This window comes from Bos indicus, chromosome 3 (assembly GCF_029378745.1).
Source record: "Bos indicus isolate NIAB-ARS_2022 breed Sahiwal x Tharparkar chromosome 3, NIAB-ARS_B.indTharparkar_mat_pri_1.0, whole genome shotgun sequence".
Taxonomy (NCBI): domain Eukaryota; kingdom Metazoa; phylum Chordata; class Mammalia; order Artiodactyla; family Bovidae; genus Bos; species Bos indicus.
The window spans coordinates 76,351,463-76,423,551 of record NC_091762.1 but is presented as its reverse complement, the minus strand read 5'-3'; positions in this window follow the sequence as shown (position 1 = coordinate 76,423,551).

Below are 72,089 nucleotides of genomic sequence, written 5' to 3'. Positions count from 1 at the left end.
TTTTCTAAAAGAAAAAAGAAACAGTATTTAAATTCAGGAAATTTTACTTAACAAGATAAATCCCATAAGATGCATCTGACATCCTTTTTCATCTAACTGCTTCTGACTTTTCTAGCTCATTTCCTGTCATTCACCATCTTATGCTGAATATTCCGAAAGCACTAAACTGTTTGAATTTCCTGGAAAAGTCATACTGGAAGGAGAAAATAAGCCTCTGGCTTATCAGAGGCTAGGATTTGGGATTGTCCAAACTAGAACCATGGTGTGGGCTACAAGTGGGACCTGATGACAGGTTGTTCCTTGGGAGCTGGACCAGAGAGAGCACAGTTGCTGCTGGAGATACCATCATGTAGAATGAAAGTGAGAGTGTCAGTCACTCAACTGTGTCCGACTCTTTGCGACCCCATGGTCTGTCCATGGAATTCTCCAGGTAAGAATACTGGAGTAGATTGCCAGTCCCTTCTCCAGGGGATCTTCCCAACCCAGGGATCAATCCCAGGTCTCTTGCACTGCAGGCGGATTTTTTACCATCTGAGCTACCAGGGAAGCCCATGTAGTGTGAGAGATATGTAAATCTCCTGCCTTCTCCTCTATTCTTGCCCCTCATTCTTCCACCAATGACTTCCATTTACAAACCAACTAGATGTCACTTGCCAAGGAGAGCCTGGGAAATTCGGTTCCTTGAGATGCAAAGCAGATCAGAGAGGAGGTAGGGAATGGATCTTCGAGCAAACAGCAAATGAAATTTACAACCTATCTTAAGTTGAGCTTACCCAGAAGTACCCTAAAATGAGGACTTGCATTCAAGTAGTTTCTTTCTCTGATAGATGATGAAGCTGGGGTATGTATGCATCAATTCTTTCCTCTCATTGCTTGAGAATTGGTCTTGCAAGAGGATAGATAATTGTTTCAGTGGTTCTTCCAGCCTGCCCTGAGCATGGGGTGAACATGCTCAAAGAAAGATGATCAGAGAAAGACAAGAGGCAGAAAATCACAAGTACTTGCAGTAAGAACCTGTCAGCAGATAAAGGAATGATGAGGGCTAAGGGACAATGACAGCACCTGCTACATGCTCAGGACAAAATTAGGTGCTTCCCTTCTGTGTGTCTTTTGTACTTTCTTCATATGTCTATCATTGTGTTTATTACATATCTGTTTCTAATCTATTCTTTTGCTCTTTAAATCAGAACTATTTCTTATTGTTTAGTCTCTACCAAACCCAACCGCAGAAGTCTTTGTTTATATAAAGCATTAAATTGATATTTTAAATAATTTATTTATCTACGTTTGGCTGTGCTGGGTCTTTATTGCTGCACAGACTTTTCTCTAGTTGTGGCAAGTGGGGCTAGTTGCTGTGTGTGGTCTTCTCATTGAGGTGGCTTCTATTGTTGTGGAACCTGGGCTCTAGCAGTTGCTGCTCATGGGCTCTAGAGCACAGCCTTAGTAGTTGTGGTGCACAAGGTTAATTGCCCTGGTATGTGGGATCTTCCTGGGCCATGGATCCTACATTGGCAGGTGAAGTCTTTACCAATAAGCTGTCAGGAAAGCCCTAAATTGGTATTTTTAATCCTATCAGACCTAACTATTCCCTTTTTATAGCAAATACTTGGAAATATTCCATTTACTATCCTGACATTTAAATAATAAAACCTATTTACACATATTTTCAAAAACATAAATATTATACCCCAACTCTAATAAAAAGGAAAAATCAGAGGAAACTAATTTATAATCAAATAATATGCATATCTTTAGTAAAGGATAAGGTATGAATATACTAGAAGGCATACTAAGTGGTTAGTCACTTGCATTTACTTATGAAAATACTTAAAAAACAGGAAACTTTCAAATATCATTTACACTTTTATCTTTGTCAATTGAAATATAAGCTGATACATAGATTCAGTGTATAGAGTCATAGACGCAGTGTTGATGTGGCAACTAAAGGTGCAGAATGACACACAAGTGTTGCATGCAAACTGGAATTTCATGAGATTACTGCCGTTTATGATGTGCTTTTCCAAAAAAGTGAACAAATTTTGATGGACTTTCTAAGAAAGTACTTTTTGCTGATTAGCATAATGATTTTTCTGAAAAAGTCTGTGTAATAAACAGAGAAAATGTGCGTGTGTGTGTATATATATATGTGTGTGTGTGTGAGTGTGTTTGTGCATGTTTGTTTTTTCATGCCAAGTAGAATTAGGACCTGGGCTCAGACACTGTATAGAGATCACTCATCTACGACTCTCCTATATGATATTTGATAGTTGGCAGAGATGAGTCAGTCACCTAATGAGCAGGAGAGCACTGTGCATGGCAGTATAAACAGTACCCCTGGTCATCCCTGTGCCCGAAATTTTAATGGGTTCCTTAATTATTGTGACAACCAAAAAAATGCTCTCAAACTTCTAAAACAGCCCTCTGAAAGTGGGGCTTCCCCTTTGAGAATTGCTCTGTTAAATGTTTGTTGAATGTATCTGCTTCTTCAGTACATAGGCTCCCAGTAGTGGACTGGTTATGGATGGATGAATAGGAAGGTGAAATTATCTAGGAAGCAGATAAGAAGTAGAAGTTCACAAACATATAAAAATCACTTTCTCAGTATAATGATGATTGATGGCTATTTGGAAACATATGTTTATAAATGTGGATGTTTATTGGTATATTTAAAACTGTCCTTCAGAAAATATAATGAATTTGACCTTTCAGTTAGGCATTTTGATAATGGCTTAGAGAAAGATATAGGAGCCATATTTATCAGATTTGGAGATAACACAAAGTTGGAAGAAATAGTTAATGTAATGGGAGATACCCATGATAAAATGATGAGTTAAAACAGATACAGTGATGTTCATACTGTGTTCCCAGAATATGATTGCACTGATATGAAATGAAGGCTACTGCTACTGCTGCTAAGTTGCTTCAGTCGTGTCCGACTCTGCGACCCCACAGACGGCAGCTTCCCCATCCCTGGGATTCTCCAGGCAAGAACACTGGAGTGGGTTGCCATTTCCTTCTCCAATGAAATGAAGGCATAGGCACTCTTATATACATCAGCTCATTACTATCTTAGGCACAGAGACACTGGTTTCATCTTTTTCCACGTCATCTTTCACTACAATAATTACCTAATATTTAACACAGACAAGGTTATTAATCTTGCTATACTAGACTTGTTTATGGTTAATGTATTTAATTCTGAGCGATACCCTTTAAAAGGAGCATTGACCAACCTAAAAACTTAAAAAATAGTAATGCAGGATTTGAATACTCCTTAATTTGAAAAATGATGGACAGAATTGGAGATATTCATAGCATAAAGGAAAATATTTAGGGGATTTATAGTTTACACATGAGTGAATTAAGACTCAGGTTAGGTAATTTGTACAAGGTAATTAGTACTATTTGATTTAATTAATCAAACTTGCATTGCTAAGTGATGGACTTTGGATCATTCACGGCATTCATAATAAGCACGTGGACTGGCAATATAAAACACCCCCAAATTTTAGTAGCTTATCAATTCAAAGACTTTAAAGTTTATTTGCATACATCTAAATTGTCTAATTTTGATCCTCTTAAGTGATTTTCTTTCCTATATGTGGTGATTCTAGAACTCAGGCTTTCTCCACCTTGTGGTTGCTCTTTCCTTTATAAAAGTTCTCAGCATCCTCCTCATTTAACCAGCCAATAGGAAAAAGACAGCACGTATAGTAGCACAGCTGCTTTGTAAAAACTGCCTGGGAAGTGACATACACATATTCCATTAGCCAGAAGAACTCACATGACTTAATTTGGAAGCAAGGAAGATGGAAGAGAGCAAGGACTCAGAAGGAAACTGAGAAACAGAGGCCTGAATTAGTCAGTTGTCTCCCAGATATTCCCATCTATGGAAAAAGAGAATGAATTTTTTTTGGGGGGTCACTAATATTTTCAGCTACTATCAGCAAAATAAGCATTTCTCCTTATTTTACAATTGAGGATGCCAAAGTTTATACATATTTAAGAATCTTTCCCAAGGTCTTTTAAGTAACTACTGAATTTTTTGTCTAATTTTAAAGTCTAGATTTGTCTTTACACTATTCTAAACCATGGAAAAGACCCTGATGCTGGGAAAGATAGAGGCAGAAGGAAACGGGTGTAACAGAGGATGAGGTGGTTGGATGGCTTCATCGACTCAATGGACATGAGTTTGAGCAAACTTAAGTGAAGTGAAGATAGTGAAGGACTGGGAAACCTGGTGTGCTGCAGTCCATGGGGTCGCAAAGAGTCAGACATCACTGAGCGACTGAACAACAACAAACCATCTCTAGTGAGAAACAGTCCTTCCTATTGCTACATTTGCTTTCTTCTTCAAATGAGTTCAATCTTCCTGTTTTTACTGGCTTTTTGATCGCCAATGGACCTTAACAAGTTCTAACTTGTTAAATCAAGAGTTATATCTCCCATCTAGACAAATTCTTCTGATAGTCACCCAGAGGCATGCCACCAATCATCTTTCTCCTGGGAGTGGTTAAAACAGACACATCCACAACATACCCACACCCTTGCTTCCACATACACACACTCACACACATTCATACTCTTATACTCACACACACACACACACACACACACTCACACTCATATAAACACACACAAGCTCCTTCTCTGACCTTTCCTAACTCACACTTTTTTTTTTTTTCCTTTGGGGCATTAAACTACTCCTGGCTCCCATTTGCTGGTATTTAAATAAAGTCTGCATAAAATACTGAAGTCACTGTCTTCCTGGCTTTGCTCAGTCTCCATAGCAACCTGCTTAGCAACAGACTTCTTTAAAAAGGAATCTCAAAAAAGTTGCACAGGTCCATATTTCTTGAAATTATACTAAAATTTGGAAAAAAATAAAACAAGAACTCTCAGGACAACTTACACTGACTTTCTTCTGAGTAATTCTCTGGCCTGTTGACCTGCTTTTACCCTGTACTGTCCATTCTCCACATTGCAGTTAGAGCCATCTCCAAACACAATTCATTTTGCATCATTTTCCTTCCAAAATCTTTCTTTCCAATCAGTTCTACTCTCATCTGAGACAGCCCAAATTTTGATTCAGGCCCACAAAGCCTTACGAAGTACCGCAGTCTCTTTGCTCCCACAGTCCTGTCTTGCTGTTATACCCATCTGCTATGCTCATTCCTCCTTCAGGGCCTTTATATCTGCTGTTCTCTCTGCCTGGGCTGCTCTGCCCTAAGGTTTTTTTACATGGTTCATAACTGCTCATATTCACCATCTTAATTAATCTTCTTGAGTTTTAAATAGAATTTGATACCATCTGAAACTACAACATTTATTTGTTTATGCACTTATTATGCATGCAATTTCCACAAGGGGAGGGACTTTGTCTTCTTCACAACTTTATTCCAATTACTTAGCACAGGGTTGGCAATGAGTAATCACTCGGTGTGGAATAAATTCAATAACTAATGACCAATGTTTGTTTAGTGCCTCCCACATATCAAGGGAGGATATTCCTTTCTTAAGGAATATATGTGTTTGTTATTTCAGAGTGTAGATAAAATGCGTAAAGTATCTAGAGAACAGGGTCCAGTGTCTATGTTCACCCTGAAAGTAAATGCTTATATATTAGGGACATTCCACTCCAGACTTAGATTAAGAGTAAAACTGGAATTCCATCAAGTGGCCTAAATAGGCTATAATTAGTCTGCAGAAGTGGGAAAGGACTGTCCATGTAGTTTTGCCCACTGCATTTATCTAGACTTTAAGATCATGCATAAAACATGTTTGCTTTAACTATGGGAAAAATTCAGTATGCTGGAATTTGAGGGCTATTCATCTTTCAGATGGGTGGTTTCCAAGATTTTAAAATTGAGCACAGGTGACTAAAAGGGTTTGCTTAAGAGGTGGAGGAAGGATTCTTTAGGATTTTTTTACACCTGCCCCTCTCTTCCTTTCCCAGAAATGGTGCTTGATAAAGAGCTTTGATTAAGTGGGTACTCTATGGATGATGTAGATTATTCCAGAGGAAATACATGCAGTATATGAGTTAATCAAAAGAATTTCCCCCGCATTGACTTCCCCCCTTAGCTCTTTAATTAGCTATTCAAGAGCAGCACTCCTATACATGTCTAAAAATAGACAGAAGCTTGGTCAGGCGAAAAGTAAGGCAACCTGTTTTCTTTGCATTTCAGTAGTGGTTCAGATTTGTGCTTTAATTTCATAAGAGTGATAAAAAGTGTGTGTATTTTTTTCTTTTAAGAGTGTGCATCTATAATAGAAAGGACATGCCTAGAGGTTTTAGTCATGTAAAAGCATAGCATTGCATTTCTTTTGTACAGAACTTTGTAGTTTGCAAAGCTCTTTAATGTAAATAATCTGATTTTTCTTCCTTGGATACAACTAGGCAATGTTAATATTAAAAAACAGTGGTGGTAGCATCTTGATCCTGTTGGCACTTAAACTAGCAACTCCTCCCACCGGGTGTTTCTGGGAGGTATTTGACCTTGTCTCACATGTGTGTGTATCAGCCATTGCTAGCACAAGATACCCTTTATTTTCTTTTTCATCTGTCCTAAATTCTTTTGTTAATGCTCTCTGTTCTCCAAATTACTTTAAAAATGCCCACTAGTGCATCTGTGAGAATGTTAATATCCTTGCTGACCCTTAAGGTGCCAGAGGAGTGCTGTGATCTCCATGGAAGTGGAGAGAACGCTTTGCTTTTGCCTGTTTTATGCTATATTTTCCCCCTAATTCTTCCACCTCTGGGACATTTATGCCAAATACATAGATTCTTTGAGCAAGTCCCCCATCACTCACAAATTATGCTTAGATTAACCCTAGTATTGGATCTGATTCAGGCCTAAGTGAGAGTCTGCTCTACATTATTTCATAAGGTTTCCATGACAACTCTATCAGGTATTTAGAGGAAGGCATTTAGGTGAGGTTATATTATTGGTTCCATTTTATATATTAGAAACTAAAATACAAGGAATGTTATTCACCTAAAATTTTTTTTTAAATAATTATAAAGATAAAATAGGAATCAGATACCTTTCTGCTTATCTTATCTTAGATCTTTTTTGTTTTTTTGTCCAAGATCACAGTCTCTTTTTTTAAGGTTCTCATGTGAAGACTTTCTCCATCCACCGCCCCCCCACCCCACCTTCCCCACCAGCTTTATTGAGGAATAATACAAATACTTTCTAATTTTCTCTAAAGGAGAAAAGTTGCCCAGGAAGGAATGAATTTCAGGTGAGTGCTTCCCAGGTGGTGCTGTGTGTGTTTAGTAGCTCAGTCATTTCTGACTATTTGAGACTCCATGGATTACAGCCCACCAGTCTCCTCTGTTCCTGGGGATTCTCCAGGCAAGAATACTGGAGTGGGTTGTCGTGCCCTCCTCCAGGGGATCATCCCAACCCAGGGATGGAACCCAGGCTGATTCTTTACTGTCTGAGCCACCAGAGAGATGTGTGTTCCATTCCTGGGTTGGGAAGATCCCCTGGAGGAAGGCAAGGCAACCCATCCCAGTACTCTTGCCTGGAGAATCCCATGGACAGTGGAGCCTGGTGGGCTATAGTCCATAGCATTGCAAAGAATAGGACATGACAGAAGTAACTTAGCATGCCCAGAGGTTTAGAAGCAGAGACTGGAAGATGCATTGGAGTCATCAGACACCAGATGGAGAAAATGAACTTGAGGTTCTCTAAAATCCCTCTCCAAATCCTTTTGTGGTCAATAATCTCACAGTGAAACCTGAAATCAAATAACTGCGCTTAAGGAAAGGGAGAAGGTCTGAGCTTTTATTAAAAAAGGGATGGAGAGAGCACAAACCAAAATGGTTGATTAAATTTGAGAGAAAAAAGTCAGAAGAAAGGCAGAGGGAAGAGGTTTTTAATTTAGGCAAGAACAGTGGTGTCTGGAAGTTGTTTGTGGATTACTAAATCCATTCAAGTTCAAAGGTAGAGAGGTGGTGACTTGACATGAGGTCTTCTATAGTGGTAAGTTTGATGAGGAAGCATGGATATTGCCAGTGGGCAGGAGTTGGGTGGAAACAGTCTTGAGTTTAGACACAGCTCAGCTCCATAGAGGCATCTCAGAACTCTCTTCCATTTGGTTTCAGCTCCATGACCACATCTGGGAGCAGCATCTGGGAATGCTGGCAGTGGTACAACAGACCGCTCTGCTCCATAGGAGCCAACCAGGGGAAACCAGTCTCACAGGAAATAAAAACTAATGACATGTGTGAGACATACAGAAATCCACCCTTCTCTGCCTTGACAGTGAAGTGTTATTCACTCAGTCGTGTCCAGCTCTTTGTGACCTCATGAACTGTAGCCCGTCAGGCTCCTCTGTCCATAGCATTCTCCAGATAAGAATACTGGAGTGGGTTGCCATTTCTTTTTCCAGGGGATCTTCCTGACCCAAGGATGGAACCTGGGTCTCCTACACTGTAGGCAGAAAAGTTATGTGACAAGGAATGGATTTTGAAGAGAAAAAACCATATAACAGAGAGGTATGGAATAGAGAATAAATACAAATGTAAGTTGTTTTGCTAACTGCTTTATAGCCACAACTAATTAGTACAAGAGAATACCCTGTACAAAACACAATAAAGTTTCAAAGATCAAGGTGTTCCCTTAGGCAAGGGTGAAGACTCCAGTCTCTGTGACTTGACCTTTGACAAGCCCAGAGATCTGAGAGATCTGTTACTCTGTTACTCTCTGTGTATCTAATTGGCCTTTGTCCACAGTTTACTGTTTATTGATCTTACTAAAGGTTTTCCAACATCCAGGTTTTCTGTATATTTGTTTTTCCTAGGACACCGGGACTCATTACTTTGTGTGTATGAGCTGGTAGGGAGTTACTTAGTTGAACATCATCTTTCTCCTGAAGTGACCTTTTTCTTAGCTTTGATCCATGGACCATAAACACTTAGGCTGCTAAATTCTTGAACCATTAGGACAGGATGCTCTGTCTGGCACCCGGTACAGATGGCTTTGCCTCATTTATTTCAGCCTTGGAAACTGAGCACTCTAATACAAATATCCTTATGCATGATGTAATATTTATTCTTAAATTGTGTATATTTTTTTCTTTACATAAAAAGTGAGTTCAGACAGCTTTAATAATCTAGTTAAGGCTAACATCAGAAAAAAAAAAAGCAATTTTTATTTTCAGATGGGTAAACTGAGACAGGTTATATGTTTTTCTCCCGATAACAGCAAAAACTAACAGAGTTGGGAATACAACTGATTTCCAGTTCCCTGTTCTCATCTATAAAACACAGTTCACACCCTGCTCTCTTGCTCTTATTACAATATTTACATGCCCCAATTCTCCCATTAAATCTAAATTGTATTTGTATTTAAATCTAAATTGTATTTAATCTAAATTGTATTTAGCATTTCCAGTAGAAAGCTTTAATTTTTACATTTGTAAGAGCTCTGAGGAAAGGTTATTGGCATTCTGTTTTGAGAGCACAGGAGAAAAGGTAGTGCAAAGGTTAAATGACAAACCGCAGGACACAGACAGACTGCTGTTGCCAGAACAGACGGAAATTCATAGAAATTCCTTCCCTCTACTTTTGAGCATGAAAATTTTCTTAATGAAGTGTTTAAAACAACCGTAAAATCAAAATATGAAAAATATAGGGAAAAACTGAGCATCCACTTGACCACTAAGCTTTCTCCTTAATACGTCGAATAATTAATTATCTAATTCCTATGTTTTCCAAACCCTGTGTGTCTCCTAGTAACAGGCTAACATGCATGTAGTGACTATAATGTATTGAATAACTCTAGGAAAAACAGTAAAGATTTGAGCTTACACAATCTTGCCGTATTTATATGTGTTAATTATTGATATCAATATACTCTATACACATGAGATCACTACTTATGGTGAAAGATACTAGATAGGATTGAAAGGAAAACATGATCATGATAAACTTTCTCAGTAATTTAGAATATTAGCATGTGACTGGGAGATTGAAAATGCCACCAATATATTCAGAAATTTCTGTTCTAATTCAGAGCATGAGTGAAGATATGATAAAATTCATATTTTAATACAAAAATGTCAATAAAACTATGTAAATGAAACTCTCAATTATAGTAGAAAATGAAGGTGTAAAACATAGAAGGAAAGATGGGAAGAATCTTTTACACGAGTACATATCCTATACAAAATAGAGTAATTTCAGAAATTTAGGCTGGGAAATGACATAATTTGCATATTCTTAGAACTGCCTGGCATGTGATTAGAGGGTGGAAAACAGGAGTCAGAAACCAATTTGGAGGTTCTCCAGTCTAAACTAAGGAAGAGGCCATATTTGAGAGATAATAAGGAGAAGGAAGAAGATGGAGAAGGAAATGGCAACCCACTCCAGTACTCTTGCCTGGAAAATCCCATGGACCTAGTAGCCTGGTAGGCTACAGTCCATGTGGTTGCAAAGAGTCGGACAGGACTGAGTGACTTCACTTTCACTTTCACTTTCAAGGAGGAAGATAGAATGTGAGACTTCAAGGAGTCTACTCTAAAATAATGGATGGATGGTGACTGCATTTACCAGGATAGAGAATGTAAGAATTGAAAAAGAAAGACCTAGAGACCACATTGAGATTTAGAAATTTTTCTTTGATCTTTTTATGGGACATTCATTTTAAGATGACCAGCATTCAGTAGGAATATCATGCCTGAATCTCAAGCGGTAAGTCTGGGGAGAGATACTCATAGTCCTGAGGTTTTTGTTATATAAAATAACCTAGACAGACTGCTCCAAGTGTGAAGAGACCAATTGACTGGACCTTGGAAATTCCACATGTAATCAACTAGTCACATCTTTGTGATTAGCACTTTAAAAAACTACATTTAGCACTAAAAATAAGTATATTCCAAGAACTCTGAAGCAGAAAAAGAAATTGAACTGACCCTTGAACAATGCAGGGGTTAGGGTATTGACCTCTGCTTAGTCAAAAATCCACATGTAATTTATAGTTGGTCCTTTATATCTACTGTTTCTCATCCCTGGATTCAATCACCCTCAGATTCGATAGTACTGCACTTTGAAAAAAGTCCATGTATAAGTGGACCTACAAAAGCAAACCCACGTTGTTCAACTGTATTTTTTTTCTGGACTTTGTTCTGGTAAATTAGGGATGTTTTTCTTAATCTTGGAGAATTTCTTTTAAAAGAGAAGATAACTTATATAGCTTCAAAGGCTTAATTCCAAAAAATGAAATATGGAAGAACTGTCTAGTAAATTAGGGCTTCCCTTGTGGCTCAGTGGTAAAGAACCCACCTGCCTGTGCAAGGGATGTAAGAGACCTGTGTCAGAAAGATCCCCTGGAGAAGGGCATGGCAACCCACTCCAGTATTCTTGCCTGGAGAATCCCATGGACAGAGGAGCCTGTTGGGCTACAGTCCATGAGGTCACTAAGAGTCAAATATGACTGAAATGACTTAGGATTATTGTGTCTGACGTGCAGGCAACATGCAGTAAACATTTGTTAAATAAGTAAGACTGATCATTTCGTTGAGAGTTGTAAATAATGGTGAAATATTGAATGAGGAGTTCCCTGAAACTGATTTCTGTCCAGTCTTATGCATCTAAAATTTTACATTGCATCCTTTGGTTCATTTTTGAGAACTTTAAATTGAAGGATTTATATGAAGATAAGACTTCCTTGTAGATATAGGTCCATAAAATTATCTTATCACTCTTTCCTGAGAAAAGTGTGTATATATAAGTGCTTTGGTGTCTACTTTGTCAAACATAATGAAATCTTATAAGACATCTGCTCAAAACTATCACTTTGCCAATACCATTATACTGAACACAACTGATTTCTTAAATATTATTGAAGACTTTATCTTTTAGAGCAATTTTAGGTTTACAGTAAAATTGAGAGAAAATACAGAGATTTCCCATTTACCCCTGCCCCACACATGCATAGCCTCCTTCATTATCAATACTACTCACCAGAATGGTACATTTTTCACCAAGGATGAACCTACATTGACACATTATGGAGCCCATACTTACCCTAAGGTTCACTAAGGTATTTATTGTATATTCTGTAGGTTTGGGCAAATGTATAATTATATATAGTCATCATTATATCATACTGCCTTAAAAATTCTCTGTGCCCTGATTATTCATCTTTTACCCCTCCCTCACCCCTGGCAACCACTGATCATTTTCCTGCATCCATGGTTTTGCTTTTTTCAGAATGTCATAAAGTTGGAATCATATAGTTTGTAGCCTTCTCAGATTGGCTTCTCTCACTTAGAAAGAGGCATTTAAAGTTTCTCCATGTCTTTTCATGGCTTAATGGCTCACTAAGGCTGAATAATGTTTTATTATTAGGATATAGCATATATTATTTATTTACTTAGCCATTGGAGAATAATCTTGGCTGCTTTCACATTCCAGAAGTCATGAATAATTGCTATAAATATCTGTGTGTAAGTTTTTGTGTAGATATAAGCTTTCTAGTCCTCTGAGTAAGTACCAAGGAATGTGAATACTGGGTACTGTGGTAGGAATATCTAGTTTTGTAAGAAGCTGTCATAGTATCTTCCAAAGTGGTTATACCATTTTGCATTCCCACCAGAAATGTAGGTTTTTTTCAATATATTAAAATTTTGCTCTTCTTTCGTTTAAATTTCTCCTTTACTATTGTTGTAGCCATGTAGTAACACAGTGCTAGACATGGTTAGAAAGGTCATTGATTAGTATATCTCCCTGGATTTGGACAAAATACTGATTAGATAATTTTGGACTAATGGGGTTAACATTATAGCAATTTTGTGACTTCTTAGTTTTATAATCTATACATTGTATACACATTTAAAAGTGTGAAGTACATAGCAGAATGTATTTTCTCCAACCTCTATGGTTTAATTTTTTTAAAGGTATTAGATTTTCTATATAAAGCTTAAAACATATGCACACAGTATCTCCTAATATTAACTTGTGTCATTCCAAAACTTGTTTCCTTTATCTTCCTTTTTTCTTACTGGTGATTCAGTGTATATTTTCTTATTTTGTGCTTTATTAAAATTCACTTATATTTTAGATTTTATACCTTTTTCTTTATTAAGTTTTCAACACAACTAAAATGCTTCTGAATTTTATGATATTTATCATTCTGAAAGAACACATTTCTTTGTATTCCACCTTTGCATTCTCAGAAAGCCAGTATTAATATGTCAAATATTACTATTATTTTTGCTTTACAGAACCTTCTTTGTCTTTGAAACAAGGAACAACATTATTGTGCTTCCTGGATGCAATTAGAACAGAATATGTGAAAGATGTCAACATGAATAACAGTTGAATGTTTGACAATGAACATGTGCTATAGTCATTTTAGGGCAAGTCTAAACTGGAAACTCTAGTCAGATAAAGATCTACTTTTCTAAACAGATGAGTCAATGTAAAGAAGCAACAGCTTCTCCCATAGTATTATACCATATTTAACATATGTAAGTTATGTTTTCTTTGAGATCTATTTGATACTTTCTAGTTCAATATCCTAACATACTAATGGAAAAATAGAAATAGCATATATCTCATTTGAATATGCATAGCACAAATAAAGGTTCTTCCATTTCTATCATTCACTTTGATGGTGGGAATGCATATCTTTTTGTTCTGTCCAAACCAATTCAGATACTGATCAATTAGTTATTACCAAGTATTTATTTTTTTCTAGGAATTTGCAGATTTGTGTTGGAAGTCTGAAGCCATCAATTAGAATTATAAGGCAACTGGGCCAAAGATACTAAAAGAGATATTAAGTCTAGATTTGATTTAGTGTATATTTAATACATGTATACTAATCATTTCCTATATACTACCTATGTGAAGAATGAAAATTATTATGTTAGTGCATTCCAAATATTAGCTGTGGCTTAGAGATGGTTTTAGGGAGAATGTTGAGATATATTAAATGACAATGACTCAGACAGTGGGCAAGCTCTTTTCACTTCTCTTCCAAACCTTCTGATTATCATCAAAGAAAATGTTCAATTTGATGCCCCCATATCTTTAGCTCTTCTCTAGACAAATCTTTCTTTTTTGTGAAAGGGAGGGGCATCAGTCTAAGAATTCAAGACTCCAGATGAAGAACAATACTAATATAATTTAATAATATGATTTTCATTTGGAGGCTTCCTCTCTTACTAAAGTAAGTGATTTTTAAAAAAACATGTCATTTTTAAGTGAAAAAGCAAAAAGTTCAAGTTAAAGGAACATAATGTGAGCTTCCCAGGTGGCACAGTGGTAAAGAACCTGCCTGTCAATGAAGGAGACGTGCATTCGATCCCTGGATTGGGAAGATCCTGTGGAGTAAGACATGGCAACCCTCTGCAGTATTCTTGCCTGGAAAATTCCATGGACAGACGAGCCTGGGGGCTATAGTCCATGGGGTCACAAAGATTTGGACATGACTGAGCAACTGAGTGCACACACACACACACACACATACCACCACCACCACCAATACATGGGATGTACCAGTGCAGCAAAACTGGTAGATGGTTACACAAAGGCCTGGAGATAGTAATCACTGCAAAGTTATATCCTGTGTTCTTGAGGCTCACCATTTGGATTATTTTTTTGGGGGGCAAACTTCTATTGCTGAATGTTCCACGTATTATGCCTCTAATCCAAGTGCTCTATTTTACACTATTGGTTATATGAAAATAAAGATTATTGCCATCCACATGACTGAGTGACTGATCTGATCTGATAAGTCTATTTTAAGGTTTATATGAAAAGAAAAAATTAAGAAAAACATTGAGAGCCAGTCATTGCCTCTAATACAATTTTCCTGAAACATGGGAGCTTAATATGCCTCATGAACTTGTTCTATGATGCATTTCACTATGGCTGTGCATTTTAAAACTGTGAGTTTTGTGTCTTGTTTGATTATAAAATTACTAAGTCCATACTTTGGACACTTTCAGATGGTTCAGTTCAGTTCAGTCATTCAGTTGTGTCTGACTCTTTGTGACCCCATGGACTGCAACATGCCAGGCTTCCCTGTGCATTACCAACTCCTGGAGCCTGCTCAAACTCATGTCCATTGAGTTGGTGATGCCATTCAACCATCTCATCCTCTGTAGATATGGGAATTTTGAATGGTATAGATTATGTGGACAGGTATGTACTGTTTCAGGGTATGAATGTGCTTCTGAATCAGAAACTGGCAAAAAAAAATAATAAGTAATTAAGAATTCAGGTAATGATTGTGGATTTCTATTCTCCATAATCAGAAAAAAAAGAGTTACCTTTTGTTTACTATTCTAATGTCTTTACTATGAAGAAAATGAATGGCAGAAATGAGAATCAAACTTTTAGAAACCATGATTCCTGGAGGTTTTGTTTTTTTTTTTAACTCATAGCAGCAACCTGAATACCCCCAGACAAATAGGCAAATGCTGCAATTAGACTACAAGGAACAGAGAGAAATCCCCAGACTACTAGTTAGGAAACCAAGCTGTGTGACATTTGGCAACTTGTCTAATTTGCCAGAGTCTCAATTTCCTCAATTTTCAAGTAGAAAGGTTAATATTTTCTTTGTTTGTCTAACAGATTTGCTGTGAGGATTAAAGAAAATGCTGTATATGAAAGAGATGTGAAATCTGAACTGCTATGCAAATGTAGAGCATTATTATAATTATGTATTACCACTCTTCCTTTTATGATGTTGATCATTATTCTCTACCCTGCTCCTTAGCCCATAGTCTCTCATATGTGTTCCTATGTATCTATAATTCCTATTTCCCCATGGATGCAGAAGCTCGACAAACTGCCATAAAGACATTGGCATTTGGCAGAGAGCCCGCTCCTGTACATCTCTGTCCTGGGACTATCTCCTAGGGACTCTCTGTTAGATTTACTGCCTTGAGCAGGGCTCTGTTAACATCATTTGTTATCTTGTTCTTCTCATGAAATAAGGAGGCTAAAGTTTGAGACAGGGAAGAATCAAGATCCTAGAGTTGTTTTGTGAGCACTTCTTCCTTGCCCTGGACTCTGGTGACATAAAACTAGGGGTAAGAGTAATTTGGAGAAAAACTCATTCAAATTTCCTGGTCCAATTTAAAGATTATATTCCATCTGAAGCCTTTTCTGATGCCCCACACACACACCCCCTAGACATACAAATAGATTCTAGATCGTGGGTTCTTTTTGAACTTTGATAAAGCCTCTATTATGACATACTAAAAAGCCTCCTGATGAAAGTGAAAGTGGAGAGTGAAAAAGTTGGCTTAAAGCTCAACATTTAGAAAATGAAGATCATGGCATCTGGTCCCATCACTTCATGGGAAATAGATGGGGAAACAGTGGAAACAGTGTCAGGCTTTATTTTGCTGGGCTCCAAAATCACTACAGATGGTGACTGCAGCCATGAAATTAAAAGACACTTACTCCTTGGAAGGAAAGTTATGTCCAACCTAGACAGCATATTGAAAAGCAGACATTACTTTGCCAACAAAGGTCCGTCTAGTCAAGGCTATGGTTTTTCCTGTGGTCATGTATGGATGTGAGAGTTGGACTGTGAAGAAAGCTGAGTGCCGAAGAATTGATGCTTTTGAACTGTGGTGTTGGAGAAGATGCTTGAGAGAGTCCCTTGGACTGCAAGGAGATCCAACCAGTCCGTTCTAAAGGAGATCAGTCCTGGGTGTTCATTGGAAGGACTGATGCTAAAGCTGAAACTCCAGTACTTTGGCTACCTCATGTGAAGAGATGACTCATTGGAAAAGACCGTGATGCTGGGAGGGATTGGGGGCAGGAGGAGAAGGGGACAATAGGGGATGAGATGGCTGGATGGCATCACCAACTCAGTGGACATGAGTTTGAGTGAACTCCAGGAGTTGGTGATGGACAGAGAGGCCTGGTGTGCTGTGATTCATGGGGTTGCAAAGAGTCGGACACGACTGAGAGACTGAACTGAACTGAACGGAACTTAGCCCAAGAATATTTACCAAGGATGTATTCTTTTCCTAGGTGGTAAGATAACTGTGATAACCATTGGTCAAAAGATTTATTTCTTCCCTACAATCCATTTTGACTACAGGTTTTTTGGTTTTTTTTTTTGCTTTAAACCTCCCCTAGATTTTTTAAAGTAAGTGTTGTGTATATGACATGCTAAACATAGATATGTGCTGCTGCTACTGCTAAGTCGCATCAGTCATGTCTGACTCTGTGGGACCCAATAGATGCAGCCCATCATGCTCCCCCATCCCTGAGATTCTCCAGGCAAGAACACTGGAGTGGGTTGCCATTTCCTTCTCCAATGCATGAACGGGAAAAGTGAAAGTGAAGTCGCTCAGTCATGTCTGACTTTTCACAACCCCATGGACTGCAGCCTACCAGCCTCCTCCATCCATGGGATTTTCCAGGCAAGAGTACTGGAGTGGATTGCTAGTGCCTTCTCCAATATATATTATATATATATATAAATACATGATATTCTCAAAATGTTTGAATCCATTTTTGTTTTGCCTATTAATTATTCTTGCTCCTGCTCCAAAATGCCATTAGGAAAAAAGTAATGCATTTTTAAAAAATCTAGACAATTTTGCCTTTTGATTTTAGATCTGGGCACTCATCTTATTCTTGTACTTCAATTAGAATCAAGCAAATAATTAAGCATGTCTAAGAGGACATCCTATGTGAATTTAAACAGCTTATATTTTTAGTTCACTTTTCCCAGTTTTAAGCCACTGAACCACACATAAAAAGGCATATCTAGGTCAAATGTTTACCTAACGAATTTCTTGCTATAATTTCTGTGAGATAACCTTATGTGATTAGGAAAGAAGAAAAGAAGAAAAATGAGGCAGAGGGAGGCGGAATAAGACGGGGAGGAAACTTTTTACTTACATTTTTATGACACCTACAGTAAATGTTTGGAGACAAGGCCACAGTACTGGTAGAAAAACAATCAGAATGGAGAAAGTCTTGTACAGATGTAAAAAAAAAAAAAAAACAAAAAATCCCTAAGAGCATTTGTTTTTCTACTGTGCTCTAAGACTCTAAGAAATTACGCTACTTATGAATCTTTTCTCTATTGTACATCACTCATTATCAGCTATCTTCATTGCATTTGATATTTAAACTTGCTTATTTTCCTCTTGAGGTTTTAGTACAGTCTCACTAAAACTGGTATTTATCAATACTGAATGATGGTCTTTAGAAGCAGGCTAGCATTGTAAACTGGAATTCCATCACCTCCACTAGCTTTGTTCGCAGTGATGCTTTCTAAGGCCCACTTGACTTCACATTCCAGAATGTCTGACTCTAGGTCAGTGATCACACCACCTGACCTGCCTCTTGAGAAATCTGTATGCAGGTCAGGAAGCAACAGTTAGAACAGGACATGGAACAACAGACTGGTTCCAAATAGGGAAAGGAGTACGTCAAGGCTGTATATTGTCACCCTGATTATTTAACTTCTATGCAGAGTACATCATGAGAAACGCTGGACTGGAAGAAGCACAAGCTGGAATCAAGATTGCTGGGAGAAATATCCATAACCTCAGATATGCAGATGACACCACCCTTATGGCAAAAAGTGAAGAGGAACTCAAAAGCCTCTTGATGAAAGTGAAAGAAGAGAGTGAAAAAGTTGGCTTAAAGCTCAACATTCAGAAAATGAAGATCATGGCATCTGGTCCCATCACTTCATGGCAGATAGATGGGGAAACAGTGGAAACAGTGTCAGGCTTTATTTTTTTGGGCTCCAAAATCACTGCAGATGGTGACTGCAGCTATGAAATTAAAAGACACTTACTCCTTGGAAGGAAAGCTATGTCCAACCTAGACAGCATATTGAAAAGCAGACATTACTTTGCCAACAAAGGTCCGTCTAGTCAAGGCTATGGTTTTTCCTGTGGTCATGTATGGATGGGAGAGTTGGACTGTGAAGAAGGCTGAGTGCCAAAGAATTGATGCTTTTGAACTGTGGTGTTGGAGAAGACTCTTGAGAGTCCCTTGGACTGCAAGGAGATCCAACCAGTCCATTCTGAAGGAGATCAGCCCTGGGTGATCTTTGGAAGGAATGATGCTAAAGCTGAAAGTCCAGTACTTTGGCCACCTCATGCGAAGAGTTGACTCATTGGAAAAGACTCTGATGCTGGGAGGGATTGGGGGCAGGAGGAGAAGGGGACGACAGAGGATGAGATGGCTGGATGGCATCACTAACTCGATGGACGTGAGTCTGGGTGAACTCTGGAGCTGGTGATGGACAGGGAGGCCTGGCGTGCTGCGATTCATGGGGTCGCAAAGAGTTGGACACAACTGAGCGACTGAACTGAACTGAGCATTGTAAACACTTGATATATTATTGAGATTGGGAACCATGTGTATTTCACCTCTTTATCTTAGGGCTTAGTAAAGCAACTGATGTGTAGAAGACATAAAAAATATTTGAAGAAAATACATAAATGACTGAACTGTACATGAATGACAACGATCAAATTTAAAACAAAGTAAAGCAACAGCCTAAATATTTAATATAATTGGAAATCACAAATATTTACTGAATGCCTTCCATGATTTATACACTGAATTCAGCACTGTAAATTATATAAAATCAGTAAGTTTCTGGTCTTCAAAGAACATTTTTATTAATAATATCAATCACATTTTATCATGATGTCTCTAAGTAATCAGCATCACTTCTTCCTTAGTTGATATATAATTTTGACATCATGCATCAGTTACTAAGAATGCCATGATTACCCTAAATGACTAGTTTTCTTACCTTTTACTTAGTTTGCAGAAACTCATAGAGCAAAAGACCTTCATGTTATGTATAAGACTGTACGAGGACAGTTTAATACAGTGGCCTCCAACCTTTTGGGCACCATTAAGAAGACAATTTTCCCATGGACTGAGGATGGGGGATATGGTTTCATGATTCAAATGCATTAATTTACATGTGCACTTTATTTCTAATCTAAGGCTGCTACTGATCTGATGAGGTACTGATACGAGGCCCCAAGGTTGGGGATGTTCTTCCATTCATTCTAGCAGAATTTCATCTGTTTAGACTTATCTTTTGTGATTGATGCTATGGAGCTAGAACTAATTTCATTTTAGTTTGAAAGCTGTGAAGCTTTTAGGCCTTGACTATTGAAAAACCAGATATCAAGGTGGTTAATTAGGATAATAAGCAAAATTGAAGGTAACATCCAAGCTTTCATTCACTTACTGTGACAGAGCAAGCAAGAGACAAAAAATATCACTGTCTCCTCAATATTCCATTTCTTTCCATGGAATAGCACCAGGCAAGTCAGGTAGATTAGCACAAATAGGGGAATCTTCTTACTGTGGAGGGGCCTGGACAGAAGATCACTGCTTTTTTTTATAGATCTGTATGTGTGGTGCTCCGGAGAAGGCAATGGCACCCCACTTCAGTACTTTTGCCTAGAAAATCCCATGGACGGAGGAGCCTGGTATGCTGCAGTCCATGGGTTGCTAGAGTCGGACACGACTGAGCGACTTCACTTTCACTTTTCACTTTCATGCATTGGAGAAGGAAATGGCAACCCACTCCAGTGCTCTTGCCTGGAGAATCCCAGGGACGGGGAAGCCTGATGGGCTGCCATCTATGGGGTCGCACAGAGTCGGACACGACTGAAGCGACTTAGCAGGAGCAGCAGCATGTGTGGTGCTCAGGGGCTAGGGGTAAGGGATGGGAGTGGAAAGATACTAAGTTAAGTGGGAAAAAATACCTCAGCCAAGCCCTCAATAAGGTGGCCTCTGAACTGAGCTGCGGTGGCTGGGTTAGGAATACAAATGTGTATATGAGCATGTCTGGCTGGCCCAGGGATGAATCCTTGACTACAGCTCCATCCAGAACTGCAAGGCATGGACTATCCACCAAATCTGGTATGGTGAAGGCCTTCCATGAGGCCTGCAAGGAGACACTTTGTAATTGCCTCTGTTTGGGCCAGACAGATCACACCTAGGATTCGGGCCTGGCACCAACTCCTCACTGCCCCTCCGTCTTCGCTCAGCTCTTCAGCGCGAGGGAAGCATCCATACCAGTTCTCTCCTGTTAGTGTCACTCTGCCTGGAATTCTACAGCATCTGGCTCACAAATATCATTCCTTTCAATGCACTTGCTGTCTTTCAGACACTTGATCTCATGGTCAATTACCTCTGCCTTTGTTAACCTTCATTTCCACTTCTAATCAGCCATGTGCCACGAATAATAGAATAAAGTGCTGCCCTGAGTTCCCTTGGTACCGTCCAAAATTAAACTCTCTTCACCTGTCGCCTCTTGTATTGCTTCCTCTCAAGCACAAAAATTATTTTTCATGCATATTTATATTTTAGAATATTGTTTTCCTAAATTATTAAATGAGTCCCCTGATGGCCAAATGGTATTTTTTTTGCCAGTCCAGCTACCTGAATTCTGTTACATCTTTTGTCGACATCTTCTCTTGCACCAACCCACACCTCTCTTGGCATGTCTGTACCAAGCCTTACATATCCTCACATTTTGCTTTCTCTGCTCTTTTCCTGCTTCTATGCTACAGTGTTTGCTGGAGCCAGAAAACTTGGCTTACTAGAGGTTTGTTCTGTCCAACCACAACTTGGCCATGGATATTTACTTGGCAACTGTCTGTTCATCCCTCATTGGATTTCTGGCTCCTGCTCTTCAGTGGCAGATCCAACCTTTAGCCTTCTATCACTTATCTTTCCCTCACTTCTCCTTACAGATGACAACTTTCTCTATTTCTTCAGTGAGATGTGAGCTCACCATCTACATCCTTAGTACCTCTTGTATATCCTTTATAATTCCCCTATAAGAGAAAAATTGCAATAATGTAGTATAGCCATAATGGTAAAGAACAGGGACATTTTAGAAAAGAAAATATAAGACATTATATTCACATTTAAATTAAAATCTACTATGATAAAGTAACAGGACCTGGATTTATACTTGAATAGTAAAAATCTTGAAAAGACCGACCAAAAAAGAAAGACAAATACATGGAAATTATTTTTAATACATTGGAATTAAGTTACAAAAGGTTACCCATGAAAGACAAGAAGCAAATGAGATCAGCTTTATGATTTTCTAAGCTTAGTGCACTGAGAGAGGTGCCAGCTGAAGGAGGGAGAATTCAGGTAAAAATCAGCTGACTCTCCAACTTGAGAAGATGAGTAGTTAGTTCAAGAAAACCAACAGGCTCAGCAAGTACCAGAGAACTGCATGAAGAAAAGACCCTTGCAATTTACAAAGATCCTTCTCTAGTATTTGATCTTTGCCAACAAGGGTTCATTTAGTCAAGGCTATGGTTTTTCCTGTGATCATGTATGGATGTGAGAGTTGGACTGTGAAGAAGGCTGAGCGCCAAAGAATTGATGCTTTTGAACTGTGGTGTTGGAGAAAGAAGACTCTTGAGAGCCCCTTGGACTGCAAGGAGATCCAACCAGTCCATTCTGAAGGAGATCAGCCCTGGGATTTCTTTGGAAGGAATGATGCTAAAGCTGAAACTCCAGTACTTTGGCCACCTCATGCGAAGAGGTGACTCATTGGAAAAGACTCTGATGCTGGGAGGGATTGGGGGCAAGAGGAGAAGGGGACGACAGAGGATGAGATGGCTGGATGGCATCACTGACTCAATGTAAATGAGTCTCAGTGAACTCCGGGAGTTGGTGATGGACAGAGAGGCATGGTGTGCTACGTTTCATGGGGTCGCAAAGAGTCGGACACGACTGAGTGACTGATCTGATCTGATGCATGTGAAAAAACAACATGTGGCTGGAGAAAAAAAGGAACACTGCCTCTGTTCTCATGCAGGGCTGGGAATAGTACCTCTTCCCACGAGCCTAAATGGAAAACTCACTTACAAGGCATTGGGTAGAGAAGTCAAGATCTTTTCTAACATTGGGGAATAATTAACAAAATATAATAGGAAGATGCAAAAGAATCAAACTAAATAACTAGGCTATATCTCACAATAAAATTCAATGATATTTATGAAGACAGAAAATATCTAGCATGTAAAAAGGTAAAATTCACAATGTATGCACCTAATCAAATATTGTCAGGTATAAAAGAAAGCAAAAAAAGCATGGCCCACAATGAGAATAATCAAAAATTGAAATGAACACAAAATAGACACGTATATTAGAAATAGTAGGCAAAAACACTAAAATAATTATTTTTTCAAACTTTTAACCTTTTATTTTGCATCAGGGTATAGCTGATTAGCAATGTTGTGGTAGTTTCAGGTAAACAGCAAAAGGATTCAACTATATATATATATATATATATATATATATATATATATATATATGCAATTACTATAACTATATTCCATATGTTCAAAAAGCTAAGTAGAAACATACAAGATATAAAAAAGACCAAAGTCAAAAGGATGCCAAAACAAATAAAAAGAGCATCAGTGGGCTGATGGGACAACTTCAAGCAGGACAATATGCAAGTGCAGAAATCCTAAAGTGAAGAGAAGGGAGGTAAGACTACAGAGCCAAGTTCAATAAGGCTTCAAAACAATAATGAGGAAAATGTAAGATCAGCCAGAGGAAGAAAAGACACACTTCATACCAAGGAACAAATTTAAGAATGACAGCATATTTGTTCTTGAAAATAGTGCAAGTGAGAGGAAAATATAGCAACATCTTGAAAGGATGTAAAAATTTTTTAAATGGCAATCTAGAATTCTATATCCAGCAAAAGTATATTTTAATCATGAAGGTGAAATAAATTCACTTTCAGATATACAAAAACTGAAAGTATTCATTACCAGCTGACTCACACCACAAGAAATACTAACAGAAGTCTTTTGGGCAAACAAAAATGATACAAAATTAAAACCTAGATCTACACAAAAGAATGAAAGTAAAGTGGGTGAATTTATGTTTTCCTATTAAGTCTCTCTAATGGATATTAACTGTTGAAACAAAAGTAATAATAATGCATTGTGGGTTTTATTACATATATAAAGTAAAATATGTGGCAAAAATAGCATTCAGGTCAGAAGGAGATAAATAAGAGTATACTATCCTTAAATTTTTATAATATGCATGAGGTAGTATAATACCACTTGGAAGTACACTATAGAAAATTAAGAATGTATACTATAAGCTGTAGTGCAATCACTAAAATGTGTTTAAAGTTATAAATAATAAGGAATAAAAGGAAATCTTAAAAAGGTCCAGTGACTCTAGAAGAATACAGATGAAAGGAACAAGGAAAAATGGAACAAGTAGAAAACAAATAGCAAGATGATGAACTTAGCTATCTCAGTAATCACACTGGATGTAAATGATCTAAAGATCCCAGTTTAGAGACAGAGATGATTACCATGGTTAAAAAAAAAAAAAAAAAAGCCAGACTCAACTATCTACTATTTACAAGAAACTAAAGAGATGGGAATACCAGACCACCTGACCTGCCCCTTGAGAAACCTATATGCAGGTCAGGAAGCAACAGTTAGAACTGAACATGGAACAACAGACTGGTTCCAAATAGGAAAAGGAGTATGTCAAGGCTGTATATTGTCACCCTGCTTAAACGCTGGGCTGGAAGAAACACAAGCTGGAATCAAGATTTCTGGGGAAAGTATCAATCACCTCAGATATACAGATGACACCACCCTTATGGCAGAAAGTAAAGAGGAACTCAAAAGCCTCTTGATGAAAGTGAAAGTGGAGAGTGAAAAAGTTGGCTTACAGCTCAACATTCAGAAAACGAAGATCATGACATCTGGTCCCATCACTTCATGGCAGATAGATGGGGAAACCATGGAAACAGTGTCAGACTTTATTTTGGGGGGCTCCAAAATCACTGCAGATGGTGACTGCAGCCATGAAATTAAAAGACACTTACTCCTTGGAAGGAAAGTTATGACCAACCTAGATAGCATATTCAAAAGCAGAGACATTATTTTGCCAACAAAGGTCTGTCTCGTCAAGGCTATGGTTTTTCCAGTAGCCATGTATGGATGTGAGAATTGGACTGTGAAGAAAGCTGAGTGCTGAAGAATTGATGCTTTTGAACTGTGGTGTTGGAGAAGATGCTTGAGAGTCCCTTGGACTGCAAGGAGATCCAACCAGTCCATTCTAAAGGAGATCAGTCCTGGGTGTTCATTGGAGGGACTGATGCTGAAGCTGAAACTCCAATACTTTGGCCACCTGATGTGAAGAGTTGACTCATTGGAAAAGACCCTGATGCTGGTAGGGATTGGGGGCAGGAGGAGAAGGAGATGAATGAGGATGAGATGGCTGGATGGCATCACCAACTCGATGGACATGAGTCTGGGTGGACTCCGGGAGTTGGTGATGGACAGGGAGGCCTGGCGTGCTATGATTCATGGGGTCGCAAAGAGTCCAACACAACTGTGCAACTGAACTGAACTGAACTTAAAATATAGCACAAAGTATTCACTGATAAATTGTAACAAATATTTGAGGAAAAATAATATCAATTCAATACAAACCTTTCTGGAAAGTTGAAGAGGAAGAAATGCTTTCAAACTTATTAAATGAAAAAGGTCAGTGATAGATGTTATTGCTATTTATATATATAATTGATCAAATCTACCTGAGATGATTAGGAAACCTTACATTTTCTTCCAGTAAAAGCTTATTGATTTTACATTTCTTTTCATTGATAATACAATGCTGTATCTTCAAATAATGCCTATTATCTTTCCTGTTAGTACTAGAAGAAGTATATTGTAACCAAAGAAAATGACAAGCCAAGGAACAGATATTAAAATGCATCAAGAACAAAATATCAGCTGTAAATGCATTAAATATCTACAAAATAATTTTATAGTCTCGATTTATTCATCATTATCTGAGAAGCTTTTTACAGGTTATTGTAAAAATCAAGTGATTTTTCTTGATAGAAATTTTGTATATCATTTCTTTAATGCAAGTTACTCCAATTACCATTTAGCTAATGAATCCTTCAAATTTCATTTGCATAATTGGTGCCAATTTTGACAAGGGGAATTTATCCTGCTGTGATAAAAGCATCATTGGATTCACCAATAGAGTGATGATTATTTAGTTTGAAATCAGCATGGACACACCACTGAACAGACAGGCAGAAACACTGGTTTGTCATTCTGAAAGGTTTCTAAAGTCCTAGCTTTCTAGTTACAAGGTTGGGAAATCAAAACATGATTGACTATACTGATGTTATAACTAGTGATGAAGCTTTCATTTGAATAGCATCTTCAGATGTACTAAAAATTCTAGTCTTCAAAATGAACTACCTGTTTTTCAAATTTGAGGAATTTTTAAATATACTGTCTATATAGCAGTGACTCTTAATTCTTTATTTCTATAACTCTAACTTGCTCCTGAGCTACATGGCTGTGTATTAAATTGCCCACTGGACGTATCACCTGACTTTCTTGTATCAATATTATACTAGGTTCTTTGCTAAACATACATCATATATTATATCATCCTTACCCATCTGGGGAAAGAGGTAATACCATTTTTATTTACAAAATTCAGGATCACAAGTAAATTCCCAAGATCGTGCCGCTAACAGGGAAAGGGCATGGGATTCAAATCAAATAACTGAGTCCAAAGCTATTTTATACTGCTTTCAAGTTTATGTTGCATTTTAGAATTAATCTGACTGAAAATTGAGCACCTAGACCAAATAGTATTAAGTTTGAGATCCTACCTCCAAAAAAAGTACTCAGTGAGTTGTACAGAATTCCCTCTATCGAAAGTCTGCCTCTGCTTTCTCCAGACCAGTAGTGGTTAAACATTGCAACCAGATTTCAAAGGCTGGGTTTGGGGGTTCTATTTAAGTAGAATATAGCCTAGTTACTTGGGGGAATATAGCAACGGATAGATAAATCAAATTACCAGATAATATTAATCTAAAAATGATCACACTCTCAGACCCGAGTATATTTAGCAATTATACAGACCCTTACATTATAGCTAAGTCAAATTCAGGATGATTACCCAGGTTTAAAAAATTGATCCATACCATCTAGTCTTTGGTATTTTTCTCTGCTTTGTGTAAATAAAACTAGATTATTATATTTTATAAAATTCTCAGGTCCATCAAATAATACTGAGTTTGATTATTATGGTGAAGAATCAGAGGATAAAGCCAGGCTAATATTTCTTGTTTCTTATTAAATATTATGAAACCCAATTTCCTCCTGAAATTGCTGTGTGGATTAAATGTGATATGACAAAATCAGTGAAAACAGTGTTTCTTGTATAACAAATTAATCACATATTTTAGTAAAGCAGAGTTTCACTAATTTTTTGTTGTTGATTAAGATAAGTTAGGAGAAGGCAATGGCACCCCACTCCAGTACTCTTGCCTGGAAAACCCCATGGACAGAGGAGCCTGGTAGGCTGCAGTCCATGGGGTTGCTAAGAGTCAGACACGACTGAGCGACTTCACTTTCACTTTTCACTTTCATGCATTGGAGAAGGAAATGGCAACCCACTCCAGTGTTTTTGCCTGGAGAATCCCAGGGACAAGGGAGCTTGGTGGGCTGCCATCTATGGGGTCACACAGAGTCAGACACGACTGAAGTGACTTAGCAGTAGCGGCAGCAAGATAAGTTACTACGAGAATCCAAGCTACTGGAAAATGAAAATTAGTCATTTAAGTGAAGGATTACATTAAAAAAAAAAAAGAAAACTGAAAAAGAATCAAGAACTTACTAGAAATCAGAGCTCCAGTAGTCAGGGAAATTTCAGGAATTGACATTTATTAAGTACTGATGATGGGCTGGGGAAGAGTTTGCAAAATGCTTAATACACTTTGTTCCATTTATCACACAGGATTTACTGAGTTCCTACTGGGCTATTCCAGGCATGGTGCTAGTTCAGAAGCCTGTGATATCAGTGCTATTTTGTCCATTCTTCCTCCTTGCAAATAAACTGAACATTGGAACTCTAAATAACTTGCCCAGGATTGTACAGTCTATGTCAGTCAAAAATTAAAACTAGGTTTATTTAACTCCAAAGTACATGTTCTCAAACCCTGTACAATGCTGTCTTTTATATTCATTGAAGTTTTCCTTATCAGACAGTGAAATGAGGTTAAAACACATGGCTTCCAGCAGCGGAAAAAACTGAGGTTTAAATTCTGGTCCCATGTATCATTAACTTATAATCATTGGCAAGTCCAGCCTCATAGCCTTCAGTTTCTTAACTAGTTTAATGAGTAATAAAATTCCCAATTTATCTGATTTTCAATGATGATTATAGGAAATGATGTATGCAAAGTGTGTGGTATATGATCTTGTATTCAGAAAAAAAATATATATATAACTATATTATTTTAGAAAACTGGTGGCATCTTCATTTTTTATTCTAATTAGCACAATGTCTATTATGTTATAAATACTTAAGAGATGCTTGTAGACTACATTATGAATAAAGGACTGAATAAATGTATATATAAAGCATCCAAAAATCTATGTACCTCTCACAGTAGCTTTCTCACTCAAATAATCAAAATATACTCCCACGCTGTCAATGTTCTGGCTTATCTATTTGCTTCTGAATGGTTTCTGGTTTGAAGTAATATTAATAATACTTCACCATGTATTTCTAAAAATATGTAATACCATAGCATACAGCAGGAACTGAGTAGGCACAAATTACACCCAAACTAGGACAAGAGAAAATGATCCATTAGTGTAAAACAACTGTTACTGGATCAAAATTACCAGAGATAATGGAAGTGGTTCTGATTTTATAAAATAATCCAAAGAAAAATGTACTCTAAAAAAACTTTCCAGTCCTTCTTCATACATTCCCAAACAAAGTCTCCTCAACTTATCTTGTGGATACCAACAAGTTTATACAGAGAGACAAAGACCCAGAATAGTCAACACAATATTAAAGAAGAACAAATTTGAACGACCACGAGGCTTACTATAAAGCTACAGTAATCAAGACAGTGTGCTATTGGTGAGAGAACAGACAAATAGATCAATAGCACAGAATGGAGAGCTCAGAAATAAACCCACTTAAACAATGTTAACTGATCTTTGACAAAAGACCAAAGGTAATACAATGGAGCAAGGATAGTCTTTTTAACAAATGGTGCTAGAACACATGGACATCCAATTGTAAAAAAAAAAAAAAAAAGATGAATCTTGACACAGAGCTTTTGCAGTCCAATCCCCTGTGATGAAAAGGACATTCTTTTCCTGTGTTAGTTCTAGAAGGTGTTGTAGGTCTTCATAGAACCAGTCAACTTCAGCTCCTTTGGGATCAGTGGTTAGGGCATAGACTTGGATTACTGTGATGTTGAATGGTTTGCCTTGGAAACAAACTGAGATCATTCTGTCATTTTTGAAATTGCACCCAGGTATTGCATTTCAGACTCTTCTATTGACTGTGAGGGCTATGCCATTTCTTCTAAGGGATTCTTGCCCACAGTATTAGATATAATGGTCATCAGAATTAAACTCACCTATTTTCATCCATTTTAATTCCCTGATTCCTAAGATGTTGATGTTCACTCTTGCCATCTCCTACTTGACCATGACCAACTTACCTTGATTCACAGACCTAACATTCCAGGATCCTATGTAATATTGTTCTTTACAGCATCAGACTTTATTTTCTCCACCAGACATATCCACAACTGAGATCATTTCTGCTTTGGCCCAGTCACTTCATTCTTTCTGGAGCTATTAGTGATTGCCCTCCACTCTCCTTGAGTAATATATTGGATACTTTCTGACCTGGGTGGGTGCTCATCTTCCAGTGTCATATTTTTGCCTTTTCATACTGTCGATGGGGTTCTCATGGCAAGAATGCAGGAATGGGTTGCCATTTCCTTCACCAGTGGACCACATTTTGTCAGAACTCTTCATTGTGACTCATCCATCTTGGGCAGCCCAGCATGACATGACTTATGTCTTCACTGAGTTATGCAAGCCCCTTTGCCATAACAAGGCTGTGATCCATGAAAGCAAGGAGAGATAAGGCCTTCTTGAATAAACAATGCAAAGAAATAAAGGGAAAAAATATAATGGGAAAGACTAGAGATCTCTTCAAGAAAATTGGAGATATCAAGGGAACATTTCATGCAAGCATGGGCACTATAAAGACCTAATAGAAGCACAGGAGATTAAAAAGTGGCAAGAATACACAGAAGAACTATACAAAAATATTTAAATGACGCAAATAACCATGATGGTGTGATCATACACTAAGAGTTGGACATATTGGAGTGTGAAGGCAAGTAAGCCTTAGGAAGCATTACTATGAACAAAGCTAGTGGAAGTGATGGATTTCCAACTGAACTATTTAAAATCCTGAGACAATGCTGTTAAAGTGCTGCACTTGATACATCAGCAAATTTGAAAAACTCAGTAGTGGCCGAAGAGCTCGAAAAGGTCAATTTTTATTCCAATCCCAAAGAAGATAAGTGAAGTGAAGTTGCTGAGTCATGTCTGACTCTTTGCAACCCCATGGACTGTGGCCTGCCAGGCTCCTCTGTCCATGGGATTTTCTAGAGAATATTGGAGTGAACATTTCCTTCCCCAGGGGTTCTTCCTGACCCAAGGATCAAACCTAGTTTCCCGCATTGCAGGCAGACTCTTTACTATCTGAGCCACTCAGATCAGATCAGATCAGATCATATCAGTCGCTCAGTCGTGTCCAATTTTTTGCGACCCCATGAATCGCAGCACGCCAGGCCTCCCTGTCCATCACCAACTCCCGGAGTTCACTCAGACTCACGTCCATCGAGTCAGTGATGCCATCCAGCCATCTCATCCTCTGTTGTCCCCTTCTCCTCCTGCCCCCAATCCCTCCCAGCATCAGAGTCTTTTCCAATGAGTCAACTCTTCACATGAGGTGGCCAAAGTACTGGACTTTCAGCTTTAGCATCATTCCTTCCAAAGAAATCCCAGGGCTGATCTCCTTCAGAATGGACTGGTTGGATCTCCTTGCAGTCCAAGGGACTCTCAAGAGTCTTCTCCAACACCACACTTCAAAAGCATCAGTTCTTTGGCACTCAGCCTTCTTCACAGTCCAACTCTCACATCCATACATGACCACAGGAAAAACCATAGCCTTGGCTAGACGGACCTTTGTTGGCAAAGGAATGTCTCTGCTTTTGAATATGCTACCTAGGTTGGTCATAACTTTCCTTCCAAGGAGTAAGTGTCTTTGAATTTCATGGCTGCAGTCACCATCTGCAGTGATTTTGGAGCCCAGAAAAATAAAGTCTGACACTGTTTCCACTGTTTCCCCATCTATTTCCCAGGAAGTGATGGGACCAGATGCCATGATCTTCATTTTCTGAATGTTGAGCTTTAAGCCAACTTTTCACTCTCCACTTTCATTTTCATCAAGAGGCTTTTGAGTTCCTCTTCACTTTCTGCCATAAGGGTGGTGTCATCTGCATATCTGAGGTTATTGATATTTCTCCTGGCAATCTTGATTCCAGCTTGTGTTTCTTCCAGCTCAGCATTTCTCATGATGTACTCTGCATATAAGTTAAATAAGCAGAGTGACAATATACAGCCTTGATGTACTCCTTTTCCTATTTGGAACCAGTCTGTTGTTCCATGTCCAGTTCTAACTGTTGCTTCCTGACCTGCATACAAATTTCTCAAGAGGCAGGTCAGGTGGTCTGGTATTCCCGTCTCTTTCAGAATTTTCCACAGTTTACTGTGATCCACACAGTCAAAGGCTTTGGCATAGTCAATAGAGCAGAAATAGATGATTTTCTGGAACTCTCTTGCTTTTTTCATGATCCAGCAGATGTTGGCAATTTGATCTCTGGTTCCTCTGCCTTTTCTAAAACCAGCTTGAATATCAGGAAGTTCATGGTTCATATATTGCTGAAGCCTGGCTTGGAGAATTTTGAGCATTACTTTACTAGCGTGTGAGATGAGTACAATTGTGCGGTAGTTTGAGCATTCCTTGGCATTGCCTTTCTTTGGGATTGGAATGAAAACTGCCCTTTTCCAGTCCTGTGGCCACTGCTGAGTTTTCCAAATTTTCTGGCATATTGAGTGCAGCACTTTCACAGCATCATCTTTCAGGATTGAGCCACTAGGGAATCCCAATCCCAAAGAAGGGCAATGCCACAGAATGTTCAAACTACTGTACAGTTATGCTCATTTCACATGCTAGCAAGGTTATGCTCAAAATCCTCCAAGATAGGCTTCAGCAGTATATGGACTGAGAACTTTTAGATGTATAAGCTGGGTTTAGAAAAAGGCAGAGGCACCAGAGATAAAATTGCCAGCAATCGCTGGATCATGGAGAAAGCAAGGGAATTCCTGAAAAACATCTGTTTCATTGACTACACTAAAGCCTTTGACTTGTATAGATTACAATAAGCTGTGAAAAATTCTTCAAGGATGGGAATACCAGACCACCTTACCTGTCTGCTGAGAAACCTGTGTTCGGGTCTGGAAACAACAAACCAAACATGTAATAAGAGACTGGTTCAAAATTGGGAAAGAAATAGAACAAAGCTGTATATTTACATCCTGCTTATTTATGCAATTTACATCATGCAAAATGCCAGGCTGGGTGAATCACAAGCCAGAATCAAGATTGCTGGGAGAAATATCAATAACCTCAGATATCCAGAAGATACCACTCTAATGGCAGGAAGTGAAGAGGAACTAAAGAGCCTCTTGAGGAGCGTGAAAGAAGAGAGTGAAAAAGCTGACTTGAAACTCAACATTCAGAAAACTACGATCATAACATCCATTGCCATCACTTCATACAAATAGAAGGGGAAAAAGTGGAAAGTGACAGATTTTATTTTGTGGGTCTCTAAAATAACTGTAGATGGTGATTGTAGCCATGAAATTAAAAGACACTTGCTCCTTGGAAGGACAGCTGACAAATCTAGACAGATTACAAAGCAGAAACATCACCTGCCGACAATGGTCAACGTAGATTAAGTTACAGTTTTTCCATAGACAATCATGTACAGATGAATTTAAAACTACTCAAAAAAAGTATAAATTGAAAAAAAAAAAGTATGAGAAACTTCCAATACTTAAAGATGTTTGGAGCTATTCTTGGAATGGATTCTCTAACACAGAGATGAAATACAAATTTGTACTGTAGCTGAGATATGATAAAAAAAAGTATTCAGATAAGTATATAATTGTTTTAATACAACAGACACAAAATTATGCATGGACAAACTGAAACTGAAAAATACCATTTTCTAGGAAACGAATATTTAAATTGAGAAATATTTGTATGTTACCTTTTCTTTAAAACATAAAAACAAAGTAAAAAAAAAAAAAGACTGATTTTACTTTAAGGTGTATGGAACCGACAATATTATTTTATACTGCTGACACGGGTTTTTGAAAACTAAGTAAAAGAAAAAAGTATGAAATATCAGGTAAAGAATCTTCCTGCAATTTGGGAGACCTGGGTTTCAATCCCTGGGTTGAGAAGATCCCCTGGAGGAGGAATAGGCCTACCCACTCCAGTATTCTGGCCTGGAGAATCCCATGGACAGAGAAGCCTTGCAGACTAGAGTCCATGAGGTCACAAAGAATCGGACATGACTGAGAGACTTTCACTTTCATCAAATATCTAAATTACACTCTGTTGCTTTTATTGCAGGGCTTAACAAATTGTGGTAGGTTGTTCAAAATATTCACTCTCTCCTCTCCATGACTTATATGTACCAGGCCCTTTACTCTTGGCTGTCTGCCATGCGGCTTTCTTTGGCTAGTGAAATTTGGATGAATCAGTTATATGCCAGTTCCACATCTGTGTCTTATGACTAGGGCCGCCATGTGCGTGCTCAGTCACTTCAGTTGTCTTCAACTCTTGCGACACTGTGGACTGTTGCCCGCCAGACTCCCTGTCCATGGGATTCTCCTGGCAAGAATACTGCAGTGGGTTGCCATACCCTCCTCCAAGGAACATTCCCAACAGAGGAATCGAGCCCATGTCTCTTGCATTACAGGTGGATTCTTTACCACTTTACAGACTGCCCAGTTAAATTTGAAATTCAAGAAAGTAATAATTGATTTTAGTATAAGGATGTCCCAAATATTGCATAGGATGTACTTATGCTAAAAAATACTTGTTGCTTATCTGAAATTCAAATATAACTAAAGCACCCTGTATTTTACTTGGCATCTCTACTTAAGAGCCATCAAATGCTTTTTCTTGTCCTCTTGGCACTGCCGTGAAAAGAATATATGTATCCTGGCAAGCCCGCTTTGTTCCAGGAGGTGGTGAAGAGGTTCACAGATCAAATCTATTGTTAGACCATGGATTAGAGCTGCTCAACTGAAATTTATCTAGATCAACTGATTCTTCACTCACCCATTCAAACCACAGGTGCATCAGCAAAATAAATACTTGTTTGTCACTGAGATTTTTTTGGTTAGTTTTTTCATAATGATAGCTGACATATATACAGGTTTTCAGAGAGTGAAAGGAATAAAGAACACATTGGCATCATTTTCAAACTACACAGAATCAGTAAATTTTGTGACTTTTTTTTAACTTGATCAAAGATTTCATGGTGATTTACTCTATAGTAGATATTTACTTTTAATTTACACCTAGATAAATTTTGTTTACTCAGTAACACAGAACAGTGTATCATCTCTGTAAGAATTACAAATCATTGTTGATTTGTTATTGGATCTGAATCTTTTCCAGATCACACCTCTCTTGTTCTTACCTGTTTTCTACCACACAGAGACCAACTGTTAACACTTACAAGTCTCTTTCATTTATCATTTTATTCAGTGGATATTTATTACTGCTTGACAAATTATTTCAAAATTTAATGGCTTAATACAACATTTATCATCTAGCAGTTTTTGTGAGTTGGGAATCTGGGAATGGAATAACAGAGTCCTTTGCTTCACAGTTTTTATGATGGACATATTGGCTAGAGTATATTCATCAAAAGACTCAACTAGGGAAAGATTCTGTTTCTAAGGTTATTGACTTAGCTGTTGGTAAGACTCAGTTCTGTGCGGGCTTTTGGACTGAGAGCTTTCGATTCTCAGTGGCTATCAGTCAGAGACTTCCCTCAATTCCTTGACACATGCAAACAGAACACCTATGCAAAACAGTAGCTTATTTCATCAAAGTATGTAAGCCAAGAGAGACATGGAAAAAGACCAGCAAGATAGAAGTCAAACTGTTCTATAACCTAATCACGTAAGTGACATCATAGCACTTTTGCCATATTCTATTCATCAGAAGCAAGTTACTAGGTCTAAACCTCACTCAGGGGAGGGTGTCACAAGAGTATGATACTGGGAGGCAGGCACCACTGGGATCTGTAGTAAGCTGAAAAATGTCTCCTCCCCCCACGCCCCGATATCCACGTCTTAATGTCGACAAGAACTTGTGAGCATTACCTTGTATGGCAAAATAAGAATCTTTGCAGGTGTGATTAAGTTAAGGATCCTGAAATGGAGCAATTTTCCTGGATTATCTGCGTGAACTCTAAACACATGTATGCTTACAAACGTAGCCAGAGGGGAATTTATACATAGAAAGGAAAAGAAGATATAAAGATGGATTGGAAGATGCTGACCCTGAATATTGGGGTAACACAGCCAACAAACCAAGGAATGTCAATAGCCAACCAAAGCTGGAAGAGGCAAGGCATGCATTCTTAGTAGAGCCTTGGGGTATATAGCACCTCTGACTTGATTTTGGCCCAGTGATGCTGACTCTGGTCTCCAGGCTTCCAAAACTGTGAAATAATAATTTTCTGTTGTTTTAACCCACCAAGTTTGTGGTCATTTGTTACAGCAGACACAGGAAACTAATATGGGGCCACGTCAAAAGATGCTTACCATAGAGCCATATTTATCAGTGCTCAGGAGTCTTTCAGTCTTTCATAATCAGCCAATACAAAGTCAAACTTAAACTAGTACAAACAAGAAAGATTTTTATTACGTCACATAACTGAAAACTCCCAAGTCAAATTAGTTTCAATTACTATCCACCCTTGACTAAAATAATGTCATGTATCTTCCTTTGCTATTACTTTTATACCTAGGAAGTGTAAGAATTATTGCCAAAAAGCAGTGGCAAGATGATTGACAATAACTCTCACCTTGCATCCTATTCTCTTATAAATCAGAGCAGAAGAAGTAATCTTTTCTTCCCAATATGCCCTCATAAACCCCAAGAGTAATTCTCATTGAGCATTATTGCATCATATGCCATCAATGAAATAAATCTGGGTTTAGAAGTGTGCGGTGGTCTGATTTTCCAGGTTGGTTTCTATATCTCCGTTGGCCATGATGATAGCTCTATAAAACTCGTGGATTTCTGTGTGTTGATTTTATATCCTGCATTGATTAGTCATTGATTAGTTCTAGTAATTTTCTGGTGGAGCCTTTAGGGTTTTCTATGTAGAGGATCATGTCATCTGCAAACAGGGAGAGTTTTACTTCTTCTTTTCCAATTTGGATTCCTTTTATTTCTTTTTCTGCTCTGATTGCTGTGGCCAAAACTTCCAAAACTATGTTGAATAGTAATGGTGAAAGTGGGCACCCTTGTCTTGTTCCTGACTTTAGAGGAAATGCTTTCAATTTTTCACCACCGAGGATAATGTTTGCTGTGGGTTTGTCATATATAGCTTTTATTATGTTGAGGTATGTTCCTTCTATTCCTGCTTTCTGGAGAGTTTTTATCATAAATGGATGTTGAATTTTATCAAAGGCTTTCTCTGCATCTATTAAGATAATCATATGGTTTTTATTTTTCAATTTGTTAATGTGGTGTATTACATTGATTGATTTGCAGATGTTGAAGAATCCTTGCATCCCTGGGATAAAGCTCACTTGGTCATGGTGTATGATCTTTTTAATGTGTTGTTGGATTCTGATTGCTAGAATTTTGTTAAGGATTTTTGCATCTATGTTCATCAGTGATATTGGCCTGTAGTTTTCTTTTTTTGTGGGATCTTTGTCAGGTTTTGGTATTAGGGTGATGGTGGCCTCATAGAATGAGTTTGGAAGTTTCCCTTCCTCTGCAATTTTCTGGAAGAGTTTGAGTAGGATAGGTGTTAGCTCTTCTCTAAATTTTTGGTAGAATTCAGCTGTGAAGCCATCTGGACCTGGGCTTTTGTTTGTTGGAAGATTTCTGATTACAGTTTCAATTTCCGTGCTTGTGATGGGTCTGTTAAGATTTTCTATTTCTTCCTGGTCGAGTTTTGGAAAGTTGTACTTTTCTAAGAATTTGTCCGTTTCTTCCACGTTGTCCATTTTATTGTCATATAATTGTTGATAATAGTCTCTTATGATCCTTTGTATTTCTGTGTTGTCTGTTGTGATCTCTCCATTTTCATGTCCCAATCAAAAAGTGGGCCAAAGAACTAAATAGACATTTCTCCAAAGAAGACATACAGATGGCTAACAAACACATGAAAAGATGTTCAACATCACTCAGTATCAGAGAAATGCAAATCAAAACCACTATGCTGCGATCCAAAAGTCTACAAGCAATAAATGCTGGAGAGGGTGTGGAGAAAAGGGAACCCTCTTACACTGTTGGTGGGAATGCAAACTAGTACAGCCACTATGGAGAACAGTGTGGAGATTCCTTAAAAAACTGAAAATAGAACTGCCTTATGATCCAGCAATCCCACTGCTGGGCATACACACTGAGGAAACCAGAAGGGGAAGAGACACGTGTACCCCAATGTTCATCGCAGCACTGTTTATAATAGCCAGGACACGGAAGCAACCTAGCTGTCCATCAGCAGATGAATGGATAAGAAAGCTGTGGTACATATACACAATGGAGTATTACTTAGCCATTAAAAAGAATACATTTGAATCAATTCTAATGAGGTAGATGAAACTGGAGCCTATTATACAGAGTGAAGTAAGCCAGAAAGAAAAACACCAATACAGTATACTAACGCATATATATGGAATTTAGAAAGATGGTAACGATAACCCTGTGTACGAGACAGCAAAAGAGACACAGATGTATAGAACAGTCTTTTGGACTCTGTGGGAGAGTGAGAGGGTGGGATGATTTGGGAGAATGGCATTGAAATATGTATAATATCATATATGAAACAAGTCGCCAGTCCAGGGTCGATGCACGATATTGGATGCTTGGGGCTGGTGCACTGGGATGACCCAGAGGGATGGTATGGGGAGGCAGGAGGTAGGAGGGTTCAGGATGGGGAACACATGTATACCTGTGGCAGATTCATTTTGATATATGGCAAAACCAATACAATATTGTAAAGGTAAATAAAAGAAAATTTAAAACCAAATAAAATAAAATAAAAAAAGAAAGTGAAAAAAAAAAAACAACTCATGGATTAAGAGGAGAGGAGTGATTTCTTAACAAAAATTGGAAACCGTTTTGGAGAAAGAATGAATGAATCCAAACAAGTGAAAGAGAAAAAATAAATTTATATTTCATTCAATCCTAGTAAGAAGAAGTGATGAAAAAAATCAATCAATTTCTGTGTTTGAGGAATTTAGAGACTTATGTTGGGTGCAAAACAATAAAGACATAAATCTACTGTGTCTCAAGTAATTACTTTTTCAGAAACCAAGACAAAGCAATATTATAAATACAGATGGCAGACAGACACACACACATATACATATTCTCATTTAAGCAAGTATCTCCTTGATCTTGTTGACACTCCCTGAACCAATCATGTTATTTTACATTTCACCACCTTTGGAATATAGTGTAATGTACTATTTAAAAACATGGCATTGTGCAGTCATACGATCTTGATTTAAATCATTGTACTACCATTTTTTAGTTCTATGGTCCTTGGTAAATTACTTAAACTATCTGAGATTTAACTTTCTTGTTTTTACAATTGAAGTTAGATTACCTATTACATAAGATTTTTTTTTTCTAAATCAGAATTTAATAAGCTAGAGCATGCTTAGAATTTTAGCAAAATGTCCAGCAGTTGGTTGCTCCATAAATATTATTTATTATTATGTCTCAGCTTTACTGTTTCTAGAATATTATTTCTGTTTTCTCCTGTCAGTGAACTTATTTATATAAAAGAATAGGTAAGTCTTTGAAGTCTTGTTTTATAACTTTTCTTACAATTGTCTACAGCACTCCATGATAACATCTTCACTTGGTCTTACCACTATAATCACATCACACATAATCATGTGAACATACACATTTGCACTTTTTTCTCTTGCAAAATACTAAGAGTTCTGCTTGACATAGAGTAGGTCCTCAATAGGAGTTCACTGAAATGTTCATGAAGTATTACCTAAAGGAAGGGTGGTGAAGCTTTTGATCACATTGCAAACCTCTGGAAATCAGAACATTTTACTCTCTTCGACTGTACCAGAAACTCATATAATTAGTTATATATTAATTAATCCATGTATTTCTGTAATCTAATATATGACAAAGTGTTGTCAATATGTCTAAATATTAGTAGAAAATGATATTCATTGTAAGTGCCTGAAGTATTGTAGTATATAATTAAAATTGTTTTCACTCATAATTTTTCTCGAGACACTTTTGTTTTTGGAGAAAAACATCAAACAATTGGAATAGCTGTCATCGTAATCTATGTTTGACTGCTTTTGTAAATAAGATTGATAGCTTGATAGGTGAGAGGGGAAGAGGAACTGAGAGAAAGAGAGGGACAGAGATAATCTTTTTTTTTTTAAAGCCCCATCTTTTTTTCTATAGATTTTGTTTTCTATAGATTTGCTTGAAAAGTCACATCTAGAGCTACTCAATCCATGTCTGTACTCAACAATACACTATTACTGAAGAAAAACAGTCCATTTGGATTTACTGTTAGTTGGGGGTGGTAAATCAATATTTGTAGAACAAAACTGAACTGAGTTGACAGTCCTTCTTCTGTAACTCATTTATAGAGAGACCCTGAGTCATTTCTTGGGTCTAAGAGGTCTAAGTTTAAAAAGCTTAATGAATAGCAACAATTGTATTTTCTAATGCCTTCTTTATCTTCCCTTTGTAGTCCTACCTTTCCACTGTCTCATAAACACTCTTTTAACTTTGTTTATCAATCTCCCAAGTAGCAGTATCAGCAAATGGGGCCAACTCACAGATGGCAAGTTGGAACTTGGGCCAGACAGCTAACGTATTCATCCACTGCCTTCCAGAGTTAGTCAAATGTGTCCAGCTGGTTTAGCATAATAGGAGGTTTATTAATACAACATAGCATCATAATCAGTGAATTGAGACTAAATTTTCTTTCCATAGAAATTAAACTACACAGTCACACTGAGTGTTCTACAGAATCTATGGGGAAAAACGTAACTAGTTTAAACTTAGGATTTCTCAATATCTAACAGAGGCACAGCCATCAATGGAAGCAGAATGTGCATTTGCCTTGTAGCACATCTAACATTTTATTTTTCTTGAAAACTTTTCAATCAACAGTTAATAATACCTAATCAGTTCAGTTCAGTCGCTCAGTCATGCCCGACTCTTTGTGACCCCATGGTCTGCAGCACACCAGGCTTCCCTGTCCATCACCAACTCCCAGAGCTTGCTCAAATTCATGTCTATCAAGTCGGTGATGCCATCTAACCATCTTATCTTCTGTTGTCCCCTTCTCCTCCTGCCTTCAATCTTTCCCAGCATCAGGGTCTTTCCAAATGAGTCAGTTCTTCGCATCAGGTGGCCAAAGTGTTGGAGTTTCCGCTTCAACATCTGTGCTTCCAATGAATATTCAGGACTGTGGTTGGATCTCCTTGCAGTCCAAGGGACTCTCAAGAGTCTTCTCCAACACTATGGTTCAAAAGCATCAATTCTTTGGCACTCAGCTTTCTTTCCGGTCCAACTCTCACTTCCATACATGACTACTGGAAAAACCATAGCTTTAACTAGATGGACCTTTGTTGGCAAAGTAATGTCTCTGCTTTTTAATATGCTGTCTAGGTTGATCATAGTTTTTCTTCCAAGGAGCAAGCGTCTTTTAATTAGAGCATTTGTAAATAGGCAACCTAAAACCTATAAATCTAAGTGACTTGAATTTCACAGGGTATCAATATAAAGCCTAGAATGCAAAATTCACAAGTGCCATTAAAATTCACAAGTGCCATAACAACCTGATTTAAATATTAAATAAAGACTTGCCAACTTGCCACATATTTTACAGGGAATATCTTAGGCAGTTATTGTCTAATTATGAAAATAACTCTGCTTCACATAGTTCCTACCAGCAGACATGCTCAGTGATGTGGAGAAGTGAGACAATTCTAAAGCTAAATTGAGCAAGTAAACAAACCACTTGCACTGAAATTATTTAAAAGAGTCAAGAACTTAAATTAGATAGAAAAACTTTTCAAATTTATCTCTCTGGATTTGTCTCCAACATTATAATCTTCATTTATCTTAATTCTTTGAATAATTCATTAAAAGTATAAAAACCTAGAAATAATCCTAGGATAATGATAATTGACAATGATACCATTATTCTTGATGTCCAATCAATATGGAAGAATGATGTCATATTGTAAAGCACATAGTCTTTACGGTCAGTAGGGTATACTTAAGGAATGGTCTCTAGGAATTAAATATTACCTCTGCCAATTACTAGCTTGGGTTAGGTATTTAAATTATATGTTACACTCCAGTTTATAAACCCTATATAAGATATGAACTGTATTTGGTGTTAAAGAAGGCTCTTGAGAGTCCCTTGGACAACACTGAATAATTATTGGAAAGACTGATGCTGAAGCCGAAGCTCCAATACTTTGGCCACCTGATGCAAAGAGCTGACTCATTGGAAAAGACCCTGATGCTGGGAAATATTGATGGCAGGAGGAGAAGAGGGTGGCAGAGGATGAGATAGTTTGATGTCATCACTGACTTATTGGACATGAGTTTGAGCAAACTCCAGGAAATGGTGAAGGACAGGGAAGCCTGGCATTCTGCAGTCCAGGGGTTGCAAAGAGTGGGTCATGACTTAGCTACTGAACAACAGCTTCCAAGAATTCTTGCAAGGGTTATTTGATACAATATAAAGTTCTTAGAACCCTCGGATGTAATAAAAACAATGACTCTTAGACATTATTATAATTATTTTACTAGTAATATTAGTGTTCAGATCCAGAAAGAAATATATTTATATCATATTAGTCACTTACTAGCTTTGTAAACTTGAGAAAGTTGTTTAGCTGCTCTGACTCTCAGTTTCTTGGTTCTTCATAAGGCAATATATTGCCTTGTAGCTATGCTATGAAGCTTAAACAGTGTTCCTTGGAAGCTTGTACTATACTGTAAGGCACCAATAATATAATTACTGGCATAGTATTTGATAAGTGCTAGCTATTTTTATTGTTGCCTATTATTTTTACATGTTAATATTATAAAGGCTATAAGGAGAAGTTCAAAAGTACGTACGCTAAAGGCTTTTTCAACCTGATTAGAAAGTCAAGACATACAAAGTAGACTTAGCAACAAACTATCCCAATATTCAGACATTTTTGATAACTCATGTGTGTCAGTAATGAAATTGGTCCTTCCCTATAATATATGGTTATTTATTTCTTTTAAAAATCTACACATGACATGGTCTTAATATATTATGAATATTATTAATATAAACAAATATATACTTTAAAGGAATGAGATACGATGTTATTAAAGCTACACAATCATTTTTATTGCCAACAAAAATATTGTTACTAATATATAAATACATTATAAATGGGGGGAAAGCAATGTGACTGAATATGCCTCCTGCCTTTTAGTCTTCAGCATTTTGTGACATAGCAATATAAAGGTCTAATTCTGGTTTCATTTTTTTTTTATTGCTAATTTTTATGGCTTTCATAGCTGAAAAATATTTATAAATCGAAATGGTAGAAAGGCATCATAAAGTACAATATAACAAAGTATTAGACAAGATTTTTAAGTTTTTCACCACTTATGAATAGTTTATGTAAAGTTACATCTTATAAATTTCCTTCTTCTCTGATGATTCAGTTGGTTGTTTTTCAACAACTGAACATTGCACTTTTAGATATGTTAAAACAAGAGCTTCAAAAACCCCCAGAATACCACTTGTGTAAATATTAAGAAGGTTAAAAATTATGTTTCTAAGGCATTAGAGCCTGCAGATATGAGTAGTTTTTAGAGGTGGTATACAGCATCTTTGGCAGCAACACTAGAAAAGGATAGAAACATTGCTAAGCATCTATTTTCCAGATACTCTCTCTACAGTAAGAATTTCTTTCCAAAAGCATTTATTGTCTTGCCTATTGTTGAAATATCACTTTTAGCTTGAAAAGATGAATTAAAGTGTTTACTTATTTAAAGATCTGATAAGCAGCAGCTCCCAGACAACCACTTCTACTAGAAAAAAAAAAATCAGCAAATTTGGAACTGTTTTCTTTTGTAAGACAAAAACATATAATTTACCTTTATGGTCAACAGTCTTTGCAATACATTGCCAAAAGACATTATAGCCAATTCTCACTTAATTACATAGTATTATACAGATTTTATTTTTAAATTTTTATTTTTTTAACACAGCCATATGATATCATCCCACAAAATGCAAAATGTTTTATGTTAAAATGGAAACCATCCAATGAGAACCATACTGTCAACATTTCTGTTGTATGAAGTGTTCGTCTTTCCTGGGATAATTTTCTTATTTAAGCTGAGGCAGAGTGAGCACTGTATAAGGCAGAGACTGAGTAAGGCAGGATGAAGAGGTGGTTAGTTATTCATTTATTGAATATTACAAAGCTTAATTTCTTCCTCATATTTATATTTAAAATAAATATTATATACTTTAACTCTATTTTCTCCCTGGCCCAAGTGGATCATCTTATATACTCCTGGATTTGTGGCTCCCACTTTGGAAACTGCTGCCAAGATTACATCAAAGTTTGGATGTAATATATGTAGGAAAATCAGAAAAAGCTGGACTGGCAATAAAAGGCTAGTCCATTGATGGGGTCAGGAGAAAATAGCCTTTTGTAGCTCCCATAGATTATAAAATATTTTCACTGTTTCAGAAAGCTGTTTTGGAGTGAGAAGGCCAAGGATATGCAAAGATTTTCTTTGTTGCCCTTGGTACAACATTCTAAAATTCTGAAGAAAAACAACCTTTATTTTAATCTAGAATATCATGAAAGGAATAATTGTCCTTCCTCAATTAGTCTAATAAACACAGATCTCCAAATATAATAATAATATTTGTTGAGAAATAAGCATGTCAAGCATTGTACTGTTTCCTAAGGTTTATTTCATGTAATTTTCAAAAGAAATCTATAATATAAGCTTTCATAGGGTGAAGTAAATAATCTAAGGTTATAGGATTGATAAGGAGTAAAGCTGTGGTATGAGTCTAAGCACACAGAGTGGTGCCATGATTCTGATGACATCACATATTCTGTGTGGCAAGGATACAAGTGGTGTGAGAAGACACCCTGAGTACAATATTTAGGGGAAGGGGGTATGTCAGAAAACTCAGTTGTCAAGATAAATAATATTCTAATGCACTTTTTTCTAAAAATTGAAATTAATGCCAAAATTCATGGTGAACACAATGTTAAAATTTTAAATAAAGACAAGATCACTATTTCTGATTTTTCATTTTGCCTAATGTTCCTCTGTGGTTCTGTATGACATTTTATTTAAAATTGTGATAGCTAATCATTATGGATTTTTTTGCATTTTTTTTAACACTGCCTTTATAAATGCTTGAAGCACTTATTTTGACACTTGTTGGAACCATTACTAACTGATACAACTAATTAATCAGAATCTCTGATGGTGTGGAACAGGAAACTAAATATTTGAGAATTCCTGAGTTAGATTTTGCAAATACTAATCCATGATTCTTTCTCCTGCTTTGTTTTCTCATGGTGATGTCAGATAAATTAACCAGTAGGGCACAATGATTTCATTACACAAACCCTTTGCAGGAACATGACCTATCTTAACTTGTCTGTCTTGAATTTTAGAGTAACAATGATAAGTGACAGCCCTTAAAGATACAGAAATTATTACGTATATATTTCTTGGACATAGAATTGTTGGGGGCACATAGTAAGCATTCATTAAAACACAGCACTTTTTTATTAGATGGCATTTATTTTTCCTTCTTGATACACTTTTTATTGAGAGATAAGGGGATTGGCATAGGATAATTAAGACTTGAAACATTGTATTGGAACTTCTAATGCTGAAGAAAATGAAGACAGCCATAGCAGTTATTAATAAGCAAAAATGTTATGTTCTATAAAAGACGAGTACCGTCTAGAGTTGCCTTCAATCATGGCTACTAAAAAGACCGCATACCTTTCACTACTGTCTGCTCAATGTTATATCCCAAGTTTCACACTTTAAAGAGCACCTCAGTTTCTAAGAGGCACCCTGGACACAGAGAAAAAGAAAAAGAGAAGGCATAGATTTCTGTTACAAACAGAAGTGGATGCAACCTAGGGGGAGATCCTTGGTGTCTCTGAAATCTCAATTTCCCTACAGAAAAAGCAATGATTATCTGAGTGTTTTTATATTTCATTGTGCTTTATGGGGTTATATTTTCCTAACCTATAGCTTATAGAGCTTGGTTAGTTATATATTTTTTAGAACAAAAACATAACCTTTGCTTGGTTATTGCTAACTATAAGATACTGCAGTTTCAGCTAATGAGGATAGAATCCTAATGAGAAAAAGAAAACTAAACAAAGAGGAGCAATTTAATTTGATCTTCTCCTAAGCATATTAATCCAGACTCCATCCTAATATGTGAGTAAACAATATGATTAAAAGCAAATCTAGCAGGCACATTATTAATGTTCAACATCAGTCACTCTACTTTTTGGTATACATTTGTTGGGAAATTTACAGCCACCTCATAACAAACAGGGGCTTCCCAGGTAGCTCAGATGGTAAAGAATCTGCCTGCAATGCGGGAGACCCAGGTTTGATCCCTGGGTTGGGACTATCTTCTGAAGGGAAAGGCTACCCACTCCAGTATTCTGGCCTGGAAAATTCCGTGGACAGAGGAACCTGGCTGGCTACAGTCCATGGGGTCGCAAGGAGTCCAACAGGACTGAGAGACGAACACTTTCACTTTCATAACAAACAAGACAGCAAGGAACCAATTCCTACACATTTGTGGAACCCAATTATATGTCCTGTTCTGTCTTTTGTCTTTTTGACTTATCCTAACCAAATATATTTAATGAAATCACTAAATAAACTATCCTCAATATCACATTATTCGGTTACTTTATGTTGACGTATACAAGCAACTGTCTTAGTGACATGGTTATTTAAGTCAGAGTTATGCTTGGAGAGACCACAGTTTTAGCTGACACATAATATAACTGTGTTGTATATGATTCCATGATCAAGATTTATTTCAGTTACCTGTTGCTGCCATTAAAGCTGCCATTAAAAAAAAAAAAAAAAAAACAGAAAAGACCTTAGTGGTGTAAAAATAATTTATTATTTGTCATGGTTCTAAGCATTATTTAGGCTAAATTTGGCATTTTTCCTACTCTGTAAGGGCCAAATAAGGTCACATTCACCAGGGGAATCAGGCAGGGCTGAAAAGACCAAACTTGCATCTTAACTACCACAGTATTTCTACATGTAACCTCTTTATATGTACTAGTCTAATGACTGTCCCCAAGAGGCAGAAAGCATACATCAGTCTTCTTAACACCTGGGGTAAGAATGTAATTGCATTCAAGCAAATAATACCAGACCAGTTTCAAGAAGAGAGGAAATACTCAACCTCTTGTTGAGAAGAGTGGCCTGCATGTGCAAGGGTGGAAGGAATGCTGATACTCAGCTTCAGAGGCCGCCTAGCTCTGTGTTCTGCCACAGCAATTCACATTTCCCCAAATTGCAAAATACATTCACCTCTCCCCAGATAGCCACAGCCCGTTATGAAATCAGTTCCAAGTCAAGGATCCTGTCATCTAAATCAAGCCCATATGTGGTTAAAGCTCCTCAGGGTCATTTGTTCAGATGTAAGAACTTAGGTGTCATATCCAATATAAAATATGTGGAATTGGTATTGTGACTGAGTATTTGGCAGAGGCCTGAATGGTGATGAAGAGATTGTTAATGAAGATTGCTATGAGAGACTGGAGAAGTATTTTAAGTATTGGCAGAAAAATTAAGTTGATTGTTTGAGGTTACTTAGAGGATACAAGTACCTAATGAACTCTGTATATGGTTTGCAAGATTTTCTGGCAACATTTTGAAAACATTTTTTTTTTTCAGTTATGAAATGTGATTATAAGAGATAAAAGAATTAACGGAGAAATGTCTATTTAGTTCTTTGGCCCATTTTTTGATTGGGTCATTTATTTTTCTGGAGTTGAGCTGTAGGAGTTGCTTGTATATTTTTGAGATTAGTTGTTTGTCGGTTGCTTCATTTGCTATTATTTTCTCCCATTCTGAAGGCTGTCTTTTCACCTTGCTAATAGTTTCCTTTGATGTGCAGAAGCTTTTAAGGTTAACTAGGTCCCATTTGTTTATTTTTGCTTTTATTTCCAATATTCTGGGAGGTGGGTCATAGAGGATCCTGCTGTGATGTATGTCGGAGAGTGTTTTGCCCATGTTCTCCTCTAGGAGTTTTATAGTTTCTGGTCTTACATTTAGATCTTTAATCCATTTTGAGTTTATTTTTGTGTATGGTGTTAGAAAGTGGTCCAGTTTCATTCTTTTACAAGTGGTTGACCAGATTTCCCAGCACCACTTGTTAAAGAGATTGTCTTTAATCCATTGTATATTCTTGCCTCCTTTGTCAAAGATAAGGTGTCCATATGTGCGTGGATTTATCTCTGGGCTTTCTATTTTATTCCATTGATCAATATTTCTGTCTTTGTGCCAGTACCATACTGTCTTGATAACTGTGGCTTTGTAGTAGAGCCTGAAGTCAGGTAGGTTGATTCCTCCAGTTCCATTCTTCTTTCTCAAGATCGCTTTGGCTATTCGATGTTTTTTGTATTTCCATACAAATTGTGAAATCATTTGTTCTAGCTCTGTGAAGAATACTGTTGGTAGCTTGATAGGGATTGCGTTGAATCTATAAATTGCTTTGGGTAGTATACTCATTTTCACTATATTGATTCTGGAGTATTACTCAGCCATTAAAAAGAATACATTTGAATCAGTTCTAATGAGGTGGATGAAACTGGAGCCTATTATACAGAGTGAAGTAAGCCAGAAGGAAAAACACCAATACAGTATACTAACGCATATATATGGAATTTAGAAAGATGGTAACAATAACCCGGTGTACGAGACAGCAAAAGAGACACTGATGTATAGAACAGTCTTATGGACTCTGTGGGAGAGGGAGAGGGTGGGAAGATTTGGGAGAATGGCAATGAAACATGTAAAATATCATGTAGGAAACAAGTTGCCAGTCCAGGTTCGATGCACGATGCTGGATGCTTGGGGCTGGTGCACTGGGACGACCCAGAGGGATGGTATGGGGAGGGAGGAGGGAGGAGGATTCGGGATGGGGAACACATGTATACCTGTGGCGGATTCATTTTGATATTTGGCAAAACTAATACAATTATGTAAAGTTTAAAAATAAAATAAAATTAGAAAAAAATAAAATAAAATAAAACACGAACATTCTAGTAAAAAAAAAAAAAAAGAATTAACGGAGGATTTTTCTGTGTTCAACAGAACCAAGAAGATATATTTTCAACCAGATTTTGCTAGATTGACAAATAACACTATTTCTCATTTCCAGTTACTCAAACTTACAAAAGATTCTCAATATAAGAAATAGCTTCAGAGAAAAGATCAAATTGAAGATTTGACAGCAAAATGTGGACCCAGAGTTAAGATCAAATCAATGGTATAACTTTAATACTGCTTGTTAAGAGCACTGAGAGATTTAAGTCAATGCCTTGTAGACCCTTTTGGCCAGACAAAAGCCTTCAAAGGATGTAAAAAATATTATCCCAGAGCATTCTGAATCTCAACCCATAGTAGAGAGTGGCCTAAATATACCTGTGGTTGTGGCATTTTTTTAGTGTAGTGAATTATAGTTTGATACTTTGGAAACACACAGTGTTTTTTAAGGTAGTTGAATTAGACTGGATGAAAATGGAGAAAGAAAGTTTAAAATGAAGACACTTTAGGCCTTCAATTTTGTATTGGCAGGATGAAGGCTTAAAATGCCATTCAGCTATAAATATAGGCAATTTCTTATGCAAAAAAGATGATCTGAAAGACAGAGGCAAAAGCTTAAGGATAGAGCTTTACTCAGTCAGTTCAGTCACTCAGTCATGTCTGACTCTTTGTGACCCCATGGACTGCAGCACACCAGTCTTCCCTGTCCATCACCAGCTCCAGGAGCTTACTAAAACTCATATCCATCAAGTTGGTGATCCCATCCAACCATCCCATCCTCTGTTGTCCCTTCTCCTTGTGCCTTCCATCTTTCCCAGCATCAGGGTCTTTTCCAATGAGTCAGTTTGCATCAGGTGGCCAAAGTATTGGAGTTTTAGCTTCAGCATCAGTCATTCCAATGAATCTTCCAGACTGATTTCCTTTAGGATTGACTGGTTTGATCTCCTTGCAGTCCAAGGGACTCTCAAAGAGTCTTCTCCAACCCCACAGTTCAAAAGCATCAATTCTTTGGCACTTAGCTTTCTCTATAGGTTTAAGAATGGAGCTTAGAGACATAGAAAATCACTACCAGGGTACAGACTGGATCCTAATCAAATAATTTTTTTTTGTTCAAAAGTAGGATCTCTGAGAATAGAGGCTTTGCCATTGTGGGGTGAATCAGTCTTTTATTTATTTTTATATCTTTACCAAGATTTAATGTACGTTTATTCTTAACAGGTGGAACATATAATATAGATATTTCAGACTGAGTAAATAATATTCATTAAACCAAAAAAAGGAAAAAAGGAAGAATTTACATCAAGTTTTAGCTAATACTGAAAAAAATCTCAACTGCATTTCTTTATCAGAATCTTCAAATGAATCTAGAACTTTTTCACAAAAACAAAACAAAACCCAGAAAAAAAAAAAAAAACTCTGTTAATGGGCTTCTGAGACATCAAAGACTTTTTACAGAGACCTATTCAAAATCATACTGAGGAGCAATGTCTGGCAAGAGATTAAATAGCTGTGTCTCTCTTTGTGTAGGTCACCAACTTATTAACTCATCATACTATAAAAGGGTAGTTGGAAGGGGGACCAAACTGGGGCATCCAAGGGAATGTGCAATGTACAATGTCATTCATATATACACATGGCAGTGCAGCAGCTGCAGCTAATGGTTAAAAGCAATTCTAAGAGGTGATCTCAGGGTTATTCATACAATCAAGGAGGAGAGAAAGAGGTCAGGGTGTTGTAGGTTTGTACATGATACTTTGAGGGAAAAGCTTTTCTTTTTCTCCTCAACATTTGCACTGTTGGTGGAAATGCAAACTAGTACAGCCACTATGGAGAACAGTGTGAAGATTCCTTAAAAAACTGAAAATAGAACTGCCTTATGACCCAACAATCCCAGTGCTGGGCATACAGACCGAGGAAACCAGAATTGAAAGAGACACATGTACCCCAATGTTCATCGCAGCACTGTTTATAATAGCCAGGACATGGAAGCAACCTAGATGTCCATCAGCAGATGAATGGATAAGAAAGCCGTGGTACATATACACAATGGAGTATTACTCAGCCATTAAAAAGAATACATTTGAATCAGTTCTAATGAGGTAGATGAAACTGGAGCCTATTATACAGAGTGAAGTAAGCCAGAAAGAAAAACACCAATACAGTATACTAATGCATATATATGGAATTTATAAAGATGATAATGATAACCCTGTATGCGGGGTTCAGGATGGGGAACACGTGTACACCCATGGCAGATTCATGTTGATGTATGGCAAAGCCAATACAATATTGTAAAGTAATTAGCCTCCAATTAAAATAAATAAATTTAAATTTAAAAAATATATTTTTAAAAACGACAGCTTGGGGCTTACCCAGTGTTTTCTCTTGTTTATTCTACAAGTGAAATGATTGTGAACTGTAGTCAGAGGGTGGGTTGTGGCAAATTGTCTGCAAATATTACCATCAACAATTTCTCCCATTCCAGATGTTTATGATGCTCCCACAATAAGAGGTGGAGCCTATTTCCCCTACCCTGAATCTGAATAGCCTTGTGACTTGCCTTGACCAATGAAGTATAGTAGAAGTTCTTGGACTTTTAAGTTCAGGTTGTAAGCAAATTGGAAACTGACACTCTCTCTTAGAGCTCTGAACCACTATGCAAGAAGTCCAACTCTTCTGTTGAAGAGACATGTGGAGGAGGGTGGAAGTGGTGGTGAGTTCTATACATTCTGTCTGAGTTCCTGGCTGAAAGCAACCATGTGATTACTCCAGCTGACCCCTACATGAACCGAGGTCAATGCAAGAAGTATGAAAAACCTAAAAAAACAAAACAAAACAAAACTATTTTTTGATTCAAAAGCTACTGTATTCATTTGTATTGATATGTAGCAAATTGCTACAAATTGAGAGGTTTAAACATACATTTAGTATTTCTGTTCCCTGGGTCAGGAATCTGGTCATGACCCTGCTGAGTCCTCTGCAGAGCATCTCATAAGGCTACAATCAAGGTGTCAGACCATCCAAGCCTTGACCAGTAAGAATCCACTTTCAGACCCCTTTGGGTTGTTGACAGAACTCATTTCCTTGCAGCTGTATATCTGAGGCAAGTCCTAGGGGCCCCCCAGAGTTCCCTGAAACAAGGCCTTCTCCATTGGCAGTTCAGAAGTTGGCAATTATTTCTTGCTTTAATCTGCTAAGACAGAGTCTTATATAATGTACGAGAACCAATGGTGATATCACATCACTTTTGCTATATAATGTAACCTAATCAAGAGAGTGATAGCTCATTGCCTTTGCCATATACTGTTAGAAGTCATAGATTCCACCTGCACTTAATGGGAGGGGATTACACAAGAGCAGTTGCTGGTCACCTTAGATGTGTCTTCCACAGCCATTGTTATAGATAACTTGAAAAGCAGCTATAGGTAGTAAAAATCCTTCTCTTCAGCAGCAACCCTTTGAGTAAAATTTGTAATTTTTAGTCATTCAAGTAAAGATCCTAGTCAGAGAAACCACTCTATTAGCTGTTTTATCAAATTAAAGGAGCATCTTTTCAATAGAAATCTTGGCTATGATATATAAGTAGAGAGTGCTCCCCATCAGCGTCAGCAGGTGAGAAGCACCAACTCTAGAAAATCCTTAGGTCTGTCAGGTGCTGAGCTCAGGCTGAGCAGTGTTCTATCTATATTCTGCTTTCAGATTCAAGATTTGGGCACATTCTTTTAAAGCCAAGACCATATTGGGAGAATACATCATTTCAAATCTCAAGAAGGAAGTTGAGAAAAAATTATAGTAATCCGCATCATCTGACATTAGATAACCTTGAAAGCTGAAAACCAAGGGTTGTGACGTTATATCGCAGGGCTCTTTGAATGCTACAACTTTTATACTAATGTGGAACCACCTTAAGTGAAGATAGAAAAACTTTGGACCAGACTGATTCTCTCACATGTAAAGATAAGTCCAGGGAATGCTTTCATCAAAGGACTGTTTGCAAAGATGGCAGGATCAACATGCATCTTTCAGGTTCAGATTATAAAACAGCATGCTGTTGCAAGAACTCTGATGGAGAGGTTGCTTCATGGCAAACAGTAATTATAACTTATATGCTGAAACTCTGTACAATAACATTAGATAAGACTTTTTATGCGCATTACTCAATTAACACTCAAAACAGTGCTGTTGCAGGTACTATGGTAAACCATTTAAAGAAATAATGGGGAAAAGTGAGTGTAAGAGAGTTTAAAAAAATGCCAAATTTATGCAGCTGGAAGTCACAGAGCTGTGACTCGAACTTCATTCATTTTCATCAGGCTCCAAAGCCCATATGGTTTTTTTCCATTATGATGAACTATTTCTTTACTTATCCTCACATGTAGCTGATGACAAAACTTTTGGGAAGGATTTTATTTTATCACTGCAGTCTAAGCTTCCCTCTTATTGGAAACTGATAATACAGATAAGGAATAGATTTTCCACGGTTCCCTTCAAAGAACTAAGATTATAGATGGCAGTGATACTTTCATTCCATATGCATCACATCACTGATATCTGGAAATGTACTTTTTGTTTTTAAGTCAAAAAGTAAAGTTTGATTATCTAAACTAAATAAGAAGACCTTGACCCCGTCAGCATAGCTGACTGGTTTTACCAATTGTAGTGGTAATAAAAATCAGTGGCATTCTAAACACAGAGGACTGAAAAGAAGAATCAAATAAATTGAGTTTTAGAAAAGTAATTCTAAGTTTATGAAAAATAAAATCAATCAGTTGGAGAAGAAATGTGCAGTGAAGGAATCATCACTTCTATTCTCATAAATAAAGTGTGAAAAGTCTCTTACTGCTGAAGAGAGGAGAGTTGCTATGCTTCACACTGCAGAACTCCATAGAACTGCTGAACTTCAATCAGACTAGCTATAGAGAGCTGTGAAAACTCAGGAATACAGTGATCCTTCTAGGATCACCACAGGAGCCAGAATAAAGAAGAAAGGAGTTTACACCCTCCAGTTTGACCTAGATGTAACTTCAAAATAGGCTTAACAATCCACTCATTCGTTTGTTTTTATCATACATGGGTATTACAATTCCTACTATGTGCCACCTGTATTGAGATAAGCACTAGGGATACAATGGTAAGCAAGACACACCTGGTTTCTGCTTCATAGAGCTCACGGTATAAGGGAGCTGAAAAAGAGGACAAGTGAACAGCCATTCGCAATACAGTGAAACAGGTCAAGTGCTGTGTCGTACGAACCACAGGGGGAGAGAGGATATATGTCAATGAAGGATTCCTGCAAGAAATCACGCATATGGTGAAACTGAGTAATGAATAGTAGATGGCTAGGTTGAGAAAACTTGGGAAGCCAGTTTTAGAAAAGGAAATGGCTTCTGTGAAGACTTAGTGGTGAGGAAAAGTGAGATAGATTGGAGAAGTATAATGAATCATAACCTGGTGGAGCCCAAGTATAAAGGAGTGAGTAACCAGAGGTGATGCTGGAGTACTGGGCCAGAGTGGGTGTGTCTTGTGAGACTTCTCAAGGCAATGGGAAGGAGCTTGCATAATGGAAAGTGCTGAGGGGAAGAGACAGGCTCAGATTATTTCTGACTACTGTTTAGAAAATCAATTAGGGTTGCCAACATGCAGTGAGACTAGTATTGTAGCTGTTGTATCATAGAATCAATAGGACTTGATGATGAACTATAGAATTGATGTGGAGGAGGAATCAAGAAGGCCTTTTACTAAATCACTGGATTAACCAAAGGTGTGGATGCAGGACTATTCAATGCATAGGAAATCCAGGAAGAGGAGCAGGCTTGGGGATTAAGGATAGGGTGAGGTAATGAGTTCAATTAGGGCAAGAAAAGATATGTGAGGGTATACTGAGATGCACTGTAATAGGAGTTCAGTATGCTTTATTGTTTCTTTTGAATGGCACTATGGCTTTTAAGAAATTAAATGTTTTAAAATGTTTAATGTTATCAGCTTTACTTCTATTTCTGCTGATGATTCAACAGAATAATTTTTTGACTTTACAATGGTACAGAGGTAATATACATTTAGTAGAAACCATACCTTGAATTTTGCATTTTCTCTTTTCCTGGGCTAGCAATATGCAGTACAATACACTCTCATGGTGCTGGTCAGCTGCAGCTCCCTTCAGCCTCATGATTACGAGTGTAAACAACTGATTTAGGCTTACAGCAGTTCTGTTTTCACTTTCTGTATGATATTCAATAAATTACATGAGATACCCAACATTTTAATATAAAATAGGCTTTGTGTTAACTGTAGCCTAACGTAAATGTGTAAGCATGTTTGAGGTAGGGAAAGCTAAGCTATGATGTTGGGTAAATTAGGCATATTAAATCCATTTTCAGTTTATGATGGTTTTATCATGATGTAACACCATCATAAGTAGAGGAAGATCTGTATGGTTATCATGACCATAGCCTGCAGTTTTGAACATCTCCAAAGTGTTAGGCTGTGCACTAATGAATTATATGACTTAAATATTTATGGTCATCCTATGGGGTAGGCACTATGAGAAAACCAAGGCTTAGAGATATTATATAACTTACCTAATGTCACACAGGTGGTACATAATAGAGGAAGGACTTGAATCCTGTCTGTTGTCAAACTCTGTGTTCATAAAGGCTAACTTTGTAGTTAGAAGAAGAAAAATCCATTCAGGAAGAAGAAAGATATTGATGTAGTCTCTGTTAAGTTCCAAATGCCACTTCTATGGAGAAAAACATAACGTCAAGCCCACCTTAAAGAGCATACACTTTAGTGAAAGAGGCAGAAAGCAAGCATATACTATTTCATGAAGTCTGTGAAAATTGCTTTGCGGGGACTAGGTCAGTGGCTGTGAAGAAACAACAGACAAGAGGCTTTTATTAAAGTGAAATAAGGGAGGTGAAATAAGTGAAATAAGTAAGGCCAGAAAATTCTTCTAAAAAGTCGTGAATGTCACAGAAACAATAGAGAGCACAGTACCTTGTATGACCTGGCAGAATTTTAGAATTGCAAAATCACACTGTGATATGGGAATGGTAAGGAATACAGCTGAAGATAATCAGAAGTCAGAAAATTAAAAGATTGACTGCCAGAGTAAGATGTTTTGATTTTACTGTAGAATTAAATATTAGAAAAATTTTGAATGAAGGAATGACATTATTAGATTTATATATCTAGACAGATCATTCCAGCAGCCAAATACATTTGTAAGGTATATGGTGTAGAGACCCTGTTCACAGAGTTTGCATACTAGCTCAAATTTGGTCACAGAAGTGTTTACCCACAATAATGGAAAACAAAACAAGACAAATATGCAGCAAGCAAAACTTTGAATGTGAATGCTTTCAAATGGGACAAAAATTCTCCAGCCCCTCATAGTCCTCACTACTCCAGAGTTTTTTAGAGCCGTCTGCTTCACTTATTTATGTTACCAAGCTGGTCCCTTAATTAACAACCTTTATGGTAGTGAGAAATGAAATGATAAAGATCTAAACTTAGGATTAAAGCAGCAAAAAGACTACAGATAGGTTAAAGATATCAAATACAGAAATTGAAGTCCAAAGAATTGAGACAGGGAATAAAGTTCATGAATCACCACAAATGATAAGAGACAAGTTCAAGGTGGATGAGTTCATCCTCTGAGGCTTTGCAGTCTGGCTAGAAAAGCAGAGCAAGGATGGAAGCGAGAGAAACACGGACTTTAAAGGGTGGATTTAGGAAGAGTAGTTCATAAAGGAGACTTTGAGAGTGAGCAGGTGTGCCGTCTCTGTCTCTGTCCTCACACCTGTGCAATTTGACTGGGAATAATGATTTAGAAAAAAAAAATAATAAAAGAAAAGGAAATGACTCCACATATACCAGCAATGTTCATAGATTTGTAGAGTTTCTATCAGCTCATTTGAACCACCACCTTCTCAGAGGTGAACAGGAGAGCCAGTACACCCAGATAATGCATATGAGCACCTCCAGTGGGCTAAAACATGGGACTCTTTTTAAACTTGATATTGTATAGGTTTATGTTCATATTTATTTAGTGGAAATGGGGACAATCAAATTTTAAGAACCAGTTACTTAAATCATACACAATATCTATTAATTGATTCTTACTGTTAAAAATATCCAAATACATTAGAAGTACAAAGAGCAAAAAATGAAAATCTCCTTACACCCCTGACCCCCAATATTCCTCTGCTTTCTTCCTAGGTTGGCATATATTGTAGTTTACAGTTTAGTATATATTTCCCCAGATATTTTCCAATACTTTTATATGAAAGTGTGCAGATCATTTCCAATTTGAATTCTATGCCATACACTAAATTTCCATATTGTGTAGTGAAGAATTAACCTTACCCGAAGAGAAGTCTGGGCTTTTTCCTTGATTACTGGAAAGTGAGCTCTAGGGCCTTGGACTATCCTGCCTGACAGGAGTGTCTTTGTGTGTATGGGGGCTTTGGCCACTGGACATTCTAACAGTGTGATTTATGATGGGGGGGTCTGAGCTGCAACATACCAATTCCAACTTCCATAAGACCTGACTAAACGTATTAGCCTAACTTTTAGGAGGAGCTTGAGACTATGCAGACAGTTTGTGTTAAAGCCCCAGTAAAAACTTTGGACACCAAAGGTGAGCTTCCCTGGTGAGCAGCCCTCTGTGCAGACTGTCTCCAGCATGACCAAACCATCCGTGATTTGGTGGAGAGAGGACAACTGGAAGCTACATGTTTGGACCTTTGTGGATTCTACTCTATGTGTCTGGTCTCTTGGCTTATTTTAATCTGTATCTTTTATCCTTCAACAACTTGCAATGCGAGTGTAACAGCTTTCATTGAACTTCATACTCCTTTTAGCTAATTGTTGAGTGGTTTGAGGAACCCATAGAACTCGTACCTGGTATCCAAAGTGAGGATGGTTTTGTGGGGTACTGTGCCCTCAAACCTCACTGTTGAAATAACTTTGGGTACGTGTAAACAAGGACCTAAAGGTTAAGTTTAGATATATACAAGGTTCTAGTTTCTTCTCTTCTTCCAAAAGTTTATTCACTATCTATGTTTTTTCTTTCCATTTTGAATTAAAGAACTAACTTGTCAGAATCATCTGAGAATGTATGTTTAGGATAGATTTGAATTTGATTAACATGAGATTATTTTCTTGGAATATTTAAATTTTACATTTTGTGAATTTTATATGTCTATTTATTCTTTTTGGTTTATTAGCATTTACCTTTGTTTAAATAGGTAATAGTTATATTGGGATGGGCTTCCCAGGTGGCACAGTGATAAAGAATCCACCTGCCAATGTAGGTGACAAAAGAGATGAGGGTTCGATTCCTAGGTAAAGAAGATTCTCTGGAGTAAGAAATGGCAACCCACTCCAGTATTCTTGCCTGGAAAATTTCATGGACAGGAGAGCATGGCAGGCTACAGCCCATAGGGTCACAAAGAGTCAGATACGACTGAGTGACTGAATGACGCACACAGTTATATTAGGTATATTCCTAAATGTTTGTAGTTTGGGTGCTAGTCAAAGTAATATTTTCCCCTTTTTCTTATTAGTTCCAAAGAATAGCAAGAAGAGATAAGAAAGCCTTCTTCAGCGACCAATGCAAAGAAATAGAGGAAAGCAACAGAATGGGAAAGACTAGGGATCTCTTCAAGAAAATCAGAGATACCAAAGTAACATTTCATGCAAAGATGGGCTCGATAAAGGACAGAAATAGTATGGGCCTAACAGAAGCAGAAGATATTAAGACGAGATGGCAAGAATACACAGAAGAACTGTACAAAAAAGATCTTCACGACCTGGATAATCACGATGGTGTGCTCACTGACCTAGAGCCAGACATCCTGGAATGTGAAGTCAAATGGGCCTTAGAAAGCATCACTATGAACAAAGCTAGTGGAGGTGATGGAATTCCAGTTGAGCTATTCCAAATCCTGAAAGATGATGCTGTGAAAGTGCTGCACTCAATATGCCAGCAAATTTGGAAAACTCAGCAGTGGCCACAGGACTGGAAAAGGTCCGTTTTCATTCCAATCGCAAAGAAAGGCAATGCCAAAGAATGCTCAAACTACCGCACAGTTGCACTCATCTCACACGCTAGTAAAGTAATGCTCAAAATTCTCCAAGCCAGGTTTCAGCAATATGTGAACCATGAACTTCCTGATGTTCAAGCTGGTTTTAGAAAAGGCAGAGGAACCAGAGATCAAATTGCCAACATCTGCTGGATCATGGAAAAAGCAAGAGAGTTCCAGAAAAGCATCTATTTCTGCTTTATTGACTATGCTAAAGCCTTTGACTGTGTGGATCACAATAAACTGTGGAAAATTCTGAAAGAGATGGGAATACCAGAACACCTGACCTGCCTCTTGAGAAATTTGTATGCAGGTCAGGAAGCAACAGTTAGAACTGGACATGGAACAACAGACTGGTTCCAAATAGGAAAAGGAGTTCGTCAAGGCTGTATATTGTCACCCTGTTTATTTAACTTATATTCAGAGTACAACATGAGAAACGCTGGACTGGGGGAAGCACAAGCTGGAATCAAGATTGCCGGGAGAAATATCAATAACCTCAGATATGCAGATGACACCACCCTTATGGCAGAAAGTGAAGAGGAACTAAAAAGCCTCTTGATGAAAGTGAAAGCGGACAGTGAAAAAGTTGGCTTAAAGCTCAACATTCAGAAAACGAAGATCATGGCATCTGGTCCCATCACTTCCTGGGAAATAGATGGGGAAACAGTGTCAAACTTTATTTTGAGGGGCTCCAAAATCACTGCAGATGGTGACTTCAGCCATGAAATTAAAAGATGCTTACTCCTTGGAAGGAAAGTTATGACCAACTTAGATAGCATATTCAAAAACAGAGACATTCCTTTGCCAACAAAGGTCCGTCTAGTCAAGGCTATGGTTTTTCCTCTGGTCATGTATGGATGTGAGAGTTGGACTGTGAAGAAGACTGAGTGCCAAAGAATTGATGCTTTTGAACTGTGGTGTTGGAGAAGACTCTTGAGAGTCCCTTGGACTGCAAGGAGATCCAACCAGTCCATTCTGAAGGAGATCAGCCCTGGGTGTTCTTTGGAAGGAATGATGCTAAAGCTGAAACTCCAGTACTTTGGCCACCTCATGCGAAGAGTTGACTCATTGGAAAAGACTCTGATGCTGGGAGGGATTGGGGGCAGGAGGAGAAGGGGACAACAGAGGATGAGATGGCTGGATGACATCACTGACTCGATGGACGTGAGTCTCAGCGAACTCTGGGAGTTGGTGATGGAGAGAGAGGCCTGGCGTGCTGCGATTCATGGGGTCGAAAAGAGTTGGACACGACTGAGCGAATGATCTGATTTGATTGTATAAAATAGTGATTTTTTATATATAGCTATTTTGTCCAGTAATATTACTGAGAATAATTATTAACTTTATGAAAGTTTCAAGTAATTTTTCCTGGATTATATTGAAGGAGAATTATATCATCTATAAAATCTGACAGTTTTCTCTTTTTTAAATATGTGAAGATATATTTATTTTTCTAAATTTACTACTTTGCCTGGAATCTCCAGCAAGATATTGACTAATGACAGTAGTAGCTGGTATATATAATTTTTTCCTTAGTTCAGTGTAATTTTTAAAACTACTTACTCTTAAATATAAGTTAAACTGGAAACTTCTGGCCTACAGATGTTATCAAATAAAAGAAGATTCCTTCTAGTTCTAACTTGCTAAGATATTTTTAAACAAAAATTATATCCAATGCTTTTCACATCTACAGGATGGTCAAAATCATTTTTTCTTAATCTACTTATGTAGTGAATCATTATATATGATTTTCCTAATACTAAACCCTCCTTATATTTCTTAGAAAGAAATCCTTTTTGATTAGAATGTATTCCTCATCTAATTTTGTTGTTAGGACTTATGCTAACTTGTGGAATTATCTTGGAATCATTTCATCATTTTACATATTCTGAAAACTTAATGATGTTGGCACATATTGGTACCCTGCCTGTCTTTTGAATGTAATAGCTATGAAATATTGAAATATGTATTTTTTATCACATATACCTGTCTAATTATATATAATATATAATTATATATTAAATATAATATAATATATAATATATATAATATATAAATATAATATTAAATATAATATAAATATATATTTAATATATAATTATATATTATATATATATGGCTTCCCAAGTGATGCTAGTAGTAAAGAACACACCTGCCAATGAAGAAGGCCTAAAGAGACACAGGTTCAACCTCTGGGTTGGGAAGAGCCCCTGGAGAAGGTCATGGAAGCCCATTATAGTATTCTTGCCTGGAGAATCCCTTGGACAGAGGAGCCTGGTAGGCTGCAGTCCACAGAGCTGCAAAGAGTCAGACAGAACTGAAGCAACTTAGCAGGCATATACACATACATGTTTATAGCTTCCTCTCTCTGTGTGTGTATAGAATAGAAAGAGGTTCTTTAGTCATTTCTCTTTTCTATTTCACAATTCTTCTGCTTTTTCTCTAATTTTTACTACTCTTTTTCATTTTAGCAATCTTTATAGTGCAGATTCTTAATATTTGTTATTGCAAGAGCTACTTTGTTTTCTGGAGAATGTTACCTTTAAAAAAATTCTATTTTTGGATTTTTCTGATTTTTTCTAAAGTCAACTGTTCCTTGATTACAAAGTTATGGAATCATCAATGTATGTACAAGATCTTTCATTTTAAACATGAAGTAAAATTATCTACTTTTAATTGATAATCATAGGGACAAGATGAAAAAGGCAAATATAGAACCATTATCAATTCTACCTTCTGCATCAGATCATCTAACATTTACAGAAAAATTTGTCTCAAACATCATAAATACAGGATATCTTATTTATCATATTCATTCTCTTTCCGTTCATTGTCTTTCTCCAGATGTCTCGTGATCTGTGGTTTGCCCATCTGAGTTAGGAGCAAAGGACTAAGCAGGTTAATCAGGGTATTGAGAAACAGTTAATTTCCACATATGAAAATCTGTGTCACCAATAGCCCTCTCTGACTGTCTGGGTTGGCTGCGAGGTTTGTGTTTATGTGCAGGATGCAACAGGCAAGGTTTACTTTGGGGTGTGTTAAGAGAAAGACTGACAGACTCGTCATCTTGTCCACTTTGTGCATGGCGTGTGCTTGGTGGCTCAGTCATGTCTGACTCTTTGCGAGTCCATGGACTTTAGTCCTCCAGGCTCCTCTGTCCATGGGATTTCCCAGGCAAAAATGCTGGAGTGGGTTGCCATTTCCTCCTCCAGGGGATCATCCCAACCCAGGGATCAAACCCTCGTCTCTTACATGTCTTGCACTCACAGGGCGATTCTTTACCACTCGCACCACCTGAAAAACCCAGGCTCTCATCAATTACCAGAATAAAAAGTTTTGCCTTGACTTGAAAACACCACAAATCATTTCCTTTCTGTCAGGAACCACCTCTCTTTCCTTTCTACTCTTCGCCTATCCCTTTAGCCTAACTTAGGTTGCAAACTGGAATTAGCTCAAGCTTTGCTCTGCTTTTCTCTCAGATCACCAGGGACACCCTAAGAGCCTCAGAAATGTCCCTGCTGCTTCTCGTTCAGTCAGAACAAGGGAAGAGAAAGAGCTCAGCATTCCAAAAATTTAGTCCTAGTTAGGTAAGATCTCCAGGAGCTTCTCTGACTCTGTACAGTCTAACTCTGCGTTTTCAGAATCATTAAAATTGTTTGAATTTACAGTCCAGCTTTTCTTCATATTTGGGGAACTATGTTTTTCTAATTAATTTATTTTAATTGGAGGCTAATTACTTTACAATATTGTAGTGGTTTTTGTCAATCAGCCACGGGTATACATGTGTTCCCCATCTTGAACCCCCTTCCAACCACCCTGCCCATCCCATCCCTCAGGGTCAATCCAGTGCTCCAGCCCTGAGCATCCTGTCTCATGCATCGAAGCTGGGCTGGTGATCTGTTTCACATATGATAATACACATGTTTCAATGCTATTCTCTCAAATCATCCAACCCTCACCTTCTCCCACAGAGTCCTATTATACAGAGTGAAGTAAGTCAGAAAGAAAAACACCAATACAGTACACTAACGCATATATATGGAATTTAGAAAGATGGTAATGATGACCCGATATGAGAGACATCAAAAGAGACACAGATGTAAAGAACAGTCTTTTGAACTCTGTGGGGCTATGTTTTTTTAATTTTGTTTTTGGCTAGTCAATTATTTCAGCAATTTGGCTTTCAGGTGGTTCTCAAAATTTCTGTTCTGCTGATGACACTATCTTATTTTCAATTATATTCTGTACTTATTATACTTAAAACATATTTTTCTGTAATTTTTAAAGGATTTGGTGCAGAAAATAGATTTGATGATGGTGTTATATCTGCATCCCTCATCTTGTCCCTACGATAATCAATTAATCAAGAGTGGATAATTTTGCTTCATGTTGAAAATGAGAGATCTTTTATATGTATTAATCATTCATAACTTTATAAAATTCATAATTATATCTAAATTCATACCTTTTCTGTCATTCAGAGGTAATGTTAGTCATTGTGTTAGTCAGGGTTCTCCAGAGAAACAGAACCAATAAGATACGTGTGTGTGTGTATATATATATATAGAGAGAGAGACAGACAGACAGACATTTATTTTAAGAAATTTGCTCAACAATTGTAGGGGCTAGCAAGTTGAAAATCTGCAAGTCAGGCCAGTAGGTTGGAGACTCAGGAAAGGTTTAATGTTTCAGCTTGAGTCTAAACATAGTCTGGAGGTAGTATTCTGTCCTCCTGGGGGAACTTCAGTCTTTTTCTCTTATGACCTTTAGTTAATTTGAAGAGGCCCACCCACATTCTAGAGGATAATCTGTTTTACTCAAAGTCTACTAACTTAAATGTCAATCTCATCTTTTAAAATACCTTCACAGAAACCTCCAGACAGGGTGTTTGGCCAAATTTCTTAGTAGTGTGGTCCAGCCAAGTTTGCCCATATAATTAACCATCACCATCACAAGTATTCAGTAACACATGAATTACTGTTACATGGTTTTCCAGGTGGCACACTGGTAAAGACTTCGCTTGCCAATTCATGAGATGTGGGTTGGGAAGAGCCCCTGGAGTAGGAAATGGCAGTCAACTCCAGTGTTCTTGCCCAGCAAATTCCATGGACAGAGGACCTTGGTGGGCTACAATCCATGGGATCGCAAAGAGTTGGACATAACTGAGCACACATGTATGCACTGTGTATCATTACAAAACCTTACTCAAAATACATTTTAAAAGTTCATAAATACTTCTTGAATTTAAAAATTTTTTTAAAAAGATGATTATTCCTAGCAGATATTCTCATATCATGCATTAGTCAATTTCAGAATTTCAACTGATTATAGCAGTTGAGTTTAAGCAATCCTTGGTGCACCCATCTAAAGGTTGCTGTAAAATTCTCAGCAGAGGTACTTCGTACTGTAGAGGAGGTTATTGCTGTTTATTATTGCCGCTTTTAAATTTGTATTAAAAAAATAAGTCATCTTTGGTGGATAAGCTAGTATTTTTGTTCCAACTCTTTACACCCTCCTTATCCTAAAAATTTATGCCCGTGGGGCAACCCAAGATGGGCGGGTCGTGGTGGAGAGACTTGACAGAATGTGGTCCACTGGAGAAGGGAATGGCAAACCACTTCAGTACTCTTGCCTTGAGAACCCCATGAACAGTATGAAAAGTTAAAATGATAGGATACTGAAAGAGGAACTACCCAGGTCAGTAGATGCCCACTATGCTACTGGAGATCAGTGAAGAAATAACTCCAGAAAGAATGAAGGGATGGAGCCAAAGCAAAAACAATACCCAGGTGTGGATGTGACTGGTGATAGAAGCAAGGTCCGATGCTGTAAACAGCAATATTGCATAGGAACCTGGAATGTCAGGTCCATGAATCAAGGCAAATTGGAAGTGGTCAAACAAGAGATGGCAAGAGTGAATGTCGACATTCTAGGAATCAGTGAACTGAAATGGACTGGAATGGGTGAATTTAACTCAGATGACCATTATATCTACTACTGTGGGCAAGAATCCCTTAGAAGACATGGAGTAGCCATCATGGTCAACAGAAGAGTCCGAAATGCAGTACTTGGATGCAATCTCAAAAACAACAGAATGATCTCTGTTCGTTTCCAAGGCAAACATTCAATATCACAGTAATCCAAGTCTATGCCCCAACCAGTAACACTGAAGAAGCTGAACGGTTCTATGAAGACCTACAAGACCTTTTAGAACTAACACCCAAAAAAGACATCCTTTTCATTATAGGGGACTGGAATGCAAAAGTAGGAAGTCAAGAAACACCTGGAGTAACAGGCAAATTTGGCCTTGGAATACGGAATGAAGTAGGGCAAAGACTAATAGAGTTTTGCCAAGAAAATGCACTGGTCATAACAAACACCCTCTTCCAACAACACAAGAGAAGACTCTAAACATGGACATCACCAGATGGTCAACACCGAAATCAGATTGATTATATTCTTTGCAGCCAAAGATGGAGAAGCTCTATACAGTCAGCAAAAACAAGACCAGGAGCTGACTGTGGCTCAGACCATGAACTCCTTATTGCCAAATTCAGACTTAAATTGAAGAAAGTAGGGAAAACCACTAGACCATTCAGGTATGACCTAAATCAAATCCCTTATGATTATACAGTGGAAGTGAGAAATAGATTTAAGGGCCTAGATCTGATAGAGTGCCTGATGAACTATGGATGTAGGTTCGTGACATTGTAGAGGAGACAGGGATAAAGACCATTCCCATAGAAAAGAAATGCAAAAAAGCAAAATGGCTGTCTGGGAAGGCCTTACAAATAGCTGTGAAAAGAAGAGAAGCGAAAAGCAAAGGAGAAAAGGAAAGATATAAACATCTGAATGCAGAGTTCCAAAGAATAGCAAGAAGAGATAAGAACGCCTTCTTCAGCGATCAATGCAAAGAAATAGACGAAAACAACAGAATGGGAAAGACTAGGGATCTCTTCAAGAAAATCAGAGACACCAAAGGAACATTTCATGCAAAGATGAGCTCGATAAAGGACAGAAATGGTATGGACCTAACAGAAGCAGAAGATATTAAGAAGAGATGGCAAGAATACACAGAAGAACTGTACAAAAAAGATCTTCATGACCCAGATAATCACAATGGTTGTGCTCACTGACCTAGAGCCAGACATCCTGGAATGTGAAGTCAAATGGGCCTTAGAAAGCATCACTATGAACAAAGCTAGTAGAGGTGATGGAATTCCAGTTGAGCTATTCCAAATCCTGAAAGATGATGCTGTGAAAGTGCTGCACTCAATATGCCAGAAAATTTGGAAAACTCAGCAGTGGCCACAGGACTGGAAAAGGTCAGTTTTCATTCCAATCCCAAAGAAAGGCAATGGCAAAGAATGCTCAAACTACCTCACAATTGCACTCATCTCACATGCTAGTAAAGTAATGCTCAAAATTCTCCAAGCCAGGCTTCAGCAATATGTGAACCGTGAACTTCCTTATGTTCAAGCTGGTTTTAGAAAAGGCAGAGGAACCAGAGATCAAGTTGCCAACACCTGCTGGATCATAGAAAAAGCAAGAGAGTTCCAGAAAAACATCTATTTCTGCTTTATTGACTATGCCAAAGCCTTTGACTGTGTAGATCACAATAAACTGTGGAAAATTCTGAAAGAGATGGGAATACGAGACCACCTGACCTGCCTCTTAAGAAATTTGTATGCAGGTCAGGAAGCAACAGTTAGAACTGGACATGGAACAACAGACTGGTTCCAAATAGGAAAAGGAGTATGTCAAGGCTGTATATTGTCACCCTGCTTATTTAACTTCTATGCAGAGTACATCATGAGAAACGCTGGACTGGAAGAAGCACAAGCTGGAATCAAGATTGCCAGGAGGAATATCAATAACCTCAGATATGCAGATGACACCACCCTTATGGCAGAAAGTGAAGAGGAACTAAAAAGCCTCTTGATGAAGGTAAAAGAGGAGAGTGAAAAAGTTGGCTTAAAGCTCAACATTCAGAAAACGAAGATCATGGCATCTGGTCCCATCACTTCATGGGAAATAGATGGGGAAACAGTGGAAACAGTATCAGACTTTATTTTTGGGGCTCCAAAATCACTGCAGATGGTGACTTCAGCCATGAAATTAAAAGACGCTTACTCCTTGGAAGAAAAGTTATGACCAACCTAGATATCATATTGAAAAGCAGAGACATTACTTTGCAAACAAAGGTTCATCTAGTCAAGGCTATGGTTTTTCCAGTGGTCATGTATGGATGTGAGAGTTGGACTGTGAAGAAGGCTGAGCGCCGAAGAATTGATGTTTTTGAACTGTGGTGTTGGAGAAGACTCTTGAGAGTCCCTTGAACTGCAAGGAGATCCAACCAGTCCATTCTGAAGGAGATCAGCCCTGGGATTTCTTTGGAAGGAATGATGCTAAAGCTGAAACTCCAGTACTTTGGCCACTTCATGCGAAGAGTTGACTCACTGGAAAAGACTCTGATGCTAGGAGGGATTGGGGGCAGGAGGATAAGGGGACGACAGAGGATGAATTGGCTGGATGGCATCACTGACTCGATGGACGTGAGTCTGAGTGAACTCCGGGAGTTGGTGATGGACAGAGAGGCCTGGCGTGCTGCAATTCATGGGGTCGCAAAGAGTCGTACACGACTGAGCGACTGATCTGATCTGATCTTACACTTTGCTATGTGCCTTCCAGGAGAGTAGATAGAAAGGATATCTCCTCTTCATTGACTCTGAGCTTGATTATTCTGAGATTATTCTGAGATTGATTATGCCTTGTTTTGAGTAATTAAATGTGCACCACAGACATGCAAGCAGAAAGTATAGTTGCATGGTTTGACTTACTCTGTTGAGCTTCTATTGTTCTGTGTGAGGACAGAATTCACTGAATAACCATTGTTTCAGAATGTGAAACATGTAGAACACACCTAAACTGGACTTCTAGTTATAAATAGAGCCATACCAACTGTCCCACAGATCTATGAAAAGGAAAATTATTAATTTCCTAAGCCCCCAAAATTCTGAGATTGTTTCTTTTTTTTAATTTCATTTTATTTTTAAACGTTACATAATTGTATTAGTTTTGCCAAATATCAAAATGAATCCGCCACAGGTATACATGTGTTCCCCATCCCGAACCCTCCTCCCTCCTCCCTCCCCATACCATCGCTCTGGGTCGTCCCAGTGCACTAGCCTCAAGTATCCAGTATCGTGCATCGAACCTGGACTGGCAACTCGTTTCTTACATGATATTTTACATGTTTCAGTGTCATTCTCCCAAATCTTCCCACCCTCTCCCTCTCCCACAGAGTCCATAAGACTGTTCTATACATCAGTGTCTCTTTTGCTGAAGGGAAAAAACCCTTTACATTACTTTTCAAAATAATCAGTGTCAGTCACCATATGTCTTAAAGCAAGAAAAGTCAAACACAAAATATGATGTTCTCTGATTAATAAAGTAACAATGGATTTTAAATGTCATATATACAAATGAAGTTACAGATTGTGAATGGAACACTGCAGGATAGACTGCAGTGACAAATGACTGTAAAATCTTAGTGGCCCGCAACAGCAAAGATTCATCTATCACTAATGCTATGTGCCCATCATGGAGTGGTCTATGGCTCTTCTTCATGGGGCATCCTCTCTAGGCCCTGTGCAGTATCCAAAGTATCCATTGTTGAATTCATTGCAAAGGGAAAATGTATGCTGGTACTTAAAATTTCTGCTTGAAGTGGAATTCAGTCATTTTTATTCTTACTTAATTGGCTGATTCTGTCATCAACTGGTCTTGAAATTATAATGGTCCTCCAGGGAGGGGCAGCAAACAATTGTGAATCATAATATACTTGTTCCACGCAAACAACTAGAATTGCTTCAGAATTATTGGTTACATTTCATCAGAAGGCCTTTAAACTTTTGGAGTTCCTAATATTAAAGGAAATTCTTCAAAAATAAGCAAGGCATTTTATGATGAGAATATAGAAAACAGGTAAAAATCTGACACAGATCTTACTCTAACAAGAAATAGGGTGTGTATTTGTGATAACACTAAGTCAAATGCCTTGCAAACATTCCAAAATTTTATCTTTATCGATAAGCAGTAAATGATTTTAGAGTTCAGAAGTCTGCTTCCTGCAGTGTATCTGAGTCCACAATCTTTTATTCTCCCTTAATTTTCATTAACATTTGCTAATAAGATCCATTATAGTCTCTGGTATCAGCATGATTTTTATTAGATATGACTGAATTAAAGAGTATGGAGCTTATAGGTTTTCTATTTTGTCATTAAAGATTATAAAGATTATATATTTCTATCTTCTCAATAAAGCAACTAGCAAAATCCCTGGAATAAAGTAGTACTAAGAAAATCCTCCTTCTCTGCCTATGAATATACTTCCAGCTGCCCTTAAGGATCATTTAACCTTTATTAAACCTAGAAGTAATGCTTTACCATTTATAAAGCACTTTTCAGAAATTCAATTAATTCTCTTTACAATCCTATGAAGTATGTATTACTACATTCCTTTCCTTATGGACGAATTTATTGGGACTTCAGGTAGTTGAATAACTTTTGAAACATCACATACTTCAGCAAGTATTTACTAAAGGGACCTTTGTTCAAAATCCTAAATGTCTTCCAGCACATTTTTTATAATACCTATAATTTACTTTAAACATCTCAGTATAGTTAACATGTATCAGTCAGTTTTAGTTCTAGGGATCATTAGACAGTATCATGCTGTCAGAATTTTGGAGTATAGAGCTGGTCAACTAGCAATATGATAAAGGGTTGTACTCCTGAGATAGCAAAAGAAACACATCCTTCTGCTATCAATATCTAATTCACAACTGATACTTTGTTTGTGACAGTCGGTATAAAAAGGGGTTTTACTGATGAAATTGGTGTTATCATCATTTATTTATTTTTAAAATTTTAATTTTTTCTTTAATATGTGTTTATTTATTTGGCTGCATTGAGTCTTAGTTGCAGTACTCAAGATCTTTCATTGAGGCTTATGGACTCTCTAGCTGTGGCTCCTGAACTCTAGACTGTAGGTTCTCTCCTTGCTGCTGTGGGCTTAGTTGCCCTAAGGCATTCAGGATTGTAGTTCCCCAACTGAGGAGTGAACCAACCTTCCCCAAATTACAAACCACTGGACGGTGAGTGGAGTCCCCTATGATCATTTATGGGAGACTTATTTGACAAACTGAAAATATTCAAGATATGTGATTTGGCTAAATCATCTTTGCTTGTTCTTTGCTCCTCTCAGAGATAAATATCCATGCTTTTGATTCCGTAATTGGCCTGTGCCCCTTTATTGGTTTCAGAAGAATGTCTTGATTGTATTATGCCAATTAGATGGATTATTTCTCTCAGGAATTTAACCATGTCCTTATCAAAATCACTTAAATTGATTGAAATGCCTAGACAACATAGAACTGTGGATTCTTCAGGTCTAGAAAACAGATTGTATTAACCCATTCTAAACCAACTTTATGTAAAGTCGCTCAGTCATGTCTGAATCTTTGCAACCCCATGGACTATACAGTCCATGGAATTCTCCAGGCGAGAATGCTGGAGTGGATAGCCTTTCCATTTTCTAGGGCATCTTCCCAAACCAGGGATTGAACCCACGTCTCCCACATTGTAGGCGTATTCTTTACCAACTGAACCACAAGAGGAGCCCAATTCAGTTCAGTTCAGTCATTCAGTCATGTCCAACTCTTTGTGACCCCATAGACATCAGCACGCCAGGCCTACCTGTCCATCACCAACTCCTGGAGTTTACTCAAACTCATGTCCATTGAGTCAGTGATGCCATTCAACCATCTTATCCTTTGTTGTCCCCTTCTTTTCCTGCCTTCAATCTTTCCCAGCATCAGGGACTTTTCTAGTGAGTCAGTTCTTTGCATCAGGTAGCCAAAGATTTGCAGTTTCAGCTTCAGCGTCAGTCTTTCCAATGAATATTCAGGACTGATCTCCTTTAGGATGGACTGGTTGGATCTCCTTGCAGTCCAAGGGACTCTCAAGAGTCCTCTCCAACATCACAGTTCAAAAACATCAATTCTTTGGCGCTTAGCTTTCTTTATAGTCCAACTCTCACATCCATACATGACTACTGGAAAAAACATAGCATCGATAGACAGACCTTTGTTGGCAAAGTAATGTCTCTGCTTTTTAATATGCTGTCTAGGTTTGTCATAACTTTTCTTCCAAGGAGCAAGCATCTTTTAATTTCATGGCTGCAGTCATCTTCTACAGTGATTTTGGAGCTCCCCAAAATAAAGTCAGTCACTGTTTCCCCGTCTATCTGCCATGAAGTGATAAGACCAGATGCCATGACCTTAGTTTTCTGAATGTTGAGTTTTAAGCCAACTTTTCCACTCTCCTCTTTCACTTTCATCAAGAAGCTTTTCAGTTTTTCTTTGCTTTCTGCCATAAGGGTGGTTTCATCTGCCTATCTGCAGTTATTGATATTTCTCCCAGCAATCTTTATTCCAGCTTGTACTTCATCCAGCCCAGCGTTTCTCATGATGTACTCTGCATAGAAGTGAAATAAGCAGAGTGACAATACACAGCCTTGACATACTCCTTTCCCTATTTAAAACCAGTCTGTTGTTCTAGGCCCAGTTCTAACTGTTGCTTCCTGACTTGCATACAGATTTCTCAAGAGGCAGGTCAGGTGGTCTGCTATTCCCATCTCTTGAAGAATTTTCTAGAGTTTGTTGTCCACACAGTCAAAGGCTTTGGTGTAGCCAATAAAGCAGGCTACACTTGCTTTAGATGTTTTTTTGGAGCTCTCTTGACTTTTTGATGATCCCATGGATGTTGACAATTTGATCTCTGGTTCCTCTGCCTTTTCTAAAACCAGGTTGAACATCTGGAAGTTTATGGTTCATGTGCTGTTGAAGCCTGGCTTGGAGAATTTTGAGCATTACTTTGCTAGTGTGTGAGATGAGTGCAATTGTGCAGTAGTTTGAGCATTCTTTGCCATTGCCTTTCTTTGGGATTGGAATGAAAACGGACCTTTTCCAGTCCTGTGGCCACTGCTGAGTTTTCCAATTTGCTGGCATATTGAGTGCAGCACTTTCACAGCATCATCTTTCAGGATTTGAAATAACTCAATTGGAATTCCGCCTCCACTAGCTTTGTTCATAGTCATGCTTCCTAAGGCCCACTTGACTTCACATTCCAGGATGTCTGGCTCTAGGTGAGTGATCACATCATCATGATTATCTGGGTCATGAAGATCTTTTTTGTATAGTTCCTCTGTGTATCATTGCCACCTCTTCTTAATATCTTCTGCTTCTGTTAGATCCATACCATTTCTGTCCTTTATTGTGCCCGTCTTTGCATGAAATATTCCCTTGGCATCTTGAATTTTCTTG